Raw genomic sequence first — 61,914 nt, forward strand, 5'->3', positions numbered from 1 at the left:
GAAATGTTTAACAAAGACCTAGAAGAATTAAAGAACAAATAGACATGAACAATACAATAACCAAAATGAAAACTACACTAGAAGGAATCAATAGCAGAATAACTGAGGCAGAAGAACGGATAAGTGACCTGGAAGACAGAATGGTGAAATTCACTGCTGCAGAACAGAATAAAGAAAAAAGAATGAAAAGAAATGAAGACAGCCTAAGAGACCTCTGGAACAACATTAAGCGACTGACAAAGGATTGATCTCCAAAATTTACAAGCAGCTTATGCAGCTCAATATCAAAAAAAGCAAACAACCCAATCCAGAAATGGGCAGAAGACCTAAATAGACATTTCTCCAAAGAAGATATACAGATTACCAACAAACACATGAAAGAATGCTCAACATAATTAATCATTAGAGAAATGCAAATCAAAACTACAATGAGATATATACACTACCAAACGTAGACTAGATAGCTAGTGGGAAGCAGCCGCATAGAACAGGGAGATCAGCTAGGTGGTTTGTGACCACCTAGAGGGGTGGGATAGGGAGGGTGGGAGGGAGGTAGACACAAGAGGGAAGAGATATGGGAACATATGTATATGTATAACTAATTCACTTTGTTATAAAGCAGAAACTAACACACCATTGTAAAGCAATTATACTCCAATAAAGATGTTAAAAAAAAAAGAAGAAATGAAGATAGCCTAAAAGACCTCTGGGACAACATTAAATGCAAAAACATTCACATTATAGGGGTAACAGAAGGAGAAGAGAGAGAGAAAGGCACCGAGAAAATATTTGAAGAGTTTATAGTTGAAAACTTCCCTAACATGGGAAAGGAAATAGCCACCCAAGTCCAGGAAGTGCAGAGAGTCCCATACAGGATAAACCCAAGGAGAAACATGTTGAGACACAAAGTAATCAAACTGGCAAAAATTAAAGAAAAGAAAAATTATTGAAAGTAGCAAGGGAAAAATGACAACATACAAGGGAACTCCCATAAGGTTAACAGCTGACTTCTCAGCAGAAACTCTACAAGCCAGAAGGGAGTGGCATGATATACTCAAAGTGATGAAAGGGAAGAACTTACAACCAAGATTACTCAAGCTGGCAAGAATCTCATTCAGATTCTATGGAGAAATCAAAAGCTTTACAGACAAGCAAAAGCTAAGAGAATTCAGCGCCACCAGACCAGCTCTACAACAAATGCTAAAGGAACTTCTCTAAGTGGGAAACACAAGAGAAGAAAAGGGCCTGCAAAAACAAACCCAAAACAATTAAGAAAATGGTCATAGGACAGACATATTGATAATTACCTTAAACGTGAATGGGTTAAACGCTCCAACCAAGACACAGGCTTGCTGAATGGATACAAAAACAAGACCCATATATATGCTGTCTACGAGAGACCCACTTCAGACCTAGGGACACATACAGACTGAAAGTGAGGTGATGGAAAAAGATATTCCATGCAAATGGAAGTCAAAAGAAAGCTGGAGTAGCAATACTCATATCAGATAAAATAGACTTTAAAATAAAGAATGTTACAAGAGACAAGGAAGAACACTACATAATGATCAAGGGATCAATCCAAGATATAACAATTATAAATATATAGGCACCCAACATAGGACCACCTCAATATATAAGGCAACTGCTAACAGCTATAAAAGAGGAAATCGACAGTAACACAGTAATAGTAGGGGACTTTAACACTTCACTTATACCAATGGACAGATCATCCAAAGTGAAAATAAATAAGGAAGTAGAAACTTTAAATGACACAATAGACCAGATAGATTTAATTGATTTTTATAGGACATTCTATCCTAAAACAGCAGATTACACTTTCTTCTCAAGTGTGCACAGAATATTCTCCAGGATAGAGCACATCTTGGGTCACAAATCAAGCCTCAGTAAATTTAAGAAAATTGAAAGTGTATCAAGCATCTTTTCTGACCACAATGCTATGAGATTAGAAATCAATTACAGGGAAAAAAATGTAAAAAACACAAACACATGGAGGCTAAACCATACGTTACTAAATAACCAAGAGATCAGTGAAGAAATCAAACAGGAAATCAAAAAATACCTGGAGACAAACGAGAATGAAAACACGATGATCCAAAACCTATGGGATGCAGCAAAAGTAGTTCTAAGAGGGAAGTTTATAGCTATACAAGCCTACCTCAAGAAACAAGAAAAATCTCAGATAAACAATCTAACCTTACACCTAAAGGAACTAGAGAAAGAAGAACAAACAAAACCCAAAGTTAGCAGAAGGAAAGAAATCATAAAGATCAGAGCACAAGTAAATGAAATAGAAACAAAGAAAACAATAGCAAAGATCAATAAAACTAAAAGCTGGTTCTTTGAGAAGATAAACAAAATTGATAAACCATTAGGCAGACTCATCAAGAAAAAGAGGGAGAGGACTCAAATCAATAAAATTAGAAATGAAAAAGGAGAAGTTACAACAGACACTGCAGAAATACAAAGCATCCTAAGAGACTACTACAAGCAACTCTATGCCAATAAAATGGACAACCTGGAAGAAATGGACAAATTCTTAGAAACCTATAACCTTCCAAGACTGAACCAGGAAGAAGTAGAAAATATGAATAGACCAATCACAAGTAATGAAATTGAAACAGTGATTAAAAATCTTCCAACAAACAAAAGTCCAGGACCAGATGGCTTCACAGGTGAATTCTATCAAACATTTCAAGAAGAGCTAAAACCCATCCTTCTCAAACTCTTCCAAAAAATTGTGGAGGAAGGAACACTCCCAAACTCATTCTATGAGGCCACCATCACCCTGATACCAAAACCAGACAAAGATACTACAAAAAAGAAAATTACAGACCAATATCACTGGAATATAGATGCAAAAATCCTCAACAAAATACTAGCAAACAGAATCCAACAACACATTAAAAGCATCATACACCATGATCAAGTGGGATTTATCCCAGGGATGCAAGGATTTTTCAATATATGCAATCAATCAATGTGATACACCGTATTAACAAACTGAAGATTAAAAACAAAATGATCATCTCAATAGATGCAGAAAAAGCTTTTGACAAAATTCAACACTGATTTATGGTTAAAAAAAAAACTCTCCAGAAAGTGGGCGTAGAGGGAACCTACCTCAACATAATAAAGGCCATATATGACAAACCCACAGCAAACATCGTTCTCAATGGTGAAAAACTGAAAGCATTTCCTCTAAGATCAGGAACAAGACAAAGATGTCCACTCTCACCACTATTATTCAACATAGTTTTGGAAGTCCTAGCCACAGTAATCAGAGAAGAAAAAGAAATAAAAGGAATACAAATTGGAAGAGAAGAAGTAAAACTGTCACTGTTTGCGGATGACATGATACTATACATAGAGAATCCTAAAGATGCCACCAGAAAACTACTAGAGCTAATCAATAAATTTGGTAAAAGTTGCAGGATACAAAATTAATGCACAGAATCTCTTGCATTCCTATATACTAATGATGAAAAATCTGAAAGAGAAATTAAGGAAACACTCCCATTTACCATTGCAACAAAAAGAATAAAATACGTAGGAATAAACCGACCTAGGGAGACAAAAGACCTGTATGCAGAAAACTATAAGACACTGATGAAAGAAACTGAAGATGATACCAACAGATGGAGAGATATACCATGTTCTTGGATTGGAAGAATAAACATTATGAAAATGACTATACTACTCAAAGCAATCTACAGATTCAATGCAATCGCTATCAAATTACCAATGGCATTTTTTATGGAACTAGAACAAAAAATCTTAAAATTTGTATGGAGACACAAAAGACACCAAATAGCCAAAGCAGTCTTGAGGGAAAAAAGCGGAGCCGGAGGAATCAGACTCCCTGACTTCAGACTATACTACAAAGCTACAGTAATCAAGACAATATGGTACTGGCACGAAAACTGAAATATAGATCAATGGAACAAGATAGAAAGCCCAGAGATAAACCCACGCACCTATAGTCAACTAATCTATGACAAAGGAGGCAAGGATATACAATGGAGAAAAGACAGTCTTTTCAATAAGTGGTGCTGGGAAAACTGGACAGCTACATGTAAAAGAATGAAATTAGAACACTCCCTAACACCATACACAAAAATAAACTCAAAATGGATTCAAGACCTAAATGTAACACCGGACACTCTAAAACTCTTAGAGGAAAACGTAGGAAGAACACTCTTTGACATAAATCACAGCAAGATCTTTTTTGATTCACATCCTAGAGTAATGGAAATAAAAACAAAAACAAACAAATGGGACCTAATGAAACTTGAAAGCTTTTGCACAGCAAAGGAAACTATAAACAAGATGAAAAGACATCCCTCAGAATGGGAGAAAATATTTGCAAATGAATCATTGGACAGTTTGTTAATCTCCAAAATATATAAACAGCTCATGCAGCTCAATATTAAAAAAACAAACAACCCAATCCAAAAATGGGCAGAAGACCTAAATGGACATTTCTCCAAAGAAGACATACAGGTGGCCAAGAAGCACATGAAAAGCTGCTGAACATCACTAATTATTAGAGAAATGCAAATCAAAACTACAATGAGGTATCACCTCACACCAGTTAGAATGGGCATTATCAGAAAACCTACAAAAAAAAAAAATGCTGGAGAGGGTGTGGAGAAGAGGGAACCCTCTTGCACTGTTGGTGGGAATGTAAACTGATACAGCCACTGTGGAGAACAGTATGGAGTTTGTTTAAAAAACTAAAAATAAAATTACCATATGATCCAGCAATCCCACTACTGGGCATATACCCAGATAAAACCATAATTCAAAAAGACACATGCACCCTAATGTTCACTGCAGCACTATTTACAATAGCCAGGTCATGGAGGCAACCTAAATGCCCATCGACAGACGAATGGATAAAGAAGATGTGGTACATATATACAATGGAATATTACTCAGCCATTAAAAGGAACAAAACTGGGTCATTTGTTGAGATGTAGCTGGATCTAGAGACTGGCATACAGAGTAAAGTAAGTCAGAAAGAGAAAAACAAATATTGTATATTAACGCATATATGTGGAAGCTAGAAAAATGGTACAGATGAACAGGTTTGCAGGGCAGAAATTCAGACACAGATGTAGAGAACAAATGTATGGACACCAAGGGGGGAAAGTGGCAGGTGGGTGAGGTGGTGGTGTGATGAATTGGGCGATTGGGATTGACATGTATACACTGATGTGTATAAAACTGATGAGTAATAAGAACCTGCTATATAAAAACATTTTAAACAATAAAATAAATAAAAATTTTTAAAAAAAGAAATCACAATCTCAGTACCATAGAAAATCATAAGCAGTGCACAACTCAGACCCTAAGCTTAAATTTAAAAACAAACAAACCAAGCTAGAGTAGAGGTGATTGAACCAAGATCCAGAGTGTCAGAGCATTAGCTGATCTTGAGTGTAGTTGAGCCAAAGTTTCGACAGTTGAAGCAAAATCAAAGACTAGGAGGAGAGCGTTGGCCAAGAACACAGGGGGGTCCAGAGAGTTAAGCAAATTAAGCCACAGGCAGGCACCAATGATCTGAGTACAGCAGATCAGCAGGTCTTGGTTAGACTTCATATACACTTCCTGCCAGAGCAGATGCCGGGCAGGGCCCAGGTCTACAGAAATGAACAGTGAGTGCATGAACTACAGCTGGAAAAGGTGAAGAGCACTGGGCCCACCATGGAGTCTGATTATTCCCAGGGCATGTGTGGGGTTGACACAGGATCCTTTGAGCATCTTGGTCCAATGAAGAGTTCCTTCTCTGGTTCTCAGAAAGATTTCCTGATCCTTTTCCATGGCTACTCCCTGGAGTCACCTTGACTATCCTCAGCAGGATGACTAAGATCCAGATGTAGAAACACCCTTGGATATGTTTTCATTGATGTTGTTGGACACAATAAAAGATGACGAGAACTTGAAACAAAAATCAAACTTTCCTTAAGGCACGGCCACCCCACCTCCACACGCACAGCTGGAGTTTCCTGCTAACGTGATGCTGGCATATCTGGAGGTTCTGGCCAACTGACAAAACAATTTGCTGGTGATGGTGGCTTAATGACAAAGCGGAAATCTCTTATGGACTGCTGGGGAAGCAAAAAGTGTCCAAAGAACACAGCTTTGTGTTATTGTAGCCGCAGGGAACAGAGGGAAGGGGGATACCTTTATTTTCCACTGTGAAAGTTCCAAAGAGGACAAACTCTGCAGGAAATCCCGGGCCTATATATATATATACATTTCTACTGCTGGTCCTATTCAGTCCTAATCAAGGCCTACATCATCCATGAGCTTATCCACATTAGAAAAGAAGAAAAACAAAACCCCGGTTGCAAACCCCTGCACAACTTGCTTTTGACAGCATTTCCCTGGGCTCTGCGGGAGATAGGAAGCTTCAGAAATGTTTGTACAAGCGGCTGCAGGGCAGCGAGCTAGCAGAAAGCTTAGTGTTTCAGGGATTGTGTTTTCTCATAGCTCAGTATAGTTCATTTTGATTAGCCCTTGGTCTGATCAAAAGGTAAAGCATTGGGATCTGTAAGTTGATCTTTTTTAGAAGTTGAAGATAAAAGACACCGAGTACTGATACCGCACAACTGAGTATCTTCTGATCTCTTACAAAATAAAATGAACAACCAAAATCATCAAAGGCACTTATTTACTTCACACCAGACCAGAATGTTCCATGATTTTATTAATAATTTCCTTGTAGGGGTCCACTCTTGCCTGATGGGAGGGTCACTCCCTTGAATACACCATGTAATTTAAGACTCCAAGGGCTCCTGAAGAGAGGGAGTCTCCTGCTGGCCTTGAAGAAGTGAGCTGCCATGTTGACAGGGAGCCATGTGGCCAGGGACTGTGGGCAGCTTCCAGGACTGACAGCAGCCCCCAGCTGACAGCCAGCAAAAAACAGGAACCTCAGTCCTACAACCTCAAGGAATTGAATTCTGCGTGAGTTAGCAAGAGGGCCCAGAGCCCCAGAACGGAAAGCTGACTCCCTGGCTGCATTTGTCTATCACAAGTGCAGCAGTAAACTACCTTCTAAACACATGTAAGTGTTTCTGAGGGCATATTATACAAAGTGGATTTTGTAAATGGATGTTGCCAAATCGCCCCCCATGGCTGTATCAATTTACACTCCCACCATGACCAACCATGTTTGAGAATGCCCAGTCCCCAGTACAATATGAATATGGGGACCCCTAAAGTGAGCCCCAATCACTTTATTGATTGATCACTAACAAAGTGGAACATCTTTTCACATATTTATTGCCCACTTGGTTTTCCTCTTCTGTGAAATGCCTTTTTGTTTCTTTTGCCAATTTTGCTATTGGATTATTTATCTTTTTTTTATTTACTCACAGAAATTCCTTATTAATTCTGAATACAAATCCCATTTCAGTTATATGTTGTAAATATACAATATTTGCATATCAAAATCAATAGCTCATTTTTCCCCTAAAATTTGTGTATGGTTTTTTTTATCATATAGAAGTTTTAAATTATTGATGGTGCAATCAAATGTATTCATTTTTATGTGTTTTGATTTTGTTTCTTTCAAAGCCTTCCTACCCCAAGATTATAAAAAAATTCTCCTATATTTGCTTACAATATTTTCATAGTTTTGTTATTATGTTTTCCCTTTCATTCCATCTGGAATTTATTGTGAGTCATGCATTCTTCCACCTCCCAATCTGGTGTCCACCCTCACCACTCACCTGATACTACTTTGCACAAAGTCTCTAGGGATCTCTGTGTTGCTGAATCAAAAAGACAGTTCTGTGGTCTTGTTTTATGTAACTTCTCAGCAGCATGTGTAGAAGTTGAGCATACCTCCTACTGTGAACACGTCCCTCTCTTGGCCTCTGGGACAGCATCCTTTCCAAGCTTTCCCTCCATCTCACTGGCCTTCCTCTGTCTCCTTTATTGGATCATCTTCTTCCCAATCTCTAATTCTTGGTATTTTTCAAGGTTCAGTTCTGAGCTGTCTTCTCTGTGTCCCCCTTGGGGACCCAAGCTTTATATACTCTAGAGAGATTCCTTAATTACCATGTCTCTAGCCTTTGTCTTTCTTGAGCTGCACCTCTGTATATTCGGACACTTGTCTGAAGTTTCTCTCTGGACAATCCACAGCCATCTCAGACTTCACATGTTCCAAGCTGAAATTTTTTTAAAAATTTATATTGGAGTATAATTGCTTTACAATATTGTATTTGTTTCTACTGTACAGCAAAGTGAGTCAGCCATACATATACACATAACCCCTCCTCTTTGGATTTCCTTCCCATTTAGGTCGCCACAGAGCACCAAGTAGAGTTCCCTGGGCTCCACAGCAGGTTCTCATTAGTGATCCATTCCAGACGTAGTATCAATAGTGTAGGTATGTCAAGACCTCTTGATCGCATCCCCTGCTCCAAACCTCTTTTCCCTCTAGGCTTCATCACAATTCACTCCTTCAACTTGAACCAGACACCTAGGAATCACCCTTGGTTTCTTCCTTTCTTCTACCGCTGAATCCAATCCGTCAGCAAGTCCTGTCAACTTTCTCTCCCCCATATACCTCTTGATCTAATGGGCTTCCCCTCGTCTCCTCCACCAGCCTCGTCCAGGCGGCTAATATCTCTCACCCCTGCTTTGGCATCAGCTTCCCTGCGTCTCTCCCTCTCCTCCCTGGAATGGTCTCTCTTTAAAACGTACACCATTATCATTCCTGCTTACAATGTTTCTGTGGCTTAATAGCCAGGAGATGGAAGCAGCCTAAGAGTCCATCATTAGATGAATGGATACAGAAGATGTGGCACAGATATACAGTGGAATATTACTCGGCCATAAAAAGGAACGACATTGAAATGGATGGACCTAGAGTCTGTCACACAGAGTGAAGTAAGTCAGAAAGAGAAAAACAAATGCCATATGCTAACACATATATATGGAATCTAAGAAAAAAAAAAGGTCATGAAGAACCTAGGGGTAAGATGCGAATGGAGACACAGACCTAGTAGAGCATGGACTTGAGGATATGGGGAGGAGGAAGGGGAAGCTGGGACGAAGTGAGAGAGTGGCGTGGACATATATACACCACCAAACGTAGAATAGAGAGCTAGTGGGAAGCAGCTGCATAGCACAGGGAGATCAGCTCGGTGCTCTGTGACCACCTAGAGGGGTGGGAAAGGGAGGGTGGGAGGGAGACGCAAGATGGAGGGGATATGGGGATATATGTATATGTACAACTGATTCACTTTGTTACAAAGCAGAAATTGACACACCATTGTAAAGCAATTATACTCCAATAATGATGTTAAAAAAAAAAAAATGAAAAAACCAACCCAAACTTCCCCCCAGGGTCTCTGAGACCTCTTGTGGCCTGAACCCCGACTCCCACACTCATCTTAGGCTACGCTTGCTTACAGGTCCTCCCTCGGTTCTTTGAGCAAACCCATATCTCCCCCTGCGGCTGGCTGAGACAAATTCCCTCCAACTTGGTTTAAAACAAAAGAAAATATTCTCTCACAATTCCCGGGGGCCAGAAATCCAAAATCGAGTATTTCACAGATGAGAGACTGGGGTTTAGAGCAAAGGGCCCACAGCTTCAAGGACGTGCCCTAGTTCCTGCCCTCAAAACTAAAGGTCCACAGTAAGATACCTTTTATAACAACAAATCACTTTACAAGGGCAAAGACAAAATATTTGTCATCTAGAGTTATTCAGTGAAGCAGCTAGACTAGACCCAGATCAAAAAAGCTCTTTGACTGTGGATGAGGTTATGGAAATAACTGAAATGCAACGTCTGTGGGTTTGTTGCATTAACATTATAGAAAAGGAGAATTTGAGATTGAGGAGGTAGGGTGATCCGTAGGTATTGTGTCATACGAAGAGGATTTCCCTAGACATGTTTGAACCTCCAATTCTGTGTTTCATTCTGAGCTTTGTCTGTCCCTGAGGCTTTTAAGTCGACCCAAGAGAGGGATTATGACTATTTATGACTCTGCCTATAAAACACCACAGGGCTTAACCTTCCAGCAGGCGAAGGGCCACCACATTTACACTTCAGTCTCCCTGCGGCTGCTCTGAAACGCTCTGCTTTTCTTCTCAGAGGCTTTGGGATCTGAGCAGAGACACACTCTGGAGTTACGTCCTCTTAAGCAGATCATGCAAGGATTAATTTATCTCAGTAAACACAGGGATCCCAGAAAGACAGCCAGTCGCTTCCCAGGAGAATCAGAAAACCTTAAGGGAGAAAGAGAAGCCACCCCGGGCCTCTCCATCAGGTCGACAGCACAGTGCTGGAGCCTCCCCCAGAGGCTTGGGGTCGCCTGCGCCACCCGTCACCTAACGCCATGGTGTGGGCAGTGGCCTTAGGCAGGGAAGGCTCTTCTGGGAGCTGTCTCTGCTGCCCCGGAGCTGGCCCCTTAGCTCACGGTGTGAAGCTGCAGAACAGCATTTCATGGTTTCCCAGAGCCCTCACCCATCCCCAACCCTTGCCTTCCAGGGCACAAGCGCCTCAACCAGCAGCGGCTGGCCTTGCTCGGAGCCTCGCACAGATGCTGTCCCACGCCACCCTTACGATTGCCTTATGAGCAGCTAGCGGCCAACGTCTGCATCTGCTAGGTAGGTAGTTAGTCTCCAAACGTCTATTTCCTCCGACCTTCTGCCTGGCCTCCTGTGCTTGACTAGATCAGGGATTTCTACTGGTTCAGGGGTGGATACATCACACACAGTATAAGAGTTCAGTGGGTCTGGGGGATTTTAGTTAAAGAAAACCTGTCTGTGCTACAGGGCTTCTCCGAGCTTCCAACAGGCCAAAATGTACATTGCAAACTCTAAGAGAAGGGTCTGGTGCAGGAATTTCCCAAACGTATGTGTTTACACACATTATCTCGGGTGCTAAGTGCCGGGCAGAACACAGCTGGGGGAACCCTGTCCTGGGCCACATCCCCCTCTGTGCTCAGGCGGCGGCAGGAGAGGGCAGAGTATCTATCTACTGCGAGTCTGTACGTGCCGAGGGCCGTGGCACTTTCGGCAGGCGTTGCCTCGGCACCTGTAGTCTCTCAACGAGCCAGCGAGGCGGGCACCTCCAACTCCGCTCCCTAGAGCTGAGGGGACGCCGTCTGCAGCCACAGTAAGGCCCGAACACCAGAAGCACCCAAACAATAAAACTTCCCCTGAACGACAGCCTTACGATCATCCATTTACAAACTCAGGCCACCGTACCGGGCCAGGAACCAGACGCCGCGGTGCACGGTGCGTGGCGGTGGCGTGCCCTGCCTGCTGGGCCCAACGCCTAGTCGGTGAGGCCATGGCGGCCTTGGCCGTGGGGTACGGACAGGATGGGGAGGGGATGCCCATGGATGACCACACATAGTCAGAAGACACTTTGTGCTGTGAAACTCTCAGAGATTCACCCAGCAAAGGTCATTTACAGTCAAACAGGAGCTACCGCGGAGTTCCAAGGCTGCAGGGGAAATTCTGGAAAGAAAGGAGTGGCCAGAGCCAACCAGAGCTCTCAGCGGCCTGTGAACCAAGGAAAGGAGGACGCAGATGAATTTCCAGATTTTGGAAAGAGAATTGATAAGCAGTATTCTTGCTTTTTATTCTTTAAAGAAGCTTTTCATTTTAGAACAATTTTGAATTTCCAGAAAAGTTGCAAAGATAGTGCACAGCCCCCTGTGCCCATACTTGGTTTACAGAATTATTAACACTTGTCACAGTGAATGAAGCAGCATCCTAACATCACTAACTGAAGTCCAGATTTCATTCAGATGTCTTTCGTTTTTACGTAACGCTCACTCCCTTTCTGTTCCAGGATCTCACCCGGGAGAGGCCACGTCACAATCCCATCTCCTTAGATGCCTCTTGACTCATCGGACCCTCCTTGTTTTTGATGATCTTGACAGTTTTGAGGAGTACAGGTCCAGTGTTTTAAGGAATGTTCTTCTATTTGGGTTTGTTGGATGTTCTCCTTGTGGTTAGACAGGGGTTCTGCGTCTGGGGAGGAAAACCACAGAAGTCAGGTGCCCTTCTCATCACATCACACTGAGGGCAGGTGCTGTCAATGTGATCTATGTTGCTGTTGACCTTGAGCGCGGGGCTGAGGCCGTGGCTGTCAGATTTCTCCACTGCAAAGCCACTCTCGTGGACTCCCCTTTCCACGCTCTCCTCTTGGAGGGAAGTCACAGCCCACACTTGAGGGACGGGAGTGATATTCCTCCATGACAAGGCAGTATCTACAGGAGTCATTTGGAATTCTTCTGCGTGGGAACCATGTCTATTCTCCTCCATTTAAAACAATGTATTGGGATCAACAGACGAACGGATAGAGAAGATGTGGCACATCTGTACAATGGAATATTACTCAGCCATGAAAAGGAACAAAACTGGGTCATTTGTAGAGACGTGGATGGACCTAGAGACTGTCATACAGAGTGAAGTCAGTCAGAAAGAGAGAAACATATCGTATATTACCACATATATGTGGAATCTAGAAAAATGGTACAGATGAACCGGTTTGCAGGGCGGAAATAGAGACACGGATGTAGAGAACAAACGTATGGACACCAAGGGGTGAAGGAGGGGTGGGATATGAACCGGGAGATTGGGACTGACTTATACACACTAATATGTAAAGAAGAGGTAACTAACAGGGAACTCTACTTCACTTTGCTGTACAGTAGAAACTAACACTACATTGTAAAACAGCTACACCCCAATATTTTTAAAAAAGAAAATGGTGACCAAAAAAAAAGTGTCGGGGGAGAGGGGTAAATTAGGGGTTTGGGATTAACATATACACATGACTGTATATATAATAGATAACCAACCAGGTCTTCCTGTGTAGCACAGGGAACTCTACTCCAGATTTTGTAATTACCTATAAGGGAAAAGAATCTGAATAAATACATAAATATATATATATATGTATAAAACTGAATCACTGTGCTGTACACTTGAAACTAACATGACATTATAAATCAACTATACTTCAATTTAAAAGTGTATTCAATTAATTTATATCATGATAGACTCATGAATATTTATACTCTACTTTGTACAAATATGTGTATACAATATTACGTTATTTATTTTGTTGCTAAAATTACTCAACCTTGGTCATTGGGAGCTCTTTCAGCAGTTCCTGGTCCCTTAGAGGAGCCCCCATTGGTGTGTGGGGGCTTATTTGGGGGGGGTTTTGTTTCTTTAGCCCATCCTTGTTTGTTAGTACTCCAAAATACTCTAAGCTCATCTTGCATATCTCCTGCCCCAGCTCTTTCTAGAAACAGCCATTTCTCCAAGAAGCCCTGCTCCTTTCTACCGGAGAACGGTATTAGAAACCAAGACTAGATCTTGGTGGGGGGCTTGTTATTCCTGGAGAGTCATTTCTTCGAGGACCGCGCAGCAAACAGAGACAAAGAATCTACGTGTGTGTACTAACCTGACCATGTAACCATCTGTATCTAACTTAAGCTACCCCGTGTCTCCACCTCTGACCCAGCACCGCATGGGTTATTCTCGCCTCTGCTTCCTGCTGGGCCGTAACCTTACAACCCAACGGTGTGAAACCTGGCTCCCGCCACCTCCTGGACATCGACCTCATGATTCAATCCCAGCTTACACATCCTGTGGCTTCAGAATTCTTAACCCACATCCTCATGGGAGACAACTTTCCGCCTAGAGTCCTGTGCTTATGAGCAGCTCCTTTGCCTTTAGAGTCCCCACTCATTCCCAAAGTTACTTGATCACCGTTCCTCCAACCCCCTCCAGGGAAGGTGTGTCACACATTTGTAGCACAGTTAGATTCTTTTGTCACAGCCTGCCTTCCATTCTGGGATCCTCTGACCTCCTAAATGATTTTTTAAAATTTATTGTATTGAAGTGTAGTTGACTTACAATGTTGTGTTAATTGCTGCTGTACAGCAATGTGATTCACTTATACACATGCATACATTCTTTTTCATATCCTTTTCCATTAGGGTTTATCACAGGATATTGAATATGGTTCCCTGTGTTATACAGTGGGAACTTGTGGTTTATTAAATGATCTTTTAAATTTGCATATACTACGGTTAACGCTGTGCCATGAATAGGATAGTTTCGACAAATGCATAGCGTAATGTATCCGCCATTACAGAATAGTTTCACTGTCCTGAAAGATGCCCTGTGTTTCACCTATTCCATTTTCCTCCTGTATTTTTGTTTTTTCCTCCCATTTTCAAGTAAGCAGATATTTTAGATACCAAATAATGTTACATGTCATGTAATTTTTATTTGCTCGACATCAAGTAGTTACAAGAAATAAAAGGTTGTTTTAGAATCACATTATTATCAAACACGTTTATTTTGTATTAGACCCATGTAGCTTATTAGTCACAATAATTTAGAGGTGCAAACTTTTTCTTTTAGGTCACTGTGCGCTTTCAGAGTTGAGAAAGCTGAATTCCAGAAATTTCACTAGACCAAAAGAGGTCAGGGCCTGGCCATGCCCAGGAAGCCATCGGTACTGTAGCAAGTGCAGAGCCAGTGTTGATACATGGATTCAACTTCCCACCTGACCACATCACCTTTCAGAATTTTCATAAATCCAGGGGCTTAAAAACTTAGCAAGGACCTTCTTTTCACCCAGCAACCAGCCCTTGCCCGACCCCATTTTCTTAAAAGTCTAAATCATGTCTATTTACAAACTCCAAGTTTTGCCACAGAGGCTTTACTATGCCCACTTTGCAGCCAAGATTAGAGCAAAACGCAGAGACGAATTTCCTCACCCCATGCTTGCAGTCGGTCGCAGCTTGTCGCTGACTACAGCTTCATGATCTCGGCACATGTCGTGGAGGTAAAGCTTTATGACTTCCATTAATTCCGTGTCCTCGGCTGTCATGTTTCTCAGCTTGCCGTCAAACCACGGAAGTGTATTTTTAGGATATTTCGAAGGGAAGCAGGGTGAGGACTTCTCAGACAAAGTTTAAAGCGAGGCTTCCCGGGAGACTGAAGCAGGCGGACTCTGCTAAACGCACGCATGCGCGCACACACGCAGAGACACACGCGCACACACGCATAGACACACGCGCACACGCGCACAGACACACGTGCACACACGCAGAGACACACGTGCACACACACGCGCGCACACACGCAGAGACACGCGCACACGCACGCACACACACGCAGAGACACGCGCGCGCACACGCAGAGACACACGCACGCAGACACACGCACACACTGCCTTGCACATAAAAAGGATAGGAGATGCATTCTTTGGGACCTCAGCTACGTCACAAGAACGTCCTTCTGTGTGTGTATTCTGATTCCTGGGCCTGCGTTTTCCCTTTCGCTGTCATCTCAGGCACGGGGAAAAGCAGGCCACAGTAGTAGGGAAGGAGGGAAACCAGGAGGGAGGGAGAGAATAAAGTGGAAGGACAGGAGGAAGGAAGGGAAGAGAGAAGGACAGAGACGCGGAGAGGAAGGAGACTGCTGAAGTCCCATCAGTGATGCCAAAAATGGGCAGGGGGAGCACTGACGGGGGCGCTCAGGAAACAAATCCTCCTTTCAGTGAAGGAGCCTCAACAGGCCTCCCCCCAGGTGCCCAATCATCTCTCGCAAAGTGACTTTTTTTTTTTTTTTTTTTTTTTTGCGGTACGCGGGCCTCTCACCGCTGCGGCCCCTCCCGTTGCGGAGCACAGGCTGCGGACGCGCAGGCACAGCGGCCACGGCTCACGGGCCCAGCCGCTCCGCGGCATGTGGGATCTTCCCGGACCGGGGCACGAACCCGCGTCCCCTGCATCGGCAGGCGGACTCTCAACCACGGCGCCACCAGGGAAGCCCAAAGTGACTTTAAAAAAATAATAATAATAACATTATTAAAATGTTCTGCCTCTAGCAAATCCTCTCCTGATCAGAGATAATAAATATGCAACTTTATTATTGCATTATTCATCACTAACCCTGAACAATACCGACGGCCCTGGGCTCTTTGGCCTTCAAAGGACCTTCCTTCATTAAAAAGATTATATTTTATAACCGTTTGGGTACAAAGACGAATATATTGATGATACCTATTAACTTCTCATTTGGCCTAAAATTGTGTATTTTTTTTTCTTCTGGTCTTAAATGAAATTAGGACATTTTTGTGGGTTCTGAACACACAAAAGTACTATGGGCCCTGGACACTGTCCCCACTGGGTACGTTGGCCCTGACGATACCCTTTTGTCAATTGGTTGGTGCAGTTCACGTATGTCACCACGAGGTCCCCGGGTCCTGACCCCAACGTGGGCTGTGGAGTTAATGCCATATGTGACCCGGGTGCGAGCTTGTATTGCCAAGCGCCAGCGGTTGAATTCAATTGCTCTACATTCACTAAGTCTATTCTTAAAAACCAGCAGAAAATATGTGCATATCTGTACTGTAAAGTTTACGAAAGCAGTGCTCGTGTGACAGAGAGGGACTGAGTTTACTCAGAAAGATGAGTTTTGTCCTGCCCCACCGAGAGCACGTTTCTGTCCTGTAGAACCACCCAGAGTGGAGGAAAGTGACCTGGGAAAGGTGAGGTATCGGGAGGAGAGGTTTGTCATTCTTTTCTGGGTGAAGGTTCTGAGGGCATAGGCATTAAAAAACAGAAAAAAAACAAAGAAGATAAGACAAAAGGAAAAGCAAATTCCACAGACTCTCCTTTTCTTCTTGAGAATTAGATACTGTCCCTCAAGTCTTTCACAATTTTTAGGAATTGTTCTTAGGACAGTTTTCAGAATGAAATAAGGCATTTGTCTGCCAAAGTGATCTATTGTCAAAATATAGTGTTTACCCTTTTGTAACTCAGATCACTAGAGAAGTTTGTTAAAGTAACAAACAGCCTCTAATGTAGCCACTACGCAGGCTGTGGGAGTGAACGGGAGCCTGTACTGTACAGCGAGTTCCCTTAAATGTAGATACAGCAGGCAAGGAGAGCAGAGCAGTCAATTATTTTGCACTTAAACTGCGTTGTTTTGTAGACCATTTCTCCCAGATCCTTGCATGATTCATGTCTTATCTGTAAGGTCGCGGCTCAACGACTCCGCCCCGAGAATGAGCACTTGCCACTTTCGCATTTTATGTTCCTGCTGGTATTGGATCCTCAGAAATTATTTAGATATTCGTGGATGGGCAGTTGGCTCACTTGTGTGTTGTGTATCTTCCACTACTAGAATTTCAGCCCCGTGAGCGCAGACCACTTACATGTTTTGTTCACTGTTGTATTTCTGGTGTCTGGAATACAGCCTGGCACCCATTTGTTGAATAAACGGTTGAATGAATGAATGAATGAATGAATGAATTTAAAGTCTCCTCCAGAGACGACTGGAAGCAGACTTCTGAATGTTTCTGGGAAGTAACAGGGAGTTAGAATCGGCGGTCCGGGACGGTCCTGTGCCCTCACTCACTCATTTACAGATGAAGACAATGCGGCGACCTAAAAAGGTACGAGGTGCCCTGGCAGGACCACTCCGAGGTTCAGAGGCCCCAGCTGTTTGCAATTCCTGAGGCAGCCCTCAAACCACAATTTGAGAATAAAGGCACAGGAAAATCAGACCGAGAACCAACCCAAGGCATCTTCTCTAAGATAAATAACGGTCTGTCTGCTCTCACGCAGCTGATATTAATCAAGGCGAGGCCATCGGACACCCAAACCAGACACGTGTCTCTCTCCCCGAGCTTGTAGCCCAAGCTCGCGATCTCTCGTTCCCGGTCCCTCTCCTGGCTCCCCCATCCCTCGCTCGAGGTTAGTAAAAATGCAAAGGGCTACAGCTTATGAAGAACTCACCATATCCTGGGTATTACACTAAGTGTTTTATATTCCTTATCTCCCGGAGGAAACACCGTGATCCCCAGTTCCTAGGAGAAGAATTGAGGCTTAAGATGTTAGACTTTTGCCTGAGGTCACACAGCTAAGAATATGGGAGCTTGAGTACCAGCTCAAAAAAATTAAATAATTTTTTGAATAGAGAATATACATTCCTAGGGTCCAAAATTTGAAAAATACGTATAAATTTACTAAAAAACACCCCACCCTCCTGCTCATAACTACCCAGTGTCTCGCGCCACCGACAGACAACCATCATAAGTGTCTGAGGCTCTTTCTAGAGATACGTTATGTATATACAAGTCAATAGGGTGTGTGTGTGTGTGTGCGCGTGTGCGCGTGTGTAACTTTTTGCTGTGGAAAACGATGAACATGTACAAAGCCAGACAAAATCCTATGATGGGAACCCCTGTTCCCATCGTCCTGCTTCAAGCAGTAACGCCTCAAGAACAATCCTGTTTCAACCACACCCGACCTGCCCCCTCCCAGACATCACAGCATTTCATCTGTAAATATTTCTGGGTGTCTATCTAAAGGATGAACACTTTAAAAACGTAACCAAAATGCAATAATCACAACCTAAAAATTAACAATAATTCCTTAATAACCTAAAACATGCAGGCAGCCTTCAAATTTCTGATGGCTTCACAAATGTCAGCCTTTTTTGAAAGTTTGTTTATTTGAATCAGGAGCCAAATAATACACATGGTGCAGTTGCTGATACATCTTTTATGTCTCTTTTATGTATATATATTTTTTATGTTTTAATTTTCATTTTACATTGGAGTAGAGTCGATTTATAATGTTGTGTTAGTTTCAGGTGTACAGCCCAGTGATTCAGTTATACATAGACATATGTCTATTCTTTTTAAAATTCTTTTCCCATTTAGGTTGTTACAGAATACTGAGTAGAGTTCCCCGTGGTAGACGGTAGGTTCCTTGTTGGTTATATATGTTTGATATATAGTAGTGTGTATATGCCAATCCAATCTCCCAATTTATCCCCCCCCAACCTTTCCCCTTAAGTCTCTTTTAATCTATAGATTCTCTTTCTACTTTTATTCTTTTACACTCCTAACAGTTTATTTGTTGACAAAATTGTTTGTTCTGTAGGATTTCCAGCAGTCTAGATTATGTAAGGGGGAAAAAAATCCCTTTTACACAAATGGTAGCATAAAATTCATACTGTTTTGTACTTTTTTCACTTAGCAGACCTGGCTAATCCATTTGACAAATCCTTGTTGAGCACCTAAAGCTTGTCTGGGTGCTGGAGACATAACAGTATGTAAAGCAAACACCCCAGGGGATGGAGCCGGGCACACCTACATAAAGAAAGAAAGAAATGGGCACAACCTCGAACATGTATTATCAGGAGAATAAAGCGGGGAGAGGACAGCAACTGCATGATGAGAACTTCAAGTTTCGGCCGTCTGAGAAGACGGCATTTGAGCCAACTCTGAAAGCAGATGAGAGCCTGAGTCACGCGTCTCTCTGTGGGAACAGCGTTTTAAGTAGAGGAACAGCAGGTACAGCGGCTCCATGTACACTAGAGAAACAAGACTTTAGTCCGGGAGTTGCAAATATTTTCCCTTCAGTGTAATTTTTCCCTTTTGCTTTTTGTATGGTGACTCTCACCACTTAGGAAATTTTGACTTTTAAAGATGTATTCATCTGTAACTTTTCTCTGACCCCAAACCCAGGGTTTGGGGTCAGAGTCACAAAAGAGCTTTTGGACTTTGAGTCACCGTGTTATCTCATGGCCCAAGATGGCCTCGGTTGAACTACGGTTCTAAATAACCACAGAATCTCAATGGTTGACCATCACAAAGCTAATTTCTTGCTCACGCCATCCATCCGTCCAGGGCGGACCAGCTCCGCCTACTTTCACTCAGGGACCCAAGCTCCGCCGTGTCGGAGGAGCTGCAGCGAATTGCACAGCAGCACGGGCGGGCTTCTGTTCACAGTGCACGGGCTAAAGCTCCACCTACAGCCCACCTGAGCTCAAGGTGTTGGGTGGTGCAGCTCCGGGTGCGCTCGGCAGGGGAAGGGACCACGTGTGAACGGCCCCGGCGGGTCACTAGACCACCTAGCTCAAGTCAAGGTGAAGGAGCTTCTCTATTAACCCCAATTCTAGGACTTGCCCTAACCCAGTCAAAAGCAAAGTAGTGCAAAACAGACATACGACTAGACCCAGCTGATTGGTTTGTGCGGCCAGTTTGAGAATCTGTACAGGACAGATGCCTCAGAGAGCATCACCTACTCACCCACAAAGCGTCACGGCTTCCACTGTCTTCCAGAACGCAGAGGCTGTATCCTTCACACTTCAGGAGCCAAGAGGGCACGGTTACCCCCTGGCTAGGTTAGCTTTTCTGGGTGCAACATCTGGAACCAATGCATAAATGAATGCTGGTTACTCGCAGATAAAAATAAATAGTCTGTACCCTACAGACCCAGAGAAAGGTGCTGTTTGTTTAGATCATGGATTTTTTGCAGATTTAGTGAAGCCCATGGGTCTTGGAACTTTCAACATCAACAATGAGGAAACCAAAATAAACCCTTACAGAGCAGAAGAGATAGGGACATTTTCTTCAGCATGAATCATGAGCTAATGACTGTTCCTAAAAATGTAAACAAAATTAATTTATGCTCAGTCAGCAACTAGAGAAGAGGAAGAACCCAGTACCTGCCTTGTGTTCAAATAGAGAATATTTGGAGACAAGAGAGTCGCGTCTGATTTTTCTGCTTGCTAGAATACATTCTCCAGTAATGGGGGCTTCTTTTGAAAACATACATGAGTCGTAATGGAGACGGGGATCTCATGGGAAACTCAGCCTAGAAACCAGTGGACACCCAGACTTTGATGGACGTGAAACCACATCCAAAGCATTCTCGGGATCTCGCCCAGCAGCAGAAGCGGGGTTCTACGTAAAAGAACCTCAGGGGAAAGTGGGGACCTGAGACTTAGTGCTGGTGCCTTGCTGGGACGGGTAGCAGCGAATCTTCTTCATAATCTGGGACAGAATGCAGTGGTCAAGGAGCTCATCGAAGTTCAGCTGCCTTTTGGGGATCCAGGCCGCGCCCTCACTGAAGAGACAGGGATGGTAAGGGAAGAGATGTCACATGACAACCTCCTACTTCGTTAGAACAGGATAGCACGAAAAAGACAAATCCCAGTTGGGGATGAATCGGTTTAAAGAAGATTTTTAGAAAAGACTGTGCCAGATGGTATTATTGTACTATTTTTTCCCAAATATTTGCTTTTCTTGCTACTAGGCGCAGCCCTAGAGGCTCCTGCCTGGAGGGAGAACAGACGTGCTGCCCACTGAGTTCCACTATGTGACTTTCTTTGTCAAGTGGAATTTATACAATTGTCTGAACAGATGTTTTAAGAGCCCTGGCATGCTCCTGCCATTGTTTGGTTTCCTCTGCCACAAGACTAAGATAGGGGCCCCTCCTAGCCTGTATTGCAGAAGAATGCAGGGTGAAAGTTGATGTACCGCCAACACGTACACGAGCAAGAAATAAATATCCGATGTTGTAAGGCACTAGGATTTTGGAAGCCATTTACTATTGCAACATAACACAGCTCAAGCTGATGGCAGGCAGGGTTCATTTTATTCCTCTTCTTCTTATTGCCCATCAATGTTTTCTATTCTAGGATGTATGATGCATTTCACCAAAAAATTTATTGTTTTTATTTAAAAAAGAGTCAAGTAGCGGTGAATGACTTAAGCAACAAAAAAAGAACGCAGATGCTCTGTACCGACACAGAAGGATCGCTAAGGTACAGCGTCAGGTGAACGGAACAGGGGCAGAACAGCCTGCTTAGGAGGCGGTCACTGATTAGAGAAATAAGAAAAGGAGACACCTACCTGTACACCCCTGCCTGCGTATCCATCAAAATGTCCCCGTAAGGACACGTTCGGGACAGTTAACACTGAAGTGAACAGCGGATGCCGGAGGGCCAAAAACGCAATTATCTTCACATGCTGCCCCTTCACAGTTTTGAGTTTTGAGGCATTTGAGGGTTTTACTTATTCAAAAAACTTTGTTTATAGAAAGAAGTCTGACAGTACCAAACCTAACGTTATTGAAGATACGGCGGGCCCATCGGGAAACCTCCTTGCAAAGCAATCTGGCAATATCTCAGAGAGCTGGGGCCCGCACCGAGGCTCCGAGAAAAACCTCCTTCACGTGTGTTCGGGAGCATTCAGAACAGCCCTGTGTATAAGGAGTTCAAACGGAAGAAAGATGGAAAGAGGGTGGCAACCTAAAATCTCCCCCAAGACGAAAACGCATTTAAAGAAATTCCCATGGGCCCGTACAACAGGCAATCTTCCCAGAGTAGAAATGAATCTGCGAGGATCAAAACCCCAAATTACATGTGGAAAGGAAGCGAGTAAGAAGATGACACACGCTCTGTGATACTACTGTGTGTGTGGTGGCGTCCGCACACCTGAGAAGCGCCTGTGCGTTCATACGTAAAGTGCGTGCGGAGGGCCCAGGTGAAGTTCCGGGCAGACATCACCTCCAGGAAGAGACGGGAAATGAACTCAGCGAGAGGTATAGAGAGGCTGCATGTGGGTGGGTCGTACCTCCTTTCTGAAGCTGGGGGGTGGGCACCCGCCCTTTACTACCTGTTCTAACTTCTTGATTCTACGTTATACTTCATTTAAGTAAACAAAGTATCTCACTCGGCATATATTCGATTATAATAACAAAAGATGAACAGAAAAGATAAATTCCAACAAGTCGGACCCTGCAGGGGTATTTTCACCGCGTTGGTCCAGCCAGATTCATTTGAACAGAAAGAAAAGGTAGGGATAAGAAGGTCCTGGAGTTTTGCTACGAAATCGTCGGATATTTAGGGCCGTGAGGAATTTTACCCATTGCATAGTCCAAGCCCCTCATTTTGATAGAAGAAGTTGGGGCCCGGAAAGGGAAGTGACCTGCCCAAGGGCATGAGACAGAGAAAGTCCACGATGGGACCGCGTCCAGGTCCCCGTCTCCGGGCCCCTGGCCCGGGGCTTTGTCCTGGACGCCGTATCCTTATCAGGGAAGGAGCAGTGATTTCCCAAGAAGGCGTGCAGTTCCTGGACCAGAACGCTAGCCAGGCTGTTGCTCGGGCACCACACCAGCGAGCCTCTGCCTGGAAAATCCTGAGAACGGGACTTCCTAGCGGGAGCAAAGCAAACAGCCCAGTGCGTGAGTCAGATGTGAGTGCAGCTACCTCCCCAGGACGTGGGCTGGGTGAGTTGCCTGCTAGCCTGCCCATTGTACACGTGTCACGGAGTTATAGATGCGGGATCGTGTGCGCGTGCCCGTGCGTGCGTGTGGCGTCTAACATACAGTAAGTGTGCGGTGGTTGGTACCATTATTATCATCCTTTTAGGAGAAGCCACAAGTTTTCAGGGCCTGAAAACAAGGCGACTTTTGGTTCAGAGAAGAAAAAAAACAACTGCCCTGGACCTAGTCCATCTGTCTCGCGTTTCCAGTTTAAGGTGAACTAGCCTTTCCCAGCTTGCCGAAGCAATGCGTGTGGACGTGGACGTGCGTTCGCCCATCCCCTCGGAGGGCCTCCACGGACACCCCAGGGAGGAGGGTGATGGCAATAAAATAAGACAGCTGTCCTTTAACCCACAGACGCACCCCCCTGCACGTCCGGGGGCCCCATGGGCGGGTCAACAGCTCTCAGATGACGAGCGCACCAGCCAGTGAAGCAGAGGCCACACGTCTCCTTGCCGGGTTGCGTAGCCACGCCACGGGTGGTATAAAGAAGCACCTCTGAACGACGAGCGACAGAGGACTTCAGAAGAGGAAGGGTCAGCAAAGCCTCCAGACGGAGGAGGAGAGGCTGCAGCCTTCGCGAGCACGGGTGGTCAAGGGCTCTGCGCCCAGTTCCAGCGCGCGCGCGCGCGTGTGTGTGTGTGTGTGTGTGTGTGTGTGTTAGGGGTCCTCACACCACCGGGCGGATCCGTGACGCCCACTGGGTGTCCTACGCTTCAACTCGGTTCTCAGGCTGTCCACCTGGAGGCACGGTCGGGTCCCACGGCGCAGGGGCTCAGCCCCGAGGACCACCCTCCAACCTCGGACTCCAGTCACAGGCGCAGGCCGCGCCCCGGGCTTCTGACCAATGGCTGTAAACTGGAGGCTCCTTGGGCACAGAGCTCAGGGAGGCAGCGTGTTGACTAGATCTCCGTTTGATTATAAAAGGGTGTAAGGAGGACGGGCCAGCTGGAGCAGACGCAGAGGGCGCGCGGGCTGCGGACGGAGGGCTCGGGGCTTCCGCGCCATCCGTCCGGGGCGCACCACCCTCCCAGACCTCCGCTGGCCCCCGCCCCGCAGCTCTCCAAGGCCTCTTCTTTGGCGGTTTCATGGAGGCTTTGTTACAGAGACACGACTGACTGCATCTCTGGCCTTCGGTGGCTGAGCTCAGTCTCCAGCGCCTCGCCCCTCCCCAGCGATGGGGGCGAGACTGAAGGTTCCGGCGCGCTAATCCCGCGGGCGGTTCCCGGGCCACCAGCGCGCCTCCTTGGGTGGGTCCCGAAGACGGCAGCATCACAAAAGACACCCTTATGCCTCTCGTCCCTTGGGAAATGCCGTGGGTTTAAGCTCTGCTCCGGGAATGGGGGCAATGGCACAGACAGCTGCGCGGATCTCTTATTCTCAATCGCAGCGTCCTGGGGGGTTGGGTCCCGGGGCCCCACCTTCCTCACCGACAGCCCCTTCCCCTCACAAGTCCTGGACCGCCTCCCAGCAAGTTTCCTCTGGAAGCTCGCTGCTCGCTGGTGCCTGGCTTTTCAGTCGCCCCAGGACCCCTTAAAGGGTGAAGTGTCTGCCCTCGGGTTGCATTTCCTGAACTGGGGTGGGGGCGATGAAACTGGACTCATCACCTGATCTTTGCTTTTAATTCTGCTGAAGTGTAGTTGATTTACAATATGCTGTGTTAATTTCTTGTGTGACGTCACTTACGTGCGGGATCTAACTGTCTGCGGCGTCGGGGAGTGAGGAGGCCCCGCGCGTGCACAGCCCCCCGCTGCTGAGGCCCGGCTCTGCTCGCCCTGCAGGAGAAAACCACCCGCAGGGCGGCGGCGGGCGGCCCTGGGGCCCTGGGCTTTTGCTCAGCCTGGCTGCCCGGCATTTCGCACTAGCCAGCCCCCTGCCCCCAGCCCGCTCACCCTCGTGGTAGCACGGCTGCTTCCCCGCCCGCGGAGTCGCCGCGTTCTCCACTTTCGTGTTTACGGCTGGTTGCCTTCCCTGCTTGCGGCCCCCTTCCTCTCCTCCCCACTTCCCACCGGTGACCTGCACCCCCTAGCCCCCCGCCTTCCTCCGGGCACCCCCCCCCATGCCTCGGAGCCCTTGAGATGCTGGAGCTGCGCCATCTGCTTTCGGTGGGGAGGACATGTCCCCCCCCCATCCCAACCCCGGAATGAGTCCACCCAGGGGCCCCGGTCGGGCAGCTTCTGCGACATGCTGGGTCCGTGGTCCATGTGTCCGCAGCCCCTGCGCCCGGGACACTCGGCCGTGAGCCCGCAGGGAGCCGGACTCGGGAACACCGACTGCGGACGGCAAGCGGGACTCGCACGCTCCTCGCCCGCGCGCCCACCTTCCCGTCGCCTTTGTGGCAACTCCCGGGTCTCACAGGAGAGGCTCCCTCGGTCCTCGGGATGAGCCTCCCCCCGGAGGTGCCTTGACCGCCCGCGACAGGAGAAGGCCGGTCGTCCGCGGATGCTCGGAACCCCGCACACGTTAGCGCAAGCCGGGCGCCCGCAGCGGGCCGCGCCCCCAGGCCGGGTCGGGGCCGGGGCCTCTCACTGTAGACAGCGGTGCCGCTGTTCGCAGTCAGGCCTGAGGTCGCGCACGTGCCCTGCTGCCCCACGGGCCGGGCGTTGGCACCCGGGGCCCGAGCGCCCGGCGCGCCTGCGGCCACGGTGGCTTCCGACGGTCAGGTCACCGCGGGGCCCCCCGCGGGAGCAGAGATGGGACGTGAGCTCTGGACCCGCACGGGCTGGGCCACCGCAGGGGCCTGTGAACAACGCAACGGTGTCCCGAGGGCCGGGGCTCTGCGCGGGGCCCCGCTGGTGACAGTTTTCGTTGGGCCGCAGCAGGCCCTCCCCTCCCTTTGCCTTTTTTGGAGACGGGGCAATGGGGTTTCTGCTCTGGGGAAAGATGCAGGGGAAGCGAATACGCTTCTCCTTACACTACACAGAGACAGATGAGGAGGGTCAGGCCCGGGTCCCCGCGGCTGCGGCTTGAGCACCAATTTCCTCCCGCGGGCCGGCTGCCTGACTCACGCACTTTCCCGAGAATCTGACACTGTAAGGCTCAGGGCATGGGAACGAGAGGCCAGGGGAGGCCAGGGTTTATCTCACTGGCTTGTTTCTTTGCTTCTCTCTCCGTCTCCACCCTCCCTCGCGGCCCCTCCGTCCCCGAGTCTGTCTTCCTGCCTCCCAGCCGTGCAGACTCGCCCCGTCGCTGCCCCGCTTCCTGCTCTGTCTCCGCGGCTCCGGCTGGCAGGCCCTCACCCCATCCATCCCATCCGTGCCACGGCTGCCCAGCAGGCAGACACATCAGAGGCGGCCCGGCCCGGCGTCTCCCCTTTGCCCGTCGAGAGGCGCGGTCGCCATCTGCTTTCAATGAACTGTGGGTTTGGGTACGTACTGTGGAAACAGAAGAGGAAAAACCATCGAGGTCCCTCCTGCAAAAACCATCATTATCCACCGAAAGGAGCTCTTAGCAGCTTCCGCGGGGAGAGAGTCACTGTGAACCAAGAGGAATTCAGACAGGGATTCTGGCGGGGCCACGCAGACGGGAGAGGGAGGAGTGGAATGTTCTCGCTCCCCCGGCAGCCGGGGGCGAGCTCCCTAGCCCGGCACACAGAACGGTCCTGCAGCCAGGGCCGCGCAATCGGACACCAGCCCCGGCCGCCCCGTTTCTCTCTGACTCAGGAATGTGGGCCGGCGGGGCCGCCGTGGCAGGCCGAGGGGTGAGAGCAACGCCCGGACTCCATCGAGGGCCACGGCTCCAGCAGAGGCCCCGTGCACCGGCCAGGGGCCCGGCTGCCCTTGGCCGTCCGAGTGGCCTTTGCGGGGCCTTCCAGGACGGATTCACCCTCGTCCCCTCAGCCCACGTGCTGAGGGGCTGCTGTGCGTCAGGCATCCACCTCAACAAGTCTCCAGCTGAGCAAGCGAGGACAGTGCCTGCGTGGGCTAGGCACTCGGGAAGCGTCCGGAAGGAACGGAGTCATGACAGATGGGTCTGGACAACGTCCTCTGTCTTTCCTCTGACATGAGAAGAGCCAGCACGGCCCCTGCCAGAGAGCGGCACAGATTTACATCCTGCGTGAGACCCTGTGTGCGTGTGCTCGTGTGTGTTTCGGAACCCCGCCATCCCTCCGCTCAGGGATGCCTGACATTCCAGGCTTACAGACCTCGTTCCGTCTTCCATCCTAAGATACCATTATCTCAGAGAGAATAACGCTTCCAGCTTTATCAGTAATTGGCATCTTAGGGGAAATTAGTTCATCAGACTTTCCTCAAGGGAAAGTCTTAATGGAGGGAAAAGGGAAGAAAAGGAGTGCTAAGTACCGAGCTAGGTGGTCCCAGGGGCCCCTGTGGAGGAGGGCTGGGCTGGGCTGGGCTGGGCTGGGCTCCGATTGCCCGCCGAGTGCGTAGGTCTGACCTGCCTGCCCTCAGGGAGAGACGCGCCCAGGGACCAGCAACCTCGCAGCACTCCTCAGGGAAGAGCCTCTGCTGAGAGGGGCCGGACCACTGACCGTGGGGCAGGTTGGACCCCCAACCCGCTCTTCTGGACACCGTGCCTCTCATCTGTCCACATCTCCACCGTGATTTTCACTGGTTGGTAAAAGGAAGCAAGGGGGGCACAGCTGCCAGTCTGAGAACATGGTCCCTCAAAGCCCAGCCCTGGTCTCGGTTTCCTGAGCATCGCTGAAGGGCGCACAGCTGACACGCGTGCTCACGCGCACACACACCTGGCTGCCGCCACGTCTCAAAACCCAGCGTGAACTATTCACAACAGCCAAGACATGGAAGCAACCTAAGTGTCCACCAGCAGAGGGGTGGAGAAAGAAGACGTGGCACATGTACACAGTGCAGTGGAATATTACTCAGCGGTGAAAAGGAACGAAATCGTGCCATCTGCAGCCACGTGGATGGCCCCAGAGATTGTCATACTGAGTGAAGTCAGTCAGACAGAGAAAGACAAATACCATATGACATCACTTATATGTGGAATTTTAAAAAATGAATGCAAATGAACTTATTCACAAAACAGAAGCAGACTCACAGACATAGAAAACAAACTTCTGGTTACCAAAGGGGAAAGGGGGGGTAGAGAGGGATAAATTTGGAAATCGGGAGTAACATATACGCAACTACTATATATAAAATAGATAACCAACAAGGGCCCACTGTAGAGCACAGGGGACTCTGCTCAATATTCTGTAATAACCTATATGGAAAAGAATCTGAAAAAGAATGGATATATATAGATATGTAAATACGTATAACCGAATCACTTTGCTGTACACCTGAAACTGACACTACATTGCAAATCAACTCTATTTCAGTTTAAAAAAACTAAAATAAACAAACCCCAGAGTGCAGCTTCCTGGGAATGAGTACCCAGAAAGAGCCCTGGAGCAACAGTGACTATTGTCTACGAGACTGTGGCTTACAGCAGGGGTCCCCAACCCGCAGGCCAAGGGCCCGTAGCGGTCCGTGGCCTGTTGGGAGCCGGGCCGCACGTTAGGACGGGAGTGGTGGGGGAACGAACGGAGCTTCGTCTCCGGCTCCCCGCGGCTTCCCCAGGGCTCGCGTGGCCGCCTAAAGGGTCCGCTCCCTCCCCGTCCGTGGAGAGACTGTCTTCCACGAAACCAGTCCCTGCTGCCCAAAAGGTTGGGGACCGCTGGCTTACAGGACAGACAGTGAGCTCAGAAACTTCGGGGTCGGCCTGCGGCAGGTACTGTCTTGGTGTGCGTGTACGCATTAGCTTAGCAGTTTCGTTACAGTACAACTCTCCTCCATCTTTCCAGCTGAGAGAAGCCACTGAGGCTAAGAAAGGGCGTCACTCGCCTTCTCCCCCGCCCCCCCCCCAGCACTGCAGAGGGACAGGGACTTCTCGTCCTCCTGGTGGGCGGGCTGTTTATTTACTCAGCTCTCTGGGCAGCTTATGGACGGCATGCCAGTGTGGTCACCCCAGGTCTTCCCTGAGCTCAGAGCCACTATGCAGATCCCACGGCAGGAGGGCCAGGGTTCCAGGACCCCCCGCTGCCACACGCAGATCCAACCCAGCAAAGCCAAGAGACGCTGCAAACCGAAGGACGGGCTCCAACCGGTGGCAGCCCGGGCGTCAAAGGCCCGCCTCGTCCGCTGCATGAAGTTGGCGACGCAGTTCCTCATCACACACCGGTCCTCCTTCAGTCTGTACGACCCACCGCTCGCTTCGGAGCTCTCTGTTGCTCTGTGCTCTACACACGGGAAGGTGTCGAGCAGGGATGATCCTTTCTCTCTTTTTTTTTTTTTTTCCAGTATGCGGCCCTCTCACTGTTGTGGCCTCTCCCGTTGTGGAGCACAGGCTCCGGACGCGCAGGCTCAGCGGCCATGGCTCACGGGCCCAGCCGCTCCGCGGCATGTGGGATCCTCCCGGACCGGGGCACGAACCCGCGTCCCCTGCATTGGCAGGCGGACTCTCAGCCACTGCGCCACCAGGGAAGCCCGATCCTTTCTCATTTTTAATCGACGTTCACATGCGTTGAACGTGCCGGCCACTCACCGAAGACATCTGGGTATGAGGATCGGGGTGGGTGAAAGGATTGTGTGATGCATCCAGAGCTACCTGGGGAACTTTAGGAATTTTAAAGGCCAGAGCTACCTCTGTACTAAAACCTCCTTCCCACCTTTGGAGGTACATTGAACTAGTCCAGCCACTGGACACGGTCTGGTAACGCTGGGCCGACCGGGATGCAGGGGCCGAGCAGTCATCTGGAGCGATGGGAGCCGCGTGCTACGAAGCTGGCGGGTCACTGACACGCCTGGAGCTAACGGGCAAAGTTAGGTTACGGGCAGAACCCGGAGATGTTGTGGGTTCGGTTCCAGACCCACCGCAATAAAGTGAACGTCTCACTAAAGCGAGTCACACAAATCTTTTGCTCTCCCGGTGCGTATAAAAGTTATGTTTACACTAACTGTGCAATGGCACTGGCTCTAAAAAAAACAACGTACATTAAAAATTAAAAATCCTTTACTGCTGAAAAACGCTAACCATCACCTGAGGCTTCAGTGAGTGGTCATCTTTTCGCGGGTCGGGGGATGTTGCCTTGGTGTTGATGCTGCCGAGTGACCCGGGGGGCGGTCGCTGGAGGCTGGGTGGGGTGACAGTTCCTTCAAACGAGGCCGCAGTGAACCGTCTGCGTCCAATGACTCCTCGTGTCACTGAGCACTCAGAGGCCACTGTAGGGCGATCAACGGGCCCCATTTCCATACTTGTGTGTCTCAGGGAAGAGGGAGGCCCGAGGAGAGCATGAGACCGGGGGGGGGGGGCAGTCCGGACGCCCCACAGCATTTGTGGGTTATGTTCGCCGGCCTCTGCGGGCGCGGCTGGCGGCAGCTCAGAGCGGCTCCAATAGTGACTGCGATCGGCCGTCAAAGCTCGCTGGTCCCAGGTCACCGTGACACACGGAACGATAAGGAAAAGTCCGAAATACTGTGACAATTACCAGAAGGTGGCCGAACGCTGTCACAAGGGCGCCGACAGACGCGCCTGATGCAGGGTTGCCACAAAGCTTCAGTTTTATTTTTATTTTTATTTTTTTTTTTGCGGTACGCGGGCCTCTCACCGCCGTGGCCCCTCCCGTTGCGGAGCACAGGCTCCGGACGCGCAGGCGCAGCGGCCACGGCTCACGGGCCCAGCCGCTCCGCGGCACGTGGGATCCTCCCGGACCGGGGCACGAACCCGCGTCCCCTGCATCGGCAGGCGGACTCTCAACCACTGCGCCACCAGGGAAGCCCAGGATCTGCATTTTATTTTATTTTATTTATTTTTTTATGATACGCGGGCCTCTCACTGTTGTGGCCTCTCCCTTTGCGGAGCACAGGCTCCGGACGCGCAGGCTCAGCGGCCACGGCTCACGGGCCCAGCTGCTCCGCGGCACGTGGGATCTTCCCGGACCGGGGCGCGAACCCGCGTCCCCCGCGTCGGCAGGCGGACTCCCAACCACTGCGCCACCGGGTAAGCCCAAAGCTTCAGTTCGTTCAAAGCACGGAACCTGTGCAGCGCAACAGGGCGAAATGCAACAGCACGAGGGACGCCTGCATTTCCGCCTGAGGCTCCGACCGCCCTCTGCGTAATGCCCACGAGCCAGGAGTGCCGAGGAGGTGAGGCAACCTCCGCCCGCAGCCCGCACGGACGACACACGCGTGGGGCCCGCCCCGCGCCGGCCATGCTGGCGAGCGCCTCGCGCCTCTGCTACAGCTCGCTCAGGCCTCCGATCGGCTGCCCGACGCCGGCTCCCTTATCGTCCCCAGCGCGCGGGTGAGGGAACGGCGGCACCGGGAGGCGATTCTCCCCAAGGCGCCCGCGGTCAACTGGGCCACGTGCACGCCGGGTCCCCGCCCGCCTCGTACGCCGGGAACTGCCGGCCGCGACCGCTCGTGAGCCCTGGAGGCCCAGGCGGCGCCTCTGGCCTGGCTGCCCGGCCGGGGCAGGAGAAGCGCGGGCACCAGGCGCCCGCAGGTGGAGCTGGGCTCCAGGCCTCTGCTCGGAGCACTCGGCCCCGCGGCGGCCCTGGCGAGCCAGGTGGGGAAGCGGCGCCGGCCTTGCCTGTGGGCCGCAGGGCATGCAAGCGGGGTGCGGGGCCCAGGTCCAGAGGCCGGGGCCGAAGCGACCCGCAAAGCCGGGAGACCGTCCAGCGTGGCCGTCTGTCTGAAGGGCGAGACAGATCGGAGGGGCGACGCAGGTGTGAGTCAGCGAGGTGCAGGGCACGACCCCGGCGTGGAGGTGCAGCTCGGGAGCGGCGGGGACGCACACAGGACCAAGCCCAGGGCCGACCGTACACTCCCAGCTGCTTCACGCCAGAAACTGCGGGCCGCGGTGGCCTCCTCCCCTCCCTGGCTCGACCCGCTCGGCACCGAAGCTGGGATACTGTCCAGTGACTGCTAAGTTCTGGAAGGACAAGACCAGGAGTCCCCGCTCACCCCATACGCCCACCACGCTGGATCCAGAGAAGCAAGATGGGAGCGTGGACGGAGGCAAGGCTTTGGAGTCAGTGACCCCTGGGCTCAGGCCTCTGGTCAGCTGTGACCTTGGCCAGAGTCCTAACCTCCCTCTAGGCCTCCATCTCCTCGCTGTAAAACGAGGATCCTAATAAAACACACACCTCCCCAGGTCAGTGGGGCAGATAACTGAGATGCTCCGTATAGGGCGTGCACAGAGGCTACGTCCCTGATAGGCGTTCAGTGGTCCCCCTCACCCGCTGCGATCCACAGCGTTAGGAACAACAGAAGTTAAGGATCTGGGCTCTCTTTTCTCCCCTAACTCCCAGCTAAGTGGGCATCCGCCCTTCCAAAGGATCTCCCCCTTCCCCTGCCCCTCAGAACTGCTGGGCGTTTGCTGGGACCTAAGGGTGGTGGGGTGGAAGGGAGGGGAGCGGCCCGGCTGGGCGTAAGGCGTGGACCCCAACAGTCAGCAAAGCTAAGCCATCTTCGGTTTTAAGACCATTTTCGCAGAAGAGTTCTTCGGGCCCTCTGCTAGATCCTGGGATGCTTTCAAGGCCCCGGAGCATCACACTCCACGAGGCGAAGCCTGCTGGCCCACAGCTGTCTCCATCCTGCCCTTCTGGCCGCATCTGAGTCCTAACAGCCTCCCCGGCTGTGAACACCCCGTTAGCTACATGCATCAGCCGTTGCGTTTCCAGCCTTTCTGCAAAGCACTATTTAAGCTTCCATCTTTTAAACCACGAGGTCGAAATCTGTCTTCATGTGTTGGGACAAAGCAGCGGTCCTCTTTCATAGATGTCGTACCGCCAGCTTAATGATAGGACGTGGGTCCCACACTCACCCACTGAGACCCTGAGCCCCAGGTGGGAAAAGCTCCTCCCCCGGACACCTCCACGTCCCCCCAGGACGGCCTTGCACCCGTCGAGGGACAGCTGGGATGTCCAGGAGAGCTGGCTCACATCGCCCCTGCCCGGCCAGGCCCGAATGACTTCAGGATACAGCAGTTAACAAAGGAAAATACGAAGGGAGCCGGATTTTCCCAGCTGCCTAAGAGGGGAAAGGAAGCTGGCCTCGGTGACTCATACAATGGCATCGAAACAATTCAAGGAACTGTCCCGAGGAAGTGACCAGAATAGCCGGGTAATGGCTGCGTGCTGGTAGAGGGTGGGGAAGGTGGAAGCCAGGATCTCTGCAGCACAAGAGAGGGAGGTAAAAACAAGAGAAGGAAATTTCCCGGGGCGGGGGAACTGCCCTTCGGAGGCATTCTGTTGACTCCCAGGCCCAGGAGGAGAAGGTCCGTGGCTGCGATGCTGGGGTCTCCCCAGCTCCGGGGCAAAGCGCGGCCCCGCCGCCCTCCCCGAGCTGCTCTTTCCCGCCACGGGAGCCAGGAAGGGCCCCAGCGGGTCTCACGCAGGGAAAGAAGGGCCCGGGGCCCAGGCTGCACGGCTCCCGGCGAGAGGGCCTTGTCTGCAGAGAAGCTGGAATATAGATGCTAAGTCCCGAGGCCGTCCTCCCCTCCCCCTGCTCTAAGCGTCAACTCCGAAAGCCTCTCTCAAGGGCGAAAGGGGTTCAAAGGTTTCAAGAGCCAGCTAACTAAACACGGAGCCCAGGAGAGGGTAAACAGCTGTCCACTATCACACACTCAGGATCCCTGGCTTCAAAGGACTCCGACGTGATTACAAAAAGAACACGAGAGTTCTCTGTGTTTATTTTAAAGTAAGGCCTTTAATAAACAGTCTTTAAAAAAAAAAAAAAAACCACCCCAAATAACACGCAGGGGAAGCGACACCTTCTTTCTCTCTTTTATGCGTCGGTCAAAGCATCACACTCCCCTTGGCTTTGGCTGAAATGACTTTGGTTTCTTCGCAGAAGTTCACAGTTGATAAAATACATACATTCTGTGGACTTTGTTCTCCCCACTGGCGCAGCTTGAGGTTGGTTCAAAGTTCTACAGAGTTAAACAAAACCACGGTGGCCAGTGTCCGCAGAGGCAGTGTCGAGAGGTGGGTGAGGCCGGGGGGCGAGGGAGGGGGAGCCACACAGGGGACCTCAGAGATGCTCTCCCCTCTCCTCTCCTGTCTCCCGCCGAGGGCAGAGGGCGCACTGGCCCCAGGAGAGAGAGGTGAGCAAACTCGGCCCAGGGCCACTGGCGGCGCTCGGAGGTGAGGCGAGTGTCAGCCAAGCTCGCTCCGGTCAGCACTCCTGTTCCTAGTCCTCTGGGACACTCTGATGAAAATGCAAATCGTGGAAGTTTTGTTTGTTTGTCTGATGTGTCTTCCTTCTTTTTTTTTAAGTTAAATTAAATTTATTTATTCTTATACAGCAGGTTCTTGTTAGTGATCTATTTTGTACCTATTAGTGTCTACATGTCAATCCCAATCTCCCAGTGCATCACACCACCAGCCCCACTTCCCCCCTTGGTGACCATATACGTTTGTTCTCTACATCGGTGTCTCTATTTCTGCCCTGCAAACCGGTTCATCTGTACCGTTTTTCTAGATTCCACATATATGCGTTAATATACGATATTTGTTGGGTTTTTTTAAAAAAAAAGGTAAAAACCACACCCCTTAATTATAAGAAATCAAAAGTAGAAGCATTTAAAGTCTGTGCGTGTGTTTAGGTAGGTAGATATGTAAGTTGGAGAGAGCTAGATAGATGATAGATAGATAGATAGATAATAGATAGATGATAGATGGTAGATGATAGAGAGATGATAGACAGATGATAGATAATAGATAGATGATAGATAGATAGACGATAGGTAGATAGATGATAGGTAGATATAGATAGATGATAGATATAGATAGTAGATTATAGATGATAGATAGATAGATAGATGATAGATGGATAGATGATAGATAGATGATAGATAGACAAATGATAGATGATAGATATAGGAAATAGATGATTGATAGATGAGAGTTGATAGATAGATGCTAGATAGATATAGATAATAGATAGATGATAGACAGACAGATAGATAGATAGATAGATAGATAGATAGATAGATAGATAGGAGCCAGTAGATGATAGGCAAACATAATAGATGATAGGGAGAGAGAGAGATGTAAATTCATAGCTAACTCTGATCCCATTCTTCCTGGAAAAACTTCTCTTTCCCACACTGTTTCTGGCAGCTGCTGGCGCTGCCTACTGGACAGGCATTGTCCCCTCTTCCACACCGACGGAGCTCTGGTTAATTCCAGCAACTACCTCCCCTCTGTAGGACTCCGGGTTAAACCTGATTCCTCTGAGCCACTCTCATCCTGGGTACTGGTTAGGTGTTTGGTAGGAGGGACGTTCCATGAGATATGGTGGATGGCTAGCTAGGACACCACTGGGAAAGGCTTTTCTTCCTGAAATAAAGGGACATAAGAAAAGAGTGCTCTCTTTTCTGACTCCAGGAAGTCTGAAGCTGATGAAGCTGCCTTAAAACTATGAGGGCAGCTAAGTAAAGGTGACAGAGCAAGAAGATGGAGAGAACCTAGGTCTCTGATGACTTGGTTAGAACACGGAATTAACAAACTGTTAAATTGACCTAATTCTCGACTTTCTGTTATGGAAGAAATAAATTCCTTAAGGAATTTTTTGGTAATAAGAATTTAAAGTATAATTCACATACCATTGAAAGTGTACCATTCAGTGGTTTTTAGTATATTCACAGATTGTACGACCATCACCACAAATTATCGTTAGAACATTTTCACCGCCTCCCAAAGAAACTCCATACACATGCTAGTTATCCCTCCCCAGTCCTCCCCTCCCTCCCAGCTATAAGCATCCACTATTTTCTATCTCTATGGAATTGTCTATTGTGGACATTTCAGAGGAATCAAGCAATAAATTGGCTTTTTGTGACTGGCTTCGTTCACTTAGCATAATGTTTCCAAGGTTCACCTATATTGCAGGGTATATCAAGCATATATTTAATTCCTCTTTATAGCTGAATAGTATTCCATTTCATGAATATACCGCATTTTGTTTATCCATTCATCAGTTGATGGATATTTGGGTCATTTCCACCTTTTGACTATTATGAATAATGCTGCTATGAACATTCATGTACAAACTTTTATATGATCATATTTTTTTCATTTCTCTTGCATCTATACCTACGTGTGGAATTGTTGAGTTACTTAAGTAATTTTGAGTTGGATGGTGTGTTACTTGCAGCAAAAGCATCCTAACTGATACTTTTTTTTAAACATCTTTATTGGAGTATAACTGCTTTACTGATACATTTTAAACTAAATAGCACAAAGAGAAAGATCTTGGTTTCTACACACACTCAGGCTGCCAGTCTCTGGCTATTCTCTCTCCTTGATGTTACTGGGAAGAGAAAATCAAGTTCAAGAGCGCTGGAGTATTTTGCATATGATCATCTTCCTGAAAAGTCATTTATTTTGTCTGAGTTTTGCTGGACCTGAAATAAATAAAGCTGAAAAATGGCTCAGCTGCAGTTTCCTTTACTAAAGCATATCATGTGCTCCAGAGGCTCCAGAATTTCAGAAAACTAGCATAGAACCCACTCAGTCACTTGACCAAGGTGAACCCATGCAACTTTCCATAATAACCTGCTAGTTTAGCTAATAGTCACTTTGTTGGGTTCCTTTGAACATGAAAAGCTTTGGCAACTTCAAGGGTGTTTCTAAAAGATGCCAAAGGCCTTGCACATTTCTTCATAAGCTTTCATACATTAGTTATCAGTTAAGTTTAGAAGAAATTGGCAGGAAAAGGGCACAGATTTGGAAGGGAGGGGCTGTGAGATTCTGGAGGCCCAGGATGAAGGGATAGAGACCAAAGGAGGAAGAAAAGAGGCAGAGGCAAGCTCTGTCATTTTGAAATTTGGATGAAAAGCCACCTCTGAGCTCAGGAATTCTTCACAAACATCACCTTGCTTGCCATCCTTGCTAATTAAATTAGGATGTGTTAGATAAATGATAGATAGATAGATGGGCAGATAGATGATAGAGAGATAAGCAGATAGATGGTAGATAGATACATAGATACATAGATAAATGATAGATAGATAGGCAGACAGATAGATGGTAGATAGACAGATAGGCAGATAGATAGATAATAGATAGATAGGCAGATAGAGAGATAGAGCATGCATGACTGTTACAGTAAGGTAGAGACTTATGATAGTAAGTTTAGTTAGGAAAACAGAAATCACACCAGATATTCCACAGATGTTTTAACAACACAGGGAATTGGTGACACAGGTGTTAGGAGGCTGAAAGAGCAACATGAGATGTTAGAGGAGCCCAGAGAATAATAACTACAGGAGCTGTCCTGGGAAATAACATGGAAGAGGTGGTGTCACCAGCTGTGAGCTGGGATGAGGGGCCTCACGGAGCTGTTGGCCTCCAGAGCAAAGTCCTGTCCCACTGGTGTCCAGACACGTGGAGACAGGCAGCTACCACGAGTCTCTCCTGCCCCCCTCATCCACCTTCCAGATCCCTTCTAGTGCTAGCGACTAACACACCTGGTAGGAAGCTGGCGATGGAGCCTGGGAATGTAGCTGGCAGCGTCTCAGCCCCCGAATCCCAGAGCAGCACAGAGAAGCATGCTCTCAGAGCTAATGGACAATAGGTGAAAATCAATACCTGTCTGGCCAGCAACTGCCACACACAACCCTCTACCTTACGGGAGATTTCCTACAACAATGATGACTTGCTTCTGTCCTATCAGATGCATCAATCTGTCTTACAAATGATGACCCTCTCCCCTTCTCCCCCAGAAGGTGAAACATCGGGTCCTAGGGACTTCCCTGGTGGCTCAGTGGTTAAGAATCCGCCTGCCGATGCGGGGGACACGGGTTCGAGCCCCGGTCCGGGAAGATCCCACATGTCACGGAGCAACTAAGCCTGTGCGCCACAACTACTGAGCCCATGCCCCACAACTACTGAAGCCCACGTGCCTAGAGCCCGCGCTCTGCAACAAGAGAAGCCACCACAACGAGAAGCCCAAGCATCTCAACAAAGAGTAGCCCCCGATCACCGCAACTAGAGAAAGCCTGCGCGCAGCAGCGAAGACCCAACGCAGCCATAAATAAATAAATTACTTACTTATTTATTTATTTATTAAAAAAAAAAGTTGGGTCCTACCTGTCCTCTCCTTATCTCAAAACTTATATTGTATCTGGTCATATTATAAAATTCTTTTATTAATTCTAATATTAAGACTTCTTTAATTTTCTGTATCTACAGACCTATCATCTGAAATAAAAGTACAGTTGTTTCTTCTGCCTACACAACCATGGGGTCGGCCGTGCCCCTCCCCCTTCCAGTATATTCCCAATCACAAGTGACTAGGGCAATTTCTCCTGAGATAAAACTCAAGAATGAATCTGTAAACAGAGTAAGTATGTTTCTTGGAAAAGAAGGAAGTTTCCAGCATGGACAATACGGTCATAGAGTGAAGGCTAGTAGGGACCAGTTAGAAAACAAGGGGGTCAGGAGAGGTGGAATGACATCTTTAAAGACTGGAAGAGAAAAAGATGTCAACATTGAATTCTTGATCAAACTCAAGTATCCTTCAAGAGTGAAGGCAAAATAAAGACACTTCAGATTAAAAAAAAGAAAAGGAGAGTGAGAGAGAATGTTTTTGTCAGCAGACCTGGACGACAGTAAATGCTAAAGTAAGTTCTTTAGGATGAGAGGAAATGATGACAAATGGAAATATGCGTCTACGGTGGAGAAGACTGGAAATGGTAAATATGTTAAATAAACATAAGGCTAGTTTTCCCTCTTAATTTCATAAAAATGCATATGACTGTTCAAAGCAAAAAGAAAAACGTATTTTGGCGTGCATAAAATATACAGACATATTACATACAACAACTGTAGCATAACAGATGGGGCTGGAAAGTGGGCTTCACACTTGCAAAGTTCTTACATTTTATGTGAATTGGTTCAACATTAACTCTCAATAAACCATAGAAAGTAAATGACCTATACTATAACCCCAACATAAACTCCTAAAAAGTAAGTCAGAAAGCAGGGTTCTTTGTACAACCTTGAAGGGTGTAGGGGAGATAGGCTATATTTCTCCTTCCCATAACCTTCATCCACTAATGTTGGGCTTGACCATGTGACTTTCTTTGGCCAATGGAATCAGAGCAGGACAACTAGTTCTGAACTTAGACCTTAAGACACATCACACTTCCACTTACTCCTCTGGGAGTTTCTGACCTTCACCATGAGAACAACACGCTCCAGGCTGCTACAGCCCCTCCAAAAGAATGAAACATGGTTGACCCTCAGCATGAAGGATCTCTGCCCAGGTCCACCAACATACACATGAGTGAGAAACAAATACTTGTTGTTTTAGGACACTGAGGTTTTATGGTTGTTTGTTATGCAGCAAAAGTTGACTCCAATACAGTAGAACTTGGAAATGGGAATAGAAGTAAGTAATAAATACAACTGATACCACAAACATACAAAGAATTACAAGAGACTACTATGAACAGTTCTAAGCCAACAAACTGGATAACCTAGAAGAAATTGGTAAAATTATAGAAACATACAACTTAACAAGAATGAATCATGAAGAAATAGAAAATATAACCAGAACAATAATGAGTAAGGAGACTGAATGAGTCATCAAAAACCTCCCAACAAAGAAAAGTCTTGGACCAGATGGTTTCACCAATGAATTTTACCGAACATTTAAATAAAAATTAATACCAATTCTTCTCAAACTCTTTCAAAAAACTGAAGAAGGAACACTTCCTAACTCATCTTACGAGGCCACCGTTACCCTGATACCAAAAGCAGACACGGACACTGAAGACAAGAAAATTACAGATCACTATCCCTAATGAGCATAGATGCAAAAATCCTCAGCAAAATACCCAAAACAAAATTCAACAACAGGGCTTCCCCGGTGGCACAGTGGTTGAGAGTCTGCCTGCTGATGCAGGGGACATGGGTTTGTACCGTGGTATGGGAAGATCCCACGTGCCGCGGGGCGGCCGGGCCCGTGAGCCATGGCCACTGAGCCTGCGCGTCTGGAGCCTGTGCTCCACAACGGGAGAGGCCACAACAGTGAGAGGCCCACGTACCGCAAAAAAAAAAAAATTCAACAACATATTAAAAGGATCATACACCATGATCAAGTGAGATTTGTCCCTGAGATTCAAGTATGTTTTGACATATGAAAAATCAATAAATATGATGCACCACATTCATGGAAAGAAGGATAAAAAACAAACACAACATCAAAGTGGGCAGTTGGTACCAGGGACCTAGATGACCACTCTTAGCTGATTTGTCCCAGATTTGAAGTCATGAAAGAGGATGACATCGCCAAGGGACAAATGAGTGTTAACAAGAGAAAAAGACCAAAAAGAGAATCTTGAAAAATGTCATTTCCATTTATGTTATCTTAACAAGAGGGGAATAATTGGACCCCCCCACCCCAAGAAAAAAGAAAGGAAAGAAATGAAAACCAGGTCAGCACTCAGGTGCAGAAACCAAAGGAGGTAGGGTGTCAAAATGCTGCTGAAGAGACTGGATGGAAAAGTGTCCAGTGGGTTTGGTAACTGGAGGCCACTCTTAACTGACTGTTAAGTCAAGGGACAGGTAAGGAAATGAGGTGACAAGGGGCAGAGCAAAATGCAACTGGAGAAACATCTAGGGCAGCACGTGAGACTGTGGAGGCCAGTGGAGGGCAGGTACAGGACAGGTGTTGAGAGTGGAAGCTGATCTGGGAAAGGTTTTGCTGGGGATGGGGAGATGAAGCCATGTGTAGACAAGAGGAAAGCCACTGGAGAGAGGGCAGCTGTGGAAAAGAACAAGACGGGAGGAAAGAGCTGATGCAGTGAAGGGGTCAAAAAATCAGAAAGGGATGAAAATGAGAGCCAGGTGCAGCCTTAACAGCCTTGGAAAGGGAGTCACTAGTAACTGTGGTTTGTCCTGTCCACACTTCACAGTGTCGCCTCAAGAGTGGGGACAACCTCCCCCCAGACCCCCAGCTTCCCTGGCTATAGCGTCTAGCCTTGTAGCTGGAACAAAAGAGGGAAGCTATTGTGAAAGCCTTGGTAACAGTGATGGTATGTGTTCCTACCCTCCAGACATTGTGTTCATTCCGACACGATCTTCGAGCAGAACATGGGACAGGTATTACCGTTCTCACCCGAAACGGGAGCGCAGAGTTGGATGCTGAAGTCAAAGCCACACAGACAGGAGAGGTGGCCGTGCTTCCTGTCTGTCCCCTGGACAGCCCCACATTGCTCTGCAAAACCTCAATATTCACCGAACATCAGAGAAAGCTTTCACAGAATGCTAACAGTTCCAACAAAAATACTTGAACTTTCTTCAGCTCCTTTCATCTGACCCCGATATCTTTCCTTGAATATAGTGGCTCCATTGAATCCAGAGGCTCCAAGGAGCACGGAGAAAGGGAACAGATGGGCGACGAGATAAAGGGGTTTGAATTCTGCCTCAAGATAATAAAATCTTGGGGTGTCCAAGCTTGCCATCTGTGTAAAAAACTGCCAATAATCTTCCGAAATATTAGGAATTGCACTTAAATAGCCATTCCCCTGGATGATGGTAACAATAAGGGTTAACTCCGGACCAGGCGCTGTTTCAATCACTTTACATGTATTATCTCATTTAATCCTAACAAGAGTTCCGTGAGGGAGCTAGAACCACCTTCGTCCTCGTTTATAGATGAGGGGACGCCGGCTTGGAGTAAGTGAGAGACTGGCCAAGCTCGTAAGTAGTGAGATGGGGATTTGAACCCTGGACGCTCATGGGAGAGCCTGCATCTCGGCCACCATATGAGGCCATCTCTCAGGGATATGTACACGTCACTTTGCTTCATTTTACTGGAAAAACACAAAACTCAATTTGAATTTTATAAAGCCACCTTTACGTATGGGTTAGGAGCTACTTGTGGTAGAAACGAGCTGTTATCACGTCTTTTGTACTCAGTGAAGAATAGCGTAGATAAGTAAGTCATTGAGGTTAAAAACGCTAACTCAGTGGTTTACCTGGCACGGCACCACCATTCTTGTCCTCAGTCTGTATGAAGGCGACTGAGAAGAGGCCTGAAACCTGTAAGTGGGAGAAACAGCACGTGCGGAAGCAGCTCCACGTGCCTGCGTCACTGCCGGCTCTCGGTCGCTGCACAAGGCAGTGAATCCTCAGGCCTCAGAGCACTGTGAGTCCCCAGAGAAGCACCCTCTCACAGTGGGGCCTCCAGAACCCCTGCAGCACACTCACTTGGGGTACTTGCTTAAAACGCAGATTCCTGGAGCCTGCCTAGGCCTACGGTCTGATCCATTTACATGTGGGCGGGGAAGGGAGCACAATCGGAGAACATGAACCTCTGCGGGCCAGGTGGTCCTTAGGCACCCAGCGTTTGGGATCCACTACACCACAGGTTTGTCCTGAGCATGTCACGACTGAAGAGACATCGAGGTCAGTGTCACAAAAGTCAATGTCAGAATGAACAACAATGGGGGGGGGGGAGTGGGACTCGGGCCGAAGTGCATGTTTGCTAGTTTCTCATCTTGTCCTGGCAGCCTAAAGTGGGTAAAGACAAAATACCAGCTGAAGGTTACTATTTCTAGCAAAAAGGGGCCCCCAAAATGAGAGAAAAAAAAAAAGTATATAATGACCAGGCATGAGAGTTAAAAGAAGGGGGAGGGGAACAATGGGTTGTAAAAGTAGAATATAATAGATATTGACAGTGAGGACATTATAAAATCAGTATATAAGGGGTTAAACAGACTAAAGCATTATAAAGGGAACTAATAGGAAAAATGAAAACACATCTATAAACTTTCCAAATTACTAGGAGAATAAAACATAACATAAAATAACACAAAGAAATACCATAAAACAATATGAAAAAAGAAAGAAAAATAAAGCTGAAGTACAGAAGCAGAAGATGAAAAATTAAGACCAAATATATCTATTATAAGAATAAGCATAAATAGTGTTTTTCTAACGTAGAAAAACACTCCCAGATTAGGTTAAAACAGCTAACTTGACTACATAGTACACAAAAGAGCAGTATCTAAAATAAATTGAACCAGAAATATTAAAAATAAAAAGATGGACAGATATACTGGGTCAATGCTAACAAAAGCAAGTGGAGATTTTAACTTTAATAGGAGATGAGGTTGAAGTCAAGACAGAAAGCATTAAATGAAACCAAGGGAGCAATTTATAATGATTAAGGGAATGATTCAAAATGAGGATATAATTGTCCCTTCTTTATGTACAAAATGACAACAGAACAATAATAACAAAAAAGTCAGTAAAACAAAAAATGCAACAAAGACATTTTACATGTAACTAGAACAATCATGGAAAAATAAACAAAAAATACAATAATAGTAGGAGAATTTAAATAATTCCTTTCAGTCCTGGAAGCTCTAAAGGACAAAAAGGTGAGGATCCAAACCCAATTAACAGTAAGGTTGAACACACACACACACACACACACACACACACATTTATACATATATATATATATATATACCTTTATATAATTTATATTTATATATACAAAGATATGACTTTGTACCCTGAAAACAGACAATCACTATATTTCTAAGCACGGACAGAATGAAAATGGACCTCATTATCTTCAATGCTATAAAATTAGAAATGAAGTAAAAAAAAGAAAAATAGAGTCACACTCATAAAAATCTCCTAGCCATCTGTTAATTTTTTATCTTATTTAAAGAACTTTTGTAGAAATCATGACTAAAATGGCAAAGGTTAAAGGAAATAATTACAACAAAAATAGTAGGGCAAGATAGTACATCTGATAACTTGAAAACAAATATACACACACACACACACCTAGTAATAATAGATTAAATGTATTTTTTTCAGACATGAAGCTAAGTGCACAAAATTAAGGTGAATTCCCAGAGCCTGAACTGAAGAAGGCACTGACTATCATAGCAGTGAATGCAATGGCAAGGTGGAAGGTAGAGCATAGGATTTTAGACTCAGTAATCAAGGGATCCCACAAATAAGGTGAGGAGTTGGAAATAATACTTCCACATAAAATTGGAATTCTTAAGGGCTACAGAAAGTCTGAAAAAAATTGTCCACAAACACAGGTAAACAACAAGGACGTTTGTCTGTCCTAGCTTGGGGACTGGGTAGAAAAATAATGATTCTCTAAGATTTTATAAACCATAGGCTTGCTCACATGCAGATTTGAGATTTGAAACAATAGCACCCTCATAGTTTATAATGTTTAAGATTAGAAATTAGCATAAAATGTTATTTTGGTCAATTGATAAGCTCCAAAGCATCTGGCAGAAAGAAATCTCTTCTCTCTCAAGGAAGAAGCTCTCAAGCCAGGCAGTACATAGTTCCCACACATAAAGATCTCCTAAATTCTCACTAAGTTCCATAATATAAATTGAAAATAAAACAAATGCAACAAGAGAGAAAATATATGTGACTTACAAAGGAATAATAATTTGGCTAAAATTACTCTTCTCAATGGCAGTTATAAAACTCAGACATGCTGAGGGTAAATAACTGTCAACCTACAATTCTATACCTAGCTAAACTATCATACAAGAGTGAAGTTAAAGATATTTCCACATAGAAAAAGACCAAGAGAGTCAATGACTAACAGATCCTTCAAAAAGAGGAAGGAGTGAGACAATGACATCCTCCCCACATGGGCTCTGAATACACCTCTACACTCAGGGGATTAACAACAGAAGGTTGACCCACCAAATCTCTCTTAAGCACTTTTTATTAAGTATTGTGAAGTACTTATTAAGTATCACGTGCCTATCTTCATCCTTCATGAAGATGCAGCTTGGATACAAACTGGGTAAGGAATAAAAATAGTCTCCCACTGAATTTTCCATTTTCTGGAGAAAACAACGCACACACAAAAAAACATAAACCAAAGGCTAGGGCAGTGGTTCTCAATCACGGCTGCACATTAGAAACACCTGAGAAGCTTTAGAAGCCTCCTGATGCCTGCCTGGCCCCAGAGATTCTGACTTAATCAATCTGAGGTATTTGAATTTGTTTGTGTGTGCACACACTGTATCTTATGGAAATATAAGAGATCTTTATCTTAGAGAGAAAGAGTCACAGATAATTAGCTAAACTACACACAGAATCCCGACCTACAGAAACTTGAGATAATACCTGTTTATTATTTTAATCCACTCTGTTTTGGGGTTATTTGTTACACAGCAATAAATAGCTAACATACTGAGTATTTGTAATACAAGGTTCTTGGCTTTATGTAAGACTTTGGCTTAGAGAGAGTTTGCCCTCTCTGAAACCTTTGTCCGTACTTGACCATACTTAACATACAAAGGAAAGATCAATGACTTCCTGGGAAGTCTCTCTCTGAGCCCCAGCTCCACGGCTGGTTGGCCAGGCATTTCTGGTTTTACCACCTTCAGTTTTGTCATCTTTTAAAAAGGCATAATAATTCCTGCCCTACTTTTCATAGTTACCATAGCCACCAGTTGAGATCATACAGGGGAAAACACTTCCAACAAGTGAAGTACTGTACAAACGTGAAATGGATAGTTTTAAAAAGCCAGACCCAGCCCTACTGTCATTTTCTGTCTGTTCCTTTAAATAATGCATCCCTTGTACAATCTCAACTGGGCTTTCATATTTAGCCTGAGAAATATGACTGGTTGCAACTGTGTACCACCTGGCTAGGCTAAAAGCAACATTGAGATGCTACTGATAGGCCGGGTGTTTTCAGTCCTTCCCTCCTCTAGGGAGGCGGCTGTCAGACTACATCCTGGCATGTGGAGATGAGCACTTCCTCCCGTGAATCGGGGTGGGGTGGAGGTGGAGGTCTTTCCTGGCGTTACTAGTACAACTGAAGCCTCTTCTCTGTTAAGCAGACAAAGAAAGTACCTCATGATTTCCTGTGTTCTATTCTCCAGGGTCTCATCCTTGTCAGGAAATACTGAATTTAGAGAGGAAATGTGTTTGCTAAAATAGAAATAATAATTAAATCATGTAACAAATAAAAATAACAAGATATATATGGGGTTTAAAAAAAAAACTGAAGAAAATTCCAGTGAACCAAATCTAAATATAATCATATGAATATCTGACTAAGGTCAGTTAATTAACAAGAAGTTATCAAACCTGTGTCCAGATGTTTTTGTGCTACTTAACCGCTGCTCTGCATTTTGTGAAATGTCCACAGTGGACTTGTGATACTTTACTGATCAAGAATAGAGATGGTTCTATTAGAAAAGGATCCCAGTAAATATCAATATTATGTAGTGTATTTGCAAAAAGAAACACAAGAATGATAAATTTGATGAGTGGGTAGAAACAGGAAGGGAGGTAGGGGTGGAAGTGAGATATCTTGGAGTTTACTTCTTTATATCTTTTTGATTTTGAACCATATAAATATTTTATATATTGAAAAAAACCCCAAATTAAATACAAATGGATTTTTTAAACTCTAAAACTGAATACAAACAGAAGCGAATAAACTTAAATATATATCAAGTTGATAAAACAGCCACACTTGAAAAAATAACTATTTCAAGTAACTTTTGATTTTAAGGAGCTTCTAATTCTGACTAATCCAAGTCACTTTTATCTCTAACATCTGTAATGGAATACATTCTAAGGTCCAAAAGAATGGCAAAGAAAGCTGAAACTTGCTAGGTTTATGGATAGTTGTAATACTGGTATTTGTGATGATTAATTTTATGTGTCACCTTCACTGGTGAGTTTTTGAGAATGTTTTGGGATGAGATTAACATTTGATCGGTAGACTGAGTAAAGCAGATGGCTTTCCCTAATGTGGGTGTGTCTCATCTAATCCATCAAGGGCCTGAATAGAACAAAAGGCTGATTCTTTCTCAAGTAGGAGGGAACTCCTCTTGCCTGGTGGTCTACAAGCGGGGACATGATGTTTTTCCCAGCCTGTGGGCTCAAACTGAAGCACTAACTCTTCCTGGGTCTCAGGCCAGCCAGCCTTTGAACTGAAACTACACCACTGGCTGTCTGTGGGTCTCCTGCTTGTCAACTCACCCTGCAGATCCTGGAATTCATCAGCTTCCATAGTCATGTGAGCCAATCCTTATAGCAAATCTCATACAGAGAAAGAGAGAGAGAAAGAGAAAGAGAAGGAAATATATATATATATATATGCCTCCTACTGGTTCTGTTTCTCTAGGGGAACCCTGACCAACACACTATTATAATTCTAAAACAATTCTGTTTTTATTCTGGATAAAGCAAAAGGTAAATATATTAATCTTCTTAAGCAACAAAAGTTTCTCTGTAAGAAAAAAAAGAGATGAAAATATAAAAGATAAGGAAAAGCCTTATACTATGACATTTGTGTGGGAAATCCATTAAGAACTCATGATTATTTTTGAAAATATATCTGCCAGCTTTGTTCAGTGAAATGGCTAGTAGCCATGAGCACACATGGCACCCAGATTTTGGTTTCTAAATGCTTCTCCCCATTACAAGAAACCAGGGTGTCCTGGAGAAACTGCTGGCTCCAGATCTTGGTCAGAGAAAGCACGAGATGAGTCTGGGACAACTTGTGCTAGAAAACAAAGTGGTGACCAAAGACTCACGGGGTCACATAAAAGGTTATGGGGCCCAAATAAAGGGGCTCCCACTGGTGAAATTTAGGACAACCTGGGCATTAGAAAAATGATGGTCATTGTTTATAACAAATTAAACTGCAAAAATCATGAATTTATAATGATATGCAACGAGGGGTATGGGGAGGGAGTGAGAGGGACAGAGAGAAACGGAGGTGGAGAGAGAGAAAGCTCCTCTTTTACAGAATGCCAGCTAATAAATATAAAATAGACTGCACAATTAAAAAAATAAATCATCAACCTGCAGCCACAGTATAATAACTCATACAGGCACGGATCATCATGGATTCTTAAATTGTTGGACAAAATATTGCGAGTGACATTCTCTTCACACAATCTCCAAGTATTCACCACCCCTAATTATTTACCAATTTGCAAAAGAAAATCTATCTATATAGTGGAGGGGTCTGGTGGCCACAACCTTAGCCAAAAAAATGAAATTTCATCACAAATATTAGGACAATCTAACATCCTGTTACTCTTATAATGAAATACAAGTTCTCAACACCATCTGTGTGACATTCTTCAGCGAATTATTTAACCGTAATCTAACTATACGTTTCGCCTTTACTTCAGGTTATGGCAAAAACACAGGCGCTACCAAAAGCAAAGCAAACACCACCAGGAGGACAGAGTCAGATCAGTCTACAAGGTGGAATGTTGTACAAGGCAATGGGCCTGAACTCTTCGAAAAATACAATGTCACAAAGACATAAAAGCAAGTGGAGTGCTGTATCCTAAAGAAACTTAATAGGATCCTGAATTGAACGAAAGAGTATAGACTGCATATGAGATGATATAATGAAATATTGTTCATTTTGTCGGGTAGGATAATGACATCAGAGTTATGTAAGTGAATATTCTAATTCTAAGGAGATTCATGCCGCAGTATTTAGAGGTGAACCAGCGTGGTGACGACAATTTACTTTCAAATAGTTCAGCGGAAAAAGCTAATATATGTATATAAACTCAGGGAAAAAAGAGGGAGGGAGAGAGAGACAGAGCCAAAGAAAGCAAGCAAATGAGGCAGAATTGGTGAATCTAGTCCAAGAGCACATGGGTTTCATTTTTTATTATTTCCATTTTTCTGTATGCTTGAAAATTTTCAAAATAAGTTGAAGGGAAAGTATTGGTGAAAATACCTTTGAAAAATACAATTAAGTTACTGCAGGAAAGAGAAAGGATTGATCTGTGTTTTTAGATAAGAATAGAAACGTCCCCCAGAGCTGGGGAGGAACACTGCGCCAGGGTCAAGTTCACTCTGATTCTGAGCGCGTCTCATTAACTCAAAAGGGCAAATCTGACCTACATCCTCCCAAGCAAGCACTCATTACAAAAGCAAGGAGCCCTTTTCCAGGGCAGCCAAGTGTCCATGGAGGCAAAGCTTGCAGGATGAGAGGACCTTTTCTTCAGAACAAAGAGCTGGGAGGGAGGTAAGTAGGACTTGCCTTTGAGAGACAGAGCAGGCGTTTGTCAATGGCACAAGCAGGACGAGAAGGCAGCAAAACGAGTGAAGGGATAGGAATCCGGTGCTGAGATACGGGCTCTGAGACGGAAGCTTAAAATAAATTAATGCAAGAGAGTAATGCTTCCCAGTTTCCGGGAGAGCTCTTTGGCTTTTTTTGGCTATTGTTAAGGGAAGCCTTTCTGTGGCCTCTCATTTCACCTGCCTAGACCCCTTGCCCCCACCTGCACGACCTCTGCCCCCTCACTCTCCCACAGCACTCAGAGAAGCGCTAACCGGCTAGTGTCCTGGGACCCATCTGGGTCCTCCAGGCTCAGCCTCTCCCCAAGGAGCCTCTTCTGTTACCCGGGATTTGAAAGCACCACATGTGACCCTAAGAGAGTCCCAAATAGCCACAGAGAATCATGCTCTCACAGCATGGACTGGAATCACATATTTTTCAAGTTCCTGCTAAACTGACAATTTTTAGGACCTCCCTGGCGGCACAGTGGTTAAGACTCCACACTCCCAATGCAGGGGGGCCCGGGTTCGATCCCCGGTCAGGGAACAAGATCCCACATGCCTGCCGCAACTAAGAGTTCGAATGCCACAACTAAGAATTCGAATGCCACAACTAAGAGGTCACATGCCACAACTAAGACCTGGGGCAACCAAATAAATATTAAAAAAAAAAAAAAAAAAAAGAAAAGAAACAGGAGGCCACAGGAAATTGTAACACATCGCAGTGTCTCTCACGCCTCATTCCCCCCCTATAAGGGGACAGTGTAGAAGAACTCAGCGGTCCTGCAAACAAGACATTCCCTTTAAAAATAATAATAAAATAAAAAATAATAAATTGACAATTTTTAACTTACTACTGGCAAAAACCTCAATAATTTTGAAAGGGTGTGGCCAAAGCTAGTTGCATTAAAATATATACATATGCTGGCTTTCCTCGTTTTGGGTGAGAGTCCCTAGATTTTTATTTCTGTGCAATGAAGGGTAGATAAGACTTGTCGATGCTGGTTGAAGGGCCCTCCAGAGTGGAGAACAGGCCAGGGCATGCTGATACCTCATTTCTTCTCATGAAATTTGTTTAAAATATCTGCTATTGCAAATTCACATAAACTTATTTCCTTGAAAAATCAGATTATAAATGTATTGAGCTCAAGCATAAGATAGTTGCTGTTTTTCCTTATTATCTATTTTATTTTTTAAATTAATTTGTATTGGAGTATAGTTGATTTACAATGTTGTATTAGTTTCAGGTATACAGCAAAGTGATTCAGTTATATATATACATATATCCACTCTTTTTTAGATTCTTTTCCCATATAGGTCATTACAGGATATCGAGTAGAGTTCCCTGTGCTACACAGCAGGTTCTTATTAGTTACCTATTTTATATATAGTATTGTGCATATGTCAATCCCAATCAAAGATAGTTGCTTTTGCATAACTCAACAAGTACCCATTTCCACAGAATGCCCAAGTGCCTGACGGCTACTAAATTCATATACACTTAACACAACTGAAAACACTTCACGCTCCTTTTCATCCTGGGGACTTGGCTTTGCCGGGCGGGTATTTGTTGGATGGTCCCACAAGCTGGCTAAATCTGTTTTCCTTTGCACACTGACTGCAAAGTTGTTCAGAGCCATATTTGAAACCCGCTTCTACCAGTGTGATCGAAATCTTACACCCTGCATTTGAGGCAATGTTTGTACAGCCTCATGATGTGTTACCGTATACTGGTTGCCTTGAATCTTTCTTGGCTGAGGAGGCACTTCCGGGATGAAGAGAATATGCCGGCTGAATCCAGACCCTAGCAGAGGCTGCTCAGGCTGCAGGATGCTCTCAATTTGTAGCGGAACCTAAGATGCTTTGCCAATAATCAGGGATCATTTAACTAAGAGCACCAGGCCTGTAAGAACAGCAAACCCCTGGAGAGCAGCTCTCAGTTGGCAAAGCCAATACATGAAGCCGCCATTTTGGTTTCTTAGGAAGCACAAAGTGCATCAGGGAAGGAGGCAGTGCTGCAGCCCATCCACCCACCCCCACCGCCACAGGTGCACCTGCAGACATTTCCAGGATGTACAGACTAGGAAGCTGAAAGCAGTAGGAGCTCATTTTGCTGAACACTTCATATACACACTCTGTAACAACCCTGCACTGGAACATTATTATCCTACTTACACTCATAGAAAATGTTGCCCAAGGTCATGTAGCTGCAAGAAAATGGCAACGCAGGATTTCAAACCCTGGTGGGCCTGATTCAAAGTCCTGGGTCACTGCAGCATGCCTGCAAGGCCAACTGCCTGCCCTCACCTCTGTTTCCCCAAATGCCACATGTGTGAATATCACGTCTTTGATCCCTGATGAGGCTACTACATGAAGTCTATAAAATATTTTAATTCTTTGGAGGAAAAGAACCTTAAAAACATAAAGCCATGTGAAATGAGGCCAAAGAACTCCTGGATGACTGTCTGGTTTGATTTTGGGTCCCTGTGAAAATTAGGGAGCAAATGTCAAAGAACAGATCTTGCCCTCTGGCATCCGCAGATGTCACAAAAAATTCATGGAACCTCTGGAGAAGTCCTGCAGACTTCTGTAGCCACAGCGTTTCATTGCTGCAGTGGGGCTCATCAGCAGGTGGCCCCGGCACCAGCACCCTGCCCCATCAGCCCCGTCAACACACCCTGAGCACGGGCAGAAGTGGGGCACAGAGGGCCCTCTCCTCCTCCTCGGGAGCTGTGGTTCCCAGCCTGAGCTGCTGACACTGCACCAACCAGTGGCTGCAACACCCAGAGCTCCCTGGGGAACCCCAGTGAACCTGCTTCAGAGCTTGTGCTTTACATTTTTCAGATCCCTCAGAGCAGTCCCAGGAGGTGTGTCCTGAAACATTTATCAGCCCCTCCAAAGAGAATTTGTATGTGCCTCATTTTTTTTAATAAAGTTCTAGTCCTTTCTTTTCGATCCCTTTTCTTCTTCTCTTCTGGCATTATTGGCACTGGTCTCTTTAAGTTCTTCTCTATGCCATGCTCTCTCCCATCACCAGCCTTTGCACAGTTCTCTCTGCCTGGAACATTGGGATACCTGCATGCTCCCAGGCCCCTTCCCTGGCTTTGACTTCCAGGTAGTTCTAGTTTAGTTAAGTCATCACCTCTGAGAAGGCCTCTTGACTTCCCTAGAGAGTTGGGCCTCTGCTCTGGAGCCCTGCTGTAGCACCCTGTGGTTCTTTAACTTTCATCCCTGTAAAATTGTCATTGTCTATCTCTTCCATAAGACCGCAAGGTCCATGGAGGGCAGATGCCACAGCTTTACTGGTTGCTGCTAAAAGCTAAACAAATGCCTGGCACAGAGCAGATGCCCAATAAATGTCTAATGAATGAATGAATGAATCTCTTTTAAAGAATGAAGATCTAACTCAGACTAGTGCCATAACAATAATAACAAAATGTCCTCAGATTTATGTAGCTCTTTATTCTTTAAAAAGTGCTTTCAATAACTCTATGACAATAAATTTGATAACATGAGTCAAATGGATCAATCCCTTGAAAGGCATAAGTTGCCAAAGCTCACCCAGGAAGAAATAGGCAATCTGAATAGACCCGTGTCTATTAAAGAAATGGAATCAATAATTCACAACCTTCCCAAACAGAAAGCACCAGGCCCAGGCGGATTGAATTCTACAAAACATTTAAGGAAGAAATCATACCAATTCTCTACAATCCCCATTCAGAGGATAGAAGTAGAGGAAATGCTTCATAACTCATTCTATGAAGCTGGCATTACTCTAGTACCAAAAACAGATGAAGACATTATGAGGGAAGAAAACTACAAACCAACATCTTGCATGAACAGAGATGAAAAATTCTCAACAGAGTACTAGCAAATTGAGTTCAACAGTGTATAAAAATAATTGTACACCATGACCAAGTGGGATGGATGTATCCAAGATATGCAAGGCTGATTCAACATTTGAAAATCAAATTCCAGCACATCAAAAGGCTAAAAAAGAAAAATTACGTGATCATATCAATGGATGTAGAAAAAGCATTTGACAAAAATCCAACACTCATTCATGATTAAAACTCTCAGGAAACTAGGAATAGAGGGGAACTTCCTCAAACTGACAGAAGCCTACAAAAGCCCTACAGCTAACATCATACTTAGTGATCAGGAACAAAAAGCTTTTCCTCTAAGATCAGGAACAAGGAAGGATTTCCCTCTTACCACATCTTTATGATATCATAGTGGACATCCTAGCTAATGCAGTAAGACAAGAAAAGGAAATAAAAGGCATACAGATAGGGAAGGAAGAAAAACTATTTTTCTTCCTATTTTTGTTTGCACATAACATAATCACCCATCTGAAAAAGTCAACAAAAAAACTCCTGAAACTAATAAGCAATTATAGCAAGGTTGCAGGATACATGATTAATATAAAAAAAGGCAATTTCTTTCCTATATGTTAGCAATAAATGAATGGAATTTGAAAGTAAAAACATAATATCATTTACCTTAGCACTCCAAAAAAGAAATTATTAGGTATAAATCTAACAAAAATATGTATGATGTTAATGTGAAGAAAACCACAAAATTTTGATGAAAGAAATCAAAGAAATACTAAAAAATGGAGAAATATTCCATGTTCATAGGTAGGAAGATTCAGTATTGTCAAGATGTCAGTTCTTCCAACTTGACTCAATGCAATCCCAATCAAAATCCTAGTAAATTGGGCTTCCCTAGTGGCACAGTGGTTGAGAGTTCACCTGCCGATGCAGGGGATACAGGTTCGTGCCACAGTCCGGGAAGATCCCACGTGCCGTGGAGCGGCTAGGCCCGTAAGCCACGGCCTCTGAGCCTGCACGTCCAGAGCCTGTGCTCCGCAATGGGAGAGGCCACAACAGTGAGAGGCCCGCGTACTGGAAAAAAAAAAAAAAAAAAAATCCTAGTAAATTATTTCATGAATATCAGTGAACTGATTCTAAAGTTTATATGGAAAAGCAAAATATGAGAATAACCAACACAATATTGAAGAAAAAAACAAAGTTGGACAACTAACACTATCCAACTTCAAGACTTACTACAAAGTTACAGTAATCAAGTCAGTGTGTTATTGGTAAAAGAACAGACAAATAAATCAGTGCCCAGAAATAGACCCACATAAATATAGTCAAATGATCTTTGACAAAGGAGCAAAGGCAATACAATGAAGCAAATGTAGTCTTCAACCAATGGTACTGGAACAACTGAACATCCACATGCAAAAAAATGAATCTAAACACATACCTCACAGCCTTCTCAAACATTAACTCAAAAATGGACTATAGACCTCAATGTAAAATGCAAAACTATAAAACACCTAGAAGATAACATAATAGAAAGCCTAAATAATCTGCAGTATGGTGATGACTTTTTAGATACAATACCAAAGCATAATCCATAAGAGAAAGGATGCATAAGCTGGACTTCATTAAAATTTAAAACTTCTGCACTGCAAAAGACAACGTCACAAGAAGAAGAAGACTAGCCACAAATGGGGAAAGGATATTTGCTCAAGATACATCTGATAAACAACTGTTATCCAAAGTACAGAAAGAACTCGTAAAAGTCAACAAGAAAATAAACAACTTAATTAAAAATGGGTAAAATATCTTGAGACACTTCATCAAAGAATATATACAGTTGGCAAATAAGCATGTGAAAAGATGCTCCACATCATATGTCATCAGGGAAATGCAAATTAAAATAACGATGAGCTATCACTACACACACTTTATAATGGCCAAAATCTAAGATGCTGACAATACCAAATGTCGACAAGGATGCAGAATAATAAGAACTCTCATTCAGTGCTGGTGGGAATGCAAAATGGTACGGCTACTTTGAAAGACATTTTGGCAGCTTCTTACAAAACTAAACATGCTCTTACCATATATGATCCAGAAATTGTGCTCCTTGGTATTTATCCAAAGGGGTTGAACACTTACGTCCACACAAAAACCTTTACACAGATGTTTAGAGCAGCTTTATTCAAAATCAGCCAAAACTTGGAAGCAACCAAGATGTCCTTCAGTGGGTGAATGGGTAAACAAACTGTGGTCCATCCAGACGATGGATTATTATTCAACTGTAAAAAGAAATGAGCTCTCAAGCCATGAAAAGACATTGAGGAAACTTAAATGCATACGACCGAGTGAAAGAAGGCAACCTGAAAAGGGTACACGCTGTATGGTTTTGACTCTATGACATCCTGGAAAAGGCAAAACTATGGAGACAGTAAAACGGTCAGTGGTTGCCAGGGGCTGAAGTGGAATGGGATGAACAGGCAGAGTGCAGAGGACTTTTAGGACAGGGAAAGTACTCTGTTTGAGACTATAATGACGGATACATGTGGCTATACATTTTCCACACCAACAGAACACCAAGACTGAACCCTAATGTAAACTATGAGCTCTGGGTAACAATGATGATTTAGTGTAGGTTAGTGGGTTGTAACAGACGTCCCACTCAGGTGGGGGATGTGGATGATGGGGTGACTGGGTGGGGGGGGAGGAGGGGGCACATGGGAAGTCTCTGTAGCTTCTCCTCAGTTTTGCTGTGACCCTAAAATTGCTCTAAAGTCTCTTAAGAGAAGTGCTTTCACATACGTTATTCTTATAGCACTGTAAATTATGTCTCTTATAAAAGGCTTCCTCTTTCCTCCCAATCTTTCATCATTAGTAGTATATTTTTGCCTTTGGGCGTGGTAGCAGGTCTACACCCCTGCCCCTCCATAATTTTTCATTCAGATAACTAACATTTATTTAGCTTTCCTTATATACTAGGCACTTTACCTAAGATTTCTTATTGGGAACTCAAAAGAGGTCTTATGATCCCATATTTACAGTCTGGCTGACCACGCCCTGGACCATATGCATCTCCTACTCCTGTCACTTCAGCCCCTCCTACCGTGGCCTCTACTTCTGCACCTCCTCCTCATCGCCCCTCTCCTGCCTTCTGGTTTTGTCTCCTGTCCAAGCGAAGCTCTCACACCGCAACGTCTGGCACAGGAGACGGGTCCCAGCTCCTCTGCTACGGGCCATGCTCACCCCTCAGACCTCCCCGTCCTCAGGGAGCTCAAGGCAGGCGCTGCCTCCGGGACCCCTGCTTGGCGCTGGCCCATCTCCACCGGCTTCATCCTGGCCCTTTCTGAAAGCAAAACAAATCTGACCCCGGGAGTACTTTCCTCACCAGAGTCAAGTAAACACACGTCCAGCAATTCAAGAGGATGCCACAGGCAGGGCTGTGAATTCAGCAAGAGAAATGTGGTTGGTGACCCCGAAATGAGTTGCTGGTGGAGGCTCCGCTCCCAGCAAACGAGAAGGTCTTTGCTAATCTGCCGCCAGATCCAGAGGTGGTTTTCTTCCCAAGTGGATGCTAAGTGCAGGTACACTGGCTGTCAGAAGAGGACACGCACTTTCGGAAAAACCAAAGGATGCCCACTTTGAGAGTGAAACACAAGGCTGTTCGGGGCAGAAGCCGGCCCTTCTGTGCTAGAAGGCCAGATCACAAGCGGCTCCAAGTCACAAACTCGGGACTGGGCTGGGCTGAGGGTGAGGAAATGCAGTGGGGCCTGGGCCTGAGAACTGCTCCCACCTTCATGAAAAGTGGCGGGAGGAGGTTCCCGAGGTCACAGGCTGCATGGGAACATGGCCCTTTCCAGGGTTCAGCTGGGAGACTCACATTATAGCCTACTTCGTAGTTTGTAAGCTTGGGTGGTAAATTTATCTCTTTTTTTTTTTTTTTTTCGGGGGGAGGAGAGGGGATGAGAAGAGAAGGGAGGCCAAGAACAAACCATCTGACAACCTTTGAATTAGGTGTCTTCCCTGTATTGGAAGAAAATGTTTGGCTACCGGATTAAAAGCTAAAACCCTGAGAATAACAATAAATAAATACGTCACAGTGGACGAGCAGCCCGGGGAGGGCTGAGTACTTGATCCAGAACTGTAAATGCAAACTTGAACTCTCTTTGAAGTCTTCGGCTTGGCCTTTGAAATTCATCCACTTTTGCATCCTGCCCATTAATGTTTATTTTAACATGAAATAATATTCTTTCTCCTCCAGAATCTTCAAACAAAGCCCAGAGCTCCAGGAAGGTGTGGCAGGGGAACGCACAGCCCAGTTTCACGTGTCCGGGGGTTTGAATAAGCACGTATCCAAAACCTCTCCGCATTTAGAGCAACTGCTGGTCAACGATCTGGCTGCCGTGGGTGACAGAGACAGGAGTGCAGACGCTGGGCGCCGGGTGACAAAGGGGTGCGGAGGACCTCTTTCCAGGGAAGGACGGCCAGAGACGCTGCCGAGCTCCTCGCGCAAGCCGTGCTAGGAGCGAGCGTTGCACCCTGGGGCGGGCACGCAGGGGCTGCACAGGCCGCCAACGGCTTGGCCTCCCTGCTAGGGCACGCGTTCATCCAGGCGGGCAAGGCTGTAATAAAAGAGCAGACACGAACATGCAATGCTTCAACTCAAGGGAACTAGCACCACCCACGCAGCTCCAGGGAAGCAGCTCTGCTCCACGCAGACGTACAAGAAGCCAGGCCGAAGGCGGCGCGCCATCTTTACCGGGAGGCTTCCAGGGTCGCCTGGGGGTTGCCACCCCAATCACTGGGAAAAGGAAGAGAGCATATCGGAGAGTGGGTGTAAAGCTTTCAGGCCCGGGAGTGACGCACACGTTCCCCTGCTCACGTCTCACTCACTGTCAGTCTCGTGATCGCACCGAATCGCAAGGGAGTCTGCGAAAGGGACTCCATCCGGATGTTCAGGAGGAAAAGGGAAACAGATTATATAGAACAGTACGTCTCGCCACAACACCTAAGGCCCGGAAATCCCACAAAGCTGTGCATATTAATTTCAGACAGATTAAATAATGAGAGAGTTGCTACACGGGGCACAAACACATTTCTAGGTGATTCTAGGCCCTCTTCGATAGTCCGGGTATGTTACAGAGGTTCAGCCCCAAATCCATGAGCTATCGGAAAGTTCACTGGAGCTTTTTCTGAACATCCATTTTTCAAAAAGTTTGATCTGATTCAGTTAATTCCAGGCCCTCTGTGATGCAATTAATAAAAAAATACTTGTCACTCTAAGGCCTACATTTTCTTCCTAAAACTCCCTCTTCACTCCTAAAACTGTCTTCCATTTCGACCTTTCAAATTTAAGTACTAACAAGTGTCTCTCTGGAGCACAGAGAGTTCCAGCGAGACGAATTCAAAAGAGCAAATGACCCAATGGTCCTTCGCACAGATGGTCTCCCGTAGTAAGGTCACGTGCTGGCCTCACTGGTTGGGCTGGTGCAGGCGTGGCTGGTAGCTCTGTGAGTCAGAGTGACCGTTACCAGCGTGACACCTGTGACAGTGCTTCCTCTGAACGGGAACGCTTTGTACTCAGATTCAGAGCCAGGGCTGCCGTGAACTGTTTTTCTGGCGGCGGGGAGGTGACATCTGCATCTCTCAGCCAGTGCTCTCCACCACGTAGATTACGTGAGCTCCCCTATCCGAGGCCAAGAGACACCTTGGCTTGGTTCAGTTTCCTCACTGGACTCTTGTTCCCAGGAGGATGGCGCTCATTTCAAGGCACAGGGGCTCAGGCACGTCTGGCTGCCCTCGCTTGCGCCCTCCTCTTGGGGACGTAGCTGCGTCACATCGTCTCGTGGGCGGCGTGCCCCCAGTTGTACCTTTTCGCCTTCACCCCAAAGTGCAACGTCGCCCCACCCCAGAGCACACAGCTGTGCTCTCTGTGCGTCACGAAGGCCCCCCTCCAGCGTAAGAATCAGGAAGGCTGCATCTGAAGGGGGGCTTTTGCGTCTCTTGGGAGCCAGCCCGGGTGGCTCCCCAAGTCCCAGTTACATCCCACAGGAAAACTCACATCAGCTGCAACTGAACAAAAAGCGGACACTTCCATTTTTAGAGATATGGTTTGGAAAACAAACCGTTACAAGTATTTGGTAATGCAAGATAAAACAGGACAACTATGACATCAAGTACAGCTTGAAGGAAAGTAAAGGAAACCCCAGAGTAAGGAATAAAGAGTGAGCTAAGGACCAAAGCAGTGAGCACGTGAGCTGATACGGTGACTGTCCCAGAGGTAGGGCTGTCGGCCTACGTAATCTTGAGGATGGAATTTTAATACTCCTGCCAAGTCGGAAGGAAGAGTTTTGGTCCCATATGAGTAAAAGGGAGATCAAGATGCCCACAGCAAGTGGGGGCCCTTAAAGAACACACCCTCGATGAAAGGTTAGACTAGATAAACATCCATGTAAGATCACAGAGACATGACAAGAAAGCTTGTGTGCTGCTTATCACACTGGGAGTCAGAAAAAAAAATCCTTCCTGGGAATTGGTAACTACTCTTTATGCAGATTTTGGTTCAATTTCACACTAACAGCATGGTTCAGGAAAACCCAATTTAAGAAAAGAATATGAAATTTGTTCCAGCCAATGAAAATCCCCAGGGCACTAAACCCAGGCTACACAATATTTTTACAGAGGATGAGCTCACAAACAAAACTCTTGTTTGTGAAATGCCTGAGGAAATAATCTGCTATGATTAAGAGCCCTCAGACATAAAAAAAGAGTACTAGAACCTGAGAGCTTCAGATAACTGGATAATCTTATAGACTATAAAATGAAAATATGTGACATGATGAATGTCATAAAGGAAGGAATTCAAAACGTAAGAAAAGAATAAATCATTATCAAAAATGAAACCAGGCAAAAATGAAGAGTAACCAAATACAAGTTTTAGAAATAAAAATCTAGTAATTGAAGTTAAAAACTGAGTGGATAGGTTTTATCTGATTAGATACAGCTGATCAGAGACTCAGTGAACAGGAAAGAAAATATGAGGAAATTATACAACATGCAATACCCAAATCAAGAGGCAGATAATATGAAAGAGAAGTTAAGAGATATTCAAACAGAATGAAAACATCCAAATATATCTAATTAAAGTTGCAGGAAGAAAGAATCAAGAGACTGAGGAGAGTCAGTATTCATAAAGAGAATGGCTGAATATTTTCCGGAGTTTATAAAAAATATGAATCTGTGGATTCAGGATGTGCAACACACTGTAAGCAAAACAAATAAAACACGACTACACCTGAACACATGTTGGTAAAACTGCAAATCAGAAGCAAAGAGAAAAAGCTTAGAAGCAACCAGCAAGAGCATTCTTTAGACTGATATCCTATCCTCAGGCAGATATACTATAGAAGCAGCAATAAAAGCCAAAATACAGTGGAATGATATCTTCAAAGTGCTGGAAGAATATAACTCACAATTTAGATTTTTATATTCACTGATTCAAGAGTGAGGAAAAATTTAAAATATTTTTAGACAAACCAAGACTGAGAGCACTTAGCCCATTAACTCTCACTGAAGGAACTACTAAAGGATTTTCTTCAAGAAGAAGTAATCAAATTCAGAAGAAACAAATATAATGTAAGCAGCAATGAAATAGGTAAGCATTCAGGTAAATCTAAATAAGAATCGGTTGTATAAAAATCAATGACAGTGTATATATGTTCACTCTACCAAATGTAAAATAGAGAGCTAGCGGGAAGCAGCGCATAGCACAGGGAGATCAGCTCCGTGTTTTGTGACCACCTAGAGGGGTGGGATGGGGAGGATGGGAGGGAGACGCAAGAGGGAGGGGATATGGGGATATATGTATACGTACAGCTGATTCACTTTGTTATAAAGCAGAAATTGACACACCATTGTAAAACAATTATACTCCAATAAAGATGTTAAAAAAAAATCAATGACAGATTTTAGGAAAGAAGTGCAAAAAGTGGAATAAAATACCAGATAGTAATAATCGATTGAGGAGAGACAGGAGGGGTATAAAGTAAGGCAGCCCAGGGTCTGTACATTATAAAGTGGAAGGGAGAAAGGCTGAGTGAGTACAGACTTGTTAATTCAGGTACCATATAAAAATTGGAAGGCAACCACTAGAAGAACAGAAACAGAATGTATAACTTCCAAAGCAGCAGCAGCAGCAAAAATAAGAAAAGGAAATTAAGAAAACTCAATTATTCTAGCAGAAAGCAGAAAAGGAGAAAAGATATTTACATACAATATGTATACATATTGTGAACAGAAAACACAAAATAATACGGTAGGAATAAAGTTTTAAAATCACAATAAATATGGGATATATAAAATATGTATTAAAATATAACAGTAAGTATAATATAAATGCCTTAAACTTTGTTAGACAGATTTAATTCAATTCATGGAAAAGGATGCAACCCACGAAGGATTTAATACAGCTCACTACAAACATATAGAAAGAGTTCTCAGCCTCCCTAGTAATTAAAGAAACAATGAGTTCACATATGGGTTTTAAAATGACAGCCCTTAGTGCTGAAGGGAGTGGGTACATTGGCATTCTTTTAAAATGTTGACTGTAAAGTGAATTGGAACACATTTTCTGGAGTAGAGTTTGCAACATGTATCAAGAGCCTTAAAATATACACGTGTAGCAATTACACTTTGAGGAAATAATCAGATAACATGGGCAAAAATTTACCTGCAGGGATGCTCTAATAAATTATTTATAATATCAAAAACCTGAGATCTAAATTTCCAACAATTAATTATATTACTACTACAGCTACCACCACTACTACTACTAGGAATAATGATAAAATATAATATTTATTAAGAGTTTATTATGTGGCAGGCATTGTTCTAAGTGCTT

General features: G+C 45.7%; 1 long non-coding RNA gene across 1 annotated transcript; it reads right to left on the bottom strand.

Moving 5' to 3' along the window:
• Nucleotides 1–11,613: 11,613 nt before the first annotated feature.
• Nucleotides 11,614–30,152, bottom strand: LOC136793881 (uncharacterized). The gene is made up of 3 exons (XR_010839967.1): nt 26,526–30,152; nt 20,129–20,246; nt 11,614–12,452 (listed from the first exon to the last, which is right to left on the bottom strand). It is a non-coding gene; the product is annotated as an uncharacterized lncRNA (long non-coding RNA).
• Between the last annotated feature and the right edge of the window lie 31,762 nt (nt 30,153–61,914).

This window comes from Kogia breviceps, chromosome 3, assembly GCF_026419965.1.
Source record: "Kogia breviceps isolate mKogBre1 chromosome 3, mKogBre1 haplotype 1, whole genome shotgun sequence".
NCBI lineage: Eukaryota > Metazoa > Chordata > Mammalia > Artiodactyla > Physeteridae > Kogia > Kogia breviceps.